This window comes from Hevea brasiliensis, chromosome 18, assembly GCF_030052815.1.
Source record: "Hevea brasiliensis isolate MT/VB/25A 57/8 chromosome 18, ASM3005281v1, whole genome shotgun sequence".
Classification (NCBI taxonomy): Eukaryota; Viridiplantae; Streptophyta; class Magnoliopsida; order Malpighiales; family Euphorbiaceae; genus Hevea; species Hevea brasiliensis.
This window is the reverse complement of record NC_079510.1, coordinates 29,427,363-29,499,451: the sequence shown is the minus strand read 5'-3', so window position 1 is coordinate 29,499,451 and position 72,089 is coordinate 29,427,363. Positions and strand designations below refer to the sequence as shown.

Sequence of the window (72,089 nt, the reverse complement as noted above, 5' to 3'; positions counted from 1 at the left end):
TCACACTGCCCAAACCTAGTTAAACTTTATCCTTAACTATCTCACCAAACTCAACTATTATTACCTAAATAATATATGAACTTATTTAATTTTATATATTTTAATTAATAATTTACATAAAAAATATTTTTAATTAATAATTTATATTTTAAAAATTTAATAATTCTATAAAATATTAAAATCCTATTTATTTAAAATATAAGGCATAAATAAATAAATATAGTAAAAAATATATATTTATATTTAATTAATTATTTATATAAATAAATTTTGATAATAGGTAACCAACAAATAAAACTCAAATTCGATCCGAACATATAATGAGTAAAACCAGGTTGCATATTACCCAATGTTTTCAGTTGGGTCGGACCGAATACCCATGCATATCCAACCCATTTGTGTATCTAAGGCCTTGGGCTGACAAACAAAATGAAAAGTGGCGGTCAAGTTCAAGTCCAAAATTAACCAGGAACAGGGAAGGGCGGAAACAAGTCATTTATTCAATGCCATCGGTAACTTGCAGTCTCTTAGATTATGGCATTGTGGATATCATTTTGATTTTATTTGCAATTTGAATGTTTTAGTTTGGTATTTGATGCTTGAAGATCCATATACTAAATTATTCTAACAAACTCTAACCCTGACTGCTAAGCTCATGCAATCTTATCAATGGCAATGTTCCCATTTGATGTTCTAACTGAAATACTCAGCTGCCTACCCGTTGAGCCTTTCCTACGCTTCAGGTGATTTTCAAAACCATGTTGTTCCTTAATCGACGCTCCATTCCAATCAATTTATCAAAACCACCACCACTCATTGTCTCATTGTTGAGGATATTACGCCAGATGATTCCATCATCTATGCTGTGGACTTGGATTCTTTACATAATTGTGGAGCTGGATCGCCCCTATAAGCCTCACGTGAATTCTGTTCAGCATTGTTATGTCAATGGCAACTGGATTTATAGGGCTTCCAAGGATGATGCTGATGTATTTGGCTCCTGCAATGGATTGCTTGCTATGCACAACAATGTTGGAGGAATGACCTTGTGGAACCATGAACAAATAAGCACCTAAACCCACATAACTTTTGGGGTAAGATTTATTTTGATGATTATCTTCTTGATGGATTTGGATATGATGTGATTAATGATGACTAAAAGGTGATGAGGATGATACAGAATTACAAGCAAAAACTTTCCAGAGTTAGGGTTTATAGTTTGAAAGCTAATTCTTCAAGAAGGATCGAGGACTTCACTTATTATTCTGGTAATGATAGAGAGATTGGCATTCTTGTTGATGCCTCCCTGCACTGGGTTGTTTCTTGCAGCCTAGAATTTAATGAGGATGATCTGATCCTTGCCTTTAATCTTGGGGATGATAGATTTTCTGTGGTGCCGTTTCCTTTTCTCAATAAATTTGTTCATATCCAGTTGGGGGTTCCTGGGAGGATGAATTAGTATGAGCTGCAAGTACACTGGCCAAGGTCTTATTGAGATTTGGATGATGAAAGAATATGGGGTGAAGGAATTATGGGGTGAAGGAATCATGGGCTAAATTTTTTTTCATTTCTCCAAGAAGGAGCATCAGAACCCTGAGTTTTTTCCACTTTTTAGGGCACTCGAGAAATGGTCATAACGTTTTACTGAATGACGATGCCCATTATCTATACTGGTATGACTTAGAAACGAAAATACTTGAGAGAGTTGAGAACTTTGGTGGTGTTTCATGAAGAATTTATTCAGTTATTTGTGTGAGAAGCCTAGTTCCTCTCAATGTTAACGCCGGGACTGCTAGTCAGAGTAACAAGCAGAGAAGTAGTAAGAGGAGGTAAAGCAATGTACAGAGCGTCTTACTGATTTTTTGCTAAAGCTACTTCTTTTATTTCATTTTTTTTCCCTGTATTTTTCTTCCTTTTTCATGTCATATTTGATAAAAGTTGACTTTTGCTGTGAACCTTTCTTGCTAATGACTAGTGAGTTCAACTGATAGAAAGGACTTTTCTCCTTATGCTTACTCCTCACGCCTCTCCCCTCCCCCTTCTTAAATATAGCTCTGTTCTTATTTTGCATAGGCTTTCCAAATTGGTAATCAAATAAATATAATGCATGGATCAAATCTGACATTAAGTTTTACATCAGTATTCCAATAAAGACGCTTGGGAAGAACAAGTAACATATTGGGTAATTCATTTCCTTTTCTTCGCTGTAGCCTTGGGGATTAGGTTGAGAATACCATTCAAATGCGAGTTGTTAGAATAAGCAAATATGTGTTGCATTATTTAGTAAATTCTAAGATATCATTCAATCTAGTGCTCAATAGAGAGTAATCTTTTATGGTTGGTTATGTTGGTTAGTAGTACTGCCCTTAATCTGCAAATGCTGGGATGCTAGATAGCGTTCACTTTGTACCATATCCATCTTCTATACCTATATTCTGTTGGTTGTCCCAGGCATAATGTTGGAAGGACAGGACATTATTAGAACTGAAGAACGTCTTTTGAAGGACACAAGCTTTTTTGTCTACTTATCATGAAGTGTCTTACTTTTTTAGCGTTACTGAAGTTAGGATCTAGGTAGCACAGAAATGGAAACATGGATACAGAGAAACGCAAAAATAGATACGAGAAAAATGACATTTTAAAAAGTATAAGAAAGAAAACATAGAAAAATACATAAATATAAAAAATATAAGTGTATATATAAAGATGTTTAACAATAAATAAAGTCCAAATCAACATTAGGAATGACACGGATCTGATTTTTGTGAGTATTCGATCTGATCGAACTCTAATAGGACGAATTTAGGACAGGTTCGGGTTTAAAAAATAATAGCTATGATAGGACCAGATCGAGTTTGACTTTTACATGATAGGTATCCGTTACCCGAATCTGTTTATATAAATGTTTAATTAAATATAAAAAATATATTTTTTATAATAATATTTATAAATTTATAATTTTTTTATTTTATATAAAATGAAATTTAAATATTTTATGAAATTATTAAATTTTTAAAATATAAATTATTAATTAAAATAATTTTTTATATAAAATATTAATTAAAATATATAAAATTAAATGGATTTTGAGTTTTTCCTAAGTAATAATAATTGAGTTTTGGACGAATTCGGATAGCTGAGAATAAATTTTAATAGCTTAAGAAGGGTTCGAATTTTGATAACATTAATCGGGTTTGAGTTCGAGTAGCATGATTTTTAAATTCAACCATATTAAAAAAAATGTTTAGAAGTTTCATACTCATAAAAAAATAATAATTGAAATAATACATATGTAATAATTAATTAGACTATTTATATATTTATAATTATAAATAATTGAAATAATAAATATATAGAATAATAAACTTAATTTAAAGATGTTGTACAAAGGGTTAAAGTTCTCAAAATATAGTGAAAATTGAAGAAATAAATTAATAATTATTTATTAAAAAAATAAGTCTTCAAATAGAAAGAAATATGATTATCGATCTGTATATCATATACATCATAAGATTCTTGGAAAAAAAAAAAAAAAAAAGGAACAGAGCATGGCATCGGCATGGGGAAGGAACAGAGCATGGCATCGACATGGGAGACGGAGCAGAGCATCTATGGGGAAGGAACAGAGCATCGTGATACATACCTAAACCAAGTCACCCTCTGTCGCCGCTCCTCCAGTTGTCATGTCGCCGCCCTACCAGATACCCCTTCTCCTCCTCCTCTTCTTCTTCTTCTCCTTCTTCTTCTTCCTTGCGGCGTAATTTGCCTTGTTTTAATCTAAATATTGCACATTCTTGCGTCGTGGCACGATTTGATTTTTAAGGTTTTCTTTTTTTTTTTTTTAAGAAACTCATTTTTGGTTTCCAATTTCTTGAAATTATGGACACGACCTAGAGACATTTTCATGCCGTCTCCTCAAGTTTCTAATAGGAAAACGTTTCGAGAATGGAGAAATGCTCTCACCTGACATTTCCGTGCATTGTGGGTTAGGATTTATGAGATTGGTCTGAGCAGGATCAAAATGTTGTTTTAGTTTCACATCCTTAGATAGTTTGAGGATTTGACTAACGCATAACCTTTCATGATTTTTGTAATGTAATAGCGCTATTGTGCTCCCTAATAGATGGTGCCTCTTATAATTATGCCTTCACTAATTTTAATTCTGTATGCATGAGAGTTTATCCAATTGAGTTTTTTCAGTAGCACAATAATTACAAGATTCTAGAAAGTCATCAGGGAGTATACAAATGGAAAGTTAATATATAGATGATCAAACCCTTAAACAATCTCAACAATTTGATGTGAGTGATGTTTTGCAAAACACTAGTAAATGCTAAACGAAGTTTGCAATGCTAGCATAAAGTTTATTTTTTTTTTTTTTTTTAAGAAAGCATAAAGTTTACTTAAATGCACAATGTAGGAATAAGTGTATAAGTTTTAGATATTGATGTGAATTAGGCCATATTTGGTATGTCGTAATCAAATTTGTAATATAATCGCAATTACATTGCATATTTGATTACGTTATTTAATTACACAAAAAAATTGATATAATGGAATAATAATTACATAATATAATTAAATATACTTAAGGTAACGTAATAACCATTAAATATAAAAATGGATATAATCACGATTATTTGTTTTGATTTTTTTTATTTATTATCAATATTATTACCACCATCACTATTCAGTCACTACTGTTATTACAACAACTTTCTTACTTCATCACCGCTACAACCACTACCACGACCATCATTATCATCACCATTGTATTACCACCATCGGCATCACTACCACTTAACCACTGCTGTCACCACCAACACCACTATTACTACTCGACTATTAATTACTGCAACCATTACCACTTATTATTAACATTATGAATAAATTAAATATTAAAAGAAAAATTATCATTATATTATACTACATATATTTTTATTTTACAACCAAATAGATGAATGTAATGACAATTACATTACATTACATAATTGATTACATTACATTACATTACAGTATAATTTTGATTATATTGCATAATTGATTACATTGCATTAAATTACGCTCTATGTAACATCCAGGAAAAAAAAAAAAAATAAATTTGATTGATGGGAATTGGCGTGTGACAGTGGGTTTTCCCACTGTCACAGCAGCCATTTTTATAAATTAAAAAAAAAAAAAAAAAAAATTTCAAAAGAAAAACGGGAGGACACCCCCCCCCCCCCCATTTCTCTTCTTTCCCTCTCCTTCCCTTTCTTCTTCTTCTTCTTCCTTTCTCCGGTGACCGGCCGACGACGTCCCAAGCAGCTCCCCACCGGCCGGCGACCCTCCGGCGACGGCCATAACCACCAGAAACGGCAGCAAGGGAGGGAGAAGAGAGAGAAAACGCGCGCACAGTGGGCAGCGGCTTTCCGGCGCGATTCCTGCTTCATCTGACGTCCGATCGAGGCGATTCCGGTGGCGTTGGAAAGCTTGTTCCGAGAGCTTTCTTTTGATACCAATTTTGAAGCAAATGGAGGTCGGATGAGTGAGATATGGAGGAGAGAAGTTTCGGGTTTTTCAAGCTTTTTCGTCAGATCTACGACGATCCGACCGTTGGATCGACGATCCGAGACCACATATGGACTGAGGAAGAGGAGAGGAACATGGTGGTATGATCAGATTCGGCAAATGTCGCCGGCGACCAGCGGCCGGCCACCGTCTTGCGGTGGTGCGTGATGGCGATGAGCTATGGAGATGCTTCAACTTACAGAGGCTTCCACAAAAATTTTAGCAAAATTTGAGACACAGATAAACTTCGGGTAAGACAATTTTTATTATTTCTCTGTCTGTGGAGCATAAATACAGTGTTTCTTAAACAGGAAAAATTGGAGAAAAATTCTAAGAAAAATATATGATGAAAGTAAAATTATTTGGAGATATTCTATGGTGTTAGTTGAATTTTTGGGTGATCGTAGAATATTTTTGAGAAATATGGATGGATTTTAGTTATATTTTTAGCATGTGGGCATATAAGATTAATTGAAATTAAGATAATTAAATTTTATATAATTGGTTGAAGCTTGAGGATGGAGGTTTAAATATGTGAATATTTAATTGGGTTGAATTAGGAATATGTTAGCTGTTGGAAACTTATGGAATCGAGTAAAATTCTTGAATAAAATATTCATGGGTGATTAGAAAATTACAATTCATTTTGCAATAGCCTTATAATATTATTAAGGACCGCGGGGCAAAATTTTAGAATTTTTAGAGCTTGTTTGAGTGGATTTTTGAAAAATGTCAATTATATGGACTAAAACGTAATTTTTAAAATTTTGAGTATAGTCTGATTTGGAGGGCCCAGGAGGGGCCATGTGATATTAATGAGATGTGATTGTGGAAATTGAGAATTTAGAAGTGTTATTTGAGCCTCTTTGCAGGTTGGGTAGGTCCCAGGTATAGGGGAAACTCTGCCGGATTTCCGGCATGAATTAGGCTGTCTATTGCCTCTTTAGAGTTTTATTTTGAGTTAGTACTAATAAATTTATAATTTAATTATTAGGTGATCGAGATCAACTATTTTCCTGCATCCAGCAGCCACAATAGTCGACGGTGTACTGTGAGTAGAATATTAATTTTAATTGTAATTTCGATATTATTATATGTTCAGCATGCCCATGCATCACTTATATGCATATATTTATGTAGTTAAACTCTAGGCACGATTTTTGATGCATTGATAAATGTTAAAGTGCCATGTATGTTGTTGTGGTAATTTGGAGCAGTGTGCGTGCGTTGGCGTGCGTGTGATGTGGTGTGGACTATGGATAGGACGGGTAGACACGGCTTGAGTTCTTCGCTGGGACCCGGTCCTTCGGGGTAGACACGGCTTGAGTTCTTCGCTGGGACCCCGATTTGGTATTTAAGTGGAAGTCCGAGCTGAGTTCTTCGCTGGCACCAGGTTGGATTTAAGAGAGCTGTATAGGGGATCAGCTCCCATATATTATGATTGATGTTACAGGGTGCGTGAGTGCTCCAAATTACCTTTTTGATGCTATAATGTGAATTTATTGCTGATGTTGCATTTCACTCTACAGGGTGCATTAGTTTTAGATAGTTATAGAGATTACGGTTAAAATTGATATTTTACTCTATGAGTAGAACTCTCACTCCTGTTCACCATATTTTCCAGCTACAGGAGGAGACATTTTTCGAATAACCTGTCCCTTTCCTCTCAGGTTATGAAAAGATTACTTAATTGTATTATTATTCTCTAAATTTGTAATTTAGGACTCCGCATGTGCTAGTAGTAGCATTAAGTCTATCAGAGACTGTATGAATTCAAGTTTTCATATTAATAAATGAAAAGAAAAAATTTTTATGAGTTTTAAATGGTTATAAATGAGGTAATAGGGTTGAGCTGGGCTCCCCTGATTTTAGTTTTCTGAAAAGTTCTGGGCTAAGTTGGCCCAAAATGAAATTATAACAGTTTAATTTAAATTATCTTATATGCATATTGGGTCTAAATTGTGGGCCTGGTTATGGATTTGAGGAATAGTTAGGCTTACTACGGGCCTCGGGGGCTTTAAGCTGGCCCAGGTCCTAGTGCCGGTCCGGCCCATAGGTTGGGTCGTGACAAAGTTGGTATCAGAGCTTAGGCTCTAGATTCATGGGAAATAATATACTTGGGAGTGTAAAAGGAGTCTTGTTAGGATGTTACATGCGGAGTATAGGATTCTGTTTCGTCTTTTTCTGTAATTCTTTGTTTCTAGATTCTGCGTTATACCTCGGGAAATATAAAAGTGCCTCAGTTAGTGTCTTGATTTTCGTGGAGTACACAGAAATGTGAAATAGAGTTAGTAGACATGTGAGATCTATCATGAGGATACGTACTCCAAGAAATGTTATATTTTGTCAGTATGGGTTTAAATGGTGTGCCCATTTCGTGCAAGGCACGAGTACATAAAGGTGAGTCTTGAAAGTACAGTTGCCCTAGATAAGGATGAGGATACCACTGCTGGCAGTCATCAGTGGATGACCCAGTTAGAATAAGTTTGTGATAATAGAATATTCAAGAGAGATAAGAGATTAGGAGACCTAGTCTGTCAGGACGTATCGTAGTAACTATACAATGTTCTCAATGTCTGCTCTGTAAGCTGCAGATTACAGTACCGACATGAGATTATTGTGTAGAGCTGCGTGCATCCCCGTGGTGCTCCATAATGAGGGTGTTTACTGATGGCCTCTGTTTTGGTACAGCAATACCAGAACAGAGTTCTATATCTGTAGAGGAGTTGGGAACTCCTGGTTAAGAGTCTAGAGCTAGAATATCGAAAGGTTACAGTTAGGTGGTAACTAGAGTCAATGACTCGGTTACCCTAGCATGAGCTAGAGTTGCATTAAGAGTTGCCATCAGACCAGAGGTTTCGGACTAGTTGCAAGTAAAAGTGACACCTATAGAGTGAGACCATCTAGTCTTCGGTATGGAATTTTGGATGATTTTTGCAGAATGACAGACGTTTTGCTTAGAACTTAGTGAGAATAGGATACCTTGTGTGTATTAGCAAGGTGTAAAGTGCAACCCTACTACCTAGGGACGGTCAAAACTATGAATTGATGATTCACAGAGATATGATATGATAGGAGAGTCATTAATTTGACATGGTTTGGGCAAGGTGGTAAATGTAGTACCTTTGTTGCAGCAAGTTAGGGTATAGTCCTATCTTTTCAGAAGGGATCGAAAGTTATTACTGATAATGATGACTTATGGAATAGTGTCCCAGATGGGACTGTAGAGTGTGGTAGAGAGTAGTTGGCTTGGGTATCTTGGAGAGGATACAAGTTCCATTATAGGAATCATATATAATCAGATCATGATGGATGTAAATCCTTTGAATTGGATGACAGGTTTGGGTGCCCGGAATCTTAAGTTTTGGCTACTTGAGTAAACATGGAAAATAATAATAATAATAATAATAATAAAATTACTGCAAAATTAGTTCTCGAGGTAATAAGGGTATTATGTAAGCTAAAGGATAAGAATAGAGATCATACAATAAAAGTATGACTGTAATTTGCTGAGTTCCTTTCTAATTTCAAATTATTCAAAACAATAGTATAATCTAATTATAATAGTGTTAAGAGTAATAAATTAGCGAAGATAAATCACAGAAGGCCAATGGATAAAGAAAGTGCAGAATGAAAGTTTGGACAATTGATTGCAGATGCAATATAATCTAAATGCTAGTGGAAGTACTAGCTAGAGTGGTCAAAGGACCAAATCTGAGTAGCACAGACATATGATAACGCGATAGAGACTCTGAAAGATATAGTTAGCAAGTACTGCTATTATGTTAGGAAAAAGAATGGAACCAGGGATAGAATAGTCAAGTTCTATTTTGGGTAAGACAAAGGAAATAAATGAAAGGACAACCTAAAGAGCGCATAATAAAAGGAACAAAGTTAAGATATAGGATAGGCTAAGTGTTATTCTTGGCAAGGAGAATGACAAGGATGGAAAACCCAAAATGGGACCACATTAGTGAGAAAAGTGATGGAGGTATGGAATACAATAATAATGAGTAAATGTTAGAAGGTGTGCGATGGTATTGCGGACTACCTAAATAGGTAGAGAAAGAGAAGTTAGTAAGCAGTAAGTTGAATAAAAGTCAGTCATAAGGGATCAAATAGGTATGATGAGAGGAAAAGAATGATAGATAATGACACATAGGTTTTAGGTTAGACTTTTGAGATAGTGAGAAGGTAGTTAGAGGTTCGTTATGAATGTCAGGCAAACATTTTTAGTGTGATCAACAGAATCACTTTGTAGTGAAGCAATAACGACAGGACAATAGTAGGGGTAGAACGAAAAGTGACAAATCTGGATGGTTATAAATCACTAGAAAGTTCAAGGATCAAATTAATGACCCTAGATAAGGGTGGAATTAGTGTTGGAAGAATCTATTAGTAAGAGAAATCTTTCAGGAATCAACAAAAGTTAAGGGCACAATATAAATGATAATAGATATGAATCATAGGTCGAATATAAGTAAAGTTAATAAATTATAAAATATTATGTCAGGAAGGACAATGGTACGGTAAAGGGTTCATGCAGATGATACCTTATAGGTAGAGCACAATTGTGCTAGGAGATAATGAAATTTGGAGAGAAAAACCAAGAAACATAGGTTAAACATTATTATATGGACAATCGAGCGTAGTTGATTATAAGAGTATTTTTCTTTCTTTTCAATTTTAGCTTGTGCTTTTGGTTCTAGAAGGTTATATAAGGAACAGAGACTGAGTCAAGGAGACCTAGTTATTTGAGAGTTTGGTAGGCACCAATTCATATACAATTTCCTGATATGAGAATGACAGTAAGTGCATACCTAGTGTTAAGTATGAAAGGACGATCAGAGTAATGACAGGAGTTAAATTGAGTTAGCTACTAAGGCTTGCGACTGTTTTAAACTATGAGCTAGATGAAGTACTATTTATGGATGAGTTTCAATAGATGAAATTGTTGCTGATGGGTAATTTGAGGTTGAAGTTTAGAAAGCTATGGGCAGTATATATGATTATATTAAGGAGAATGAACACTTGAAGTATCTTGTTTGGAATTAAGGCATGACACATATTTCCTACAGCCGTGTTAGTTCAGATGGAACTTATAGTTTATGGGGCTCATATTCATCCAGGATAAGCAATTTCCTACTAAGGCTGGTAGGGAATGATAATGTTCTGATAGTTACGTTGGAAAAAAGGGGATACAAGAAAAATTTTCTATGGGTAATTATAAGGGTTACATAAGGTGAAGAATGTGCTGGTAGGAGTAAGCCATAAGGTTAAAATTCTCGAAGTAATGGAACTAGTAATCAAGATAAGACTAAGAAATAAAATGAAAGTTAAAGTTGATGATGGGATGGATATCATTAAAGGAAAAAGGTGTAAGGGTGAAATAGGACTAAGATTAATGAATAAGTACAGCAGGTTGAAAAGATATCAACAATACTAAAAATAGGAAAAAGGAAGTGGATAAGATCCAAAGGACAGGAAGAAAGCACAGTATAGCTAGTTATAATGAGGAGGATAAGGAGGAATAGGTATGCTAGGAACACACTAAGAGATGTTTAAAACAAGTTATTATGAGATGATAGATTAAAGGATCAGTAGAGCCTAGATCTGAGTGCCAATGTGTCAGAAGTAGGCCACATGCTGAGAAGCTATAGAAAGAAGTCTAGATCTTTCCATTCCAGAGAAGGAGTGAGAATTGATAAAGTCGCATTGGATTGAGTTGTCAGGGAATATAAACACTTTTGTTACCTGGAAGGAGGGACCCAGTTTGCTTTCCAATGTTGATAAATGATACACTTGGCCTTGGAGGGAACTCTACCTGACTAGTTACATAAGATGGATAGAGGATTGGTCTAAGTACCTTAGTAATGACACAAAAGAGATTAAGAATTTAAAGTAGCATGGGAGTGAGAAGATTTATAGGTGTTGACCACTGAGATCATAAGAAGAGTGAAGATCTCGAACAAGATGCCTAGATTAGGTGCTACAGGAAAGCTACTCATAGGATACCATGGAACAAGAAACATAAGTTATGTCATTGGGGAAAACATAAATTATTAAAACAAAGGAATGATGACTGAAGTCACCAAGAGACATGTTGAGGCGTAATAAAAGTGAGGTAAGCACCAAAGTCGATTGAAGTTATGAGACATCAAGTCAAGAACAGTTAAGTGTAGCAAATACTTGAAATGTCAGAAAAATGGTCAATGAATAGTAGAATCAGAGAGCGGTAAATGTCATATATAATATACGAAGAGTTCGAAGAATAAATGTTTTACCAATATCTGCATAGCTGGAGGAGTAATGATTGCACTTATTTCGATAATATTCTTTTCTATATCTCTTGTTTATTCGAAAATTCGAGGACGAATTTTTCTTAAGGGGGGAAGAATGTAACATCCAGGATAAAAAAAAAAAAAAAAAAAAAAAATTTCAAAAGAAAAACGGGAGGAGGACCCCCCCCCCCCCATTTCTCTTCTTTCCCTCTCCTTCCCTTTCTTCTTCTTCTTCTTCCTTTCTCCGGTGACCGGCCGGCGACGTCCCAAGCAGCTCCCCACCGGCCGGCGACCCTCCGGCGACGGCCATAACCACCAGAAACGGCGGCAAGGGAGGGAGAAGAGAGAGAACGCGCGCCACGATGGGCGGCTTTCCGGCGCGATTCCGGCTTCATCCGACGTCCGATCGAGGCGATTCCGGTGGCGTTGGAAAGCTTGTTCCGAGAGCTTTCTTTTGATACCAATTTTGAAGCAAATGGAGGTCGGATGAGTGAGATATGGAGGAGAGAAGTTTCGGGTTTTTCAAGCTTTTTCATCAGATCTACGACGATCCGACCGTTGGATCGACGATCCGAGACCACATATGGACTGAGGAAGAGGAGAGGAACATGGTGGTATGATCAGATTCGGCAAATGTCGCCGGCGACCAGCGGCCGCCACCGTCTTGTGGTGGTGCGTGATGGCGATGAGCTATGGAGATGGTTCAACTTCCGAGGCTTCCTCATAAATTTTTGGAATTTTTGAGACACAGATAAACTTCGGGTAAGACAATTTTTATTATTTCTCTGCATGGAGCATAAATACGGTGTTTCTTAAACAGGAAAAATTGGAGAAAAATTCTAAGAAAAATATATGATGAAAGTAAAATTATTTGGAGATATTCTATGGTGTTAGTTGAATTTTTGGGTGATCGTAGAATATTTTTGAAAAATATAGATGGATTTTAGTTATATTTTTAGCATGTGGGCATATAAGATTAATTGAAATTAAGATAATTAAATTTTATATAATTGGTTGAAGCTTGAGGATGGAGGTTTAAATATGTGAATATTAAATTGGGTTGAATAAGGAATATGTTATCTCTTTGAAACTTATGGAAGCGAGTAAAATTCTTGAATAAAATATTCATGGGTGATTAGAAAATTACAATTCATTTTGCAATAGCCTTATAATATTATTAAGGACCGCGGGGCAAAATTTTAGAATTTTTAGAGCTTGTTTGAGTGGATTTTTGAAAAATGTCAATTATATGGACTAAAACGTAATTTTTAAAATTTTGAGTATAGTCTGATTTGGAGGGCCCAGGAGGGGCCATGTGATGTTGATGAGATATGATTGTGGAAATTGAGAATTTAGAAGTGTTATTTGAACCTTTTTGCAGGTTGGGTAGGTTCCAGGTATAGGAGAAACTCTGCCGAATTTTTGGCATAAATTAGGTTGTCTATTGCCTCTTTAGAGTTTTATTTTAACTTAGTACTAATAAATTTATAATTTAATTATTAGGTGATCGATATCAGCTATTTTTCTCGCATCCAAGACCACAATAGTCGACGATTGTCTTGTGAGTAGAATATTAATTTTAATTGTAATTTCGATATTATTATATGTTCAGCATGCCCATGCATCACTTATATGCATATATTTATGTAGTTAAACTCTAGGCACGATTTTTGATGCATTGATAAATGTTAAAGTGCCATGTATGTTGTTGTGGTAATTTGGAGCAGTGTGCGTGCGTTGGCGTGCGTGTGATGTGGTGTGGACTATGGATAGGACGGGTAGACACGGCTTGAGTTCTTCGCTGGGACCCGGTCCTTCGGGGTAGATACGACTTGAGTTCTTCGCTGGGACCCCGATTTGGTATTTAAGTGGAAGTCCGAAATGAGTTCTTCGCACTGAGTTGGATTTAAGAGAGTCGTATAGGGATCGGCTCCCATATATTATGATTGATGTTACGAGTGCGTGAGTGCTTCAAATTACCTTTTTGATGCTATAATGTGAATTTATTGCTGATGTTGCATTTCACTCTACAGGGTGCATTAGTTTTAGATAGTTATAGAGATTACGGTTAAAATTGATATTTTACTCTCTGAGTCAAACGCTCACTCCTGTTCACCATATTTTTCCAGGCTACAGGAGGAGACATTTTTCAGAATAACCTGTCCCTTTCCTCTCAGGTTATGAAAAGATTACTTAATTGTATTATTATTCTCTAAATTTGTAATTTAGGACTCCGCATGTGCTAGTAGTAGCATTAAGTCTATCAGAGACTGTATGAATTCAAGTTTTCATATTAATAAATGAAAAGAAAAAATTTTTATGAGTTTTAAATGGTTATAAATGAGGTAATAGGGTTGAGCTGGGCTCCCCTGATTTTAGTTTTCTGAAAAGTTCTGGGCTAAGTTGGCCCAAAATGAAATTATAACAGTTTAATTTAAATTATCTTATATGCATATTGGGTCTAAATTGTGGGCCTGGTTATGGATTTGAGGAATAGTTAGGCTTACTACGGGCCTCGGGGGCTTTAAACTGGCCCAGGTCCTAGTGCCGGTCCGGCCCATAGGTTGGGTCGTGACACTCTACCAAACGTAACTTTGATATCTAACAGATTAGCATAAATTTTTATTTAACTACACAATGTAAGAACAATTGTACAAATTTTAGATATTAATGGGAACTTGTTGTCAAACAGAGTTAAATAGTAAAAAAAGATCTATATAACTAATCTCAACTAGTTTAGAATTAAGAATTAGTTGTTGTTATGTGGGAACAATTGTAAAAATGAATTGCCAGACTAATTTGCGTTTTTGTCCATTGCATTTAATTTCCCTTATCTTTGAATTCATACTTTTGGATGAAAATCAAACTTCTTCAAAGACTATCTCAATTCTGATTCATATTTTCCTTTTATACTTCTTGGCTAAAGTTTGCAGTAATGGAAGTGAATATTTCATGTTATAATTAGTGGACGAGGTAATCAAACCAAAATAGATGTTTTATTTCAGCTCCTTTTATGCAAGTTGAAGCTGTCTAATATGAGTTGTGGTTGCTATATATTTTTCATGGCTGTGGTGTGGTTACAGTAGACCTGATTAAATGCAAAATATTATTTAAAAAACTCTAACAAAATTTTGAAATCAGAAAATTATTATTTAATTTTTACATTTTAACGAAATTAACTACTTAATCCTTTTATTTTGAAAAATATATTATTTAACCTTCTTATTTTTAATTCATAAACTGTTTAATCTCTTGTTAACTTTTCTATTAGTCAAGTTAATCAAAGGATAAATAATAGTTGTAAACAGAAATTAAATAGCTAATGGATTTAAAATTACGGAAATTACTTTATTATATTATTTAAAATATAGAAAATGAGTAATTGAGTTAGAAAAAAATTATCTTAAAATAACATGAGGAACTAAATAATTTACGGTTAAAAAATAAGTGAACTAAATAATATAATTTTTGAATTAAAAAAATAATTAATTAATTTTATTAAAATATAGAGATTATATAGTAATTTTTTTCTTTTGAAATTAAGTGATTTTCCCTTTTATATCATACTCCAATAGCGATGTTGACTATATTAAGTTAAAAATAAAACTGAATTTATTAGACTTTATTTTCTATAATATTGACAACATTTACGTACGCAAATATTTATATTTCTTTTATTTAATTAGATTTGTTTTATGTGACATCTTTTATAATAATTATTATTTAATGTGATCATGTAGATGAAATATATAAACATATTGAATATTTAAATTTGAATTCTCTTGAAAATTATTTAAACTTAGCCTTTAAAAAGTATATAAATGTTTAGAATGGCAATACTCTCGTATCTTTACAATTGACTTCAAAAATCCATTTTCGAGCCTGTTGGTTCAAAAGCGTCTGGTAAGTTGCAGTCGAGTCGTTTGTGTTGGGCCTTCCTTAATTCCAAGCCCAGTTTCCCCGTTGGTTGGTTCAACCTTCATTCTCTATCGCTGGCCATCAAATTAGAACCGGTTCAAGTCAAATTTGAAAGCGAATTAAATCAATGGTTCTGCTTCATAAATCGACATCCGAACCGTCTTCTAAGGGGGCCAATTACGGGTCTCTCTTGAATAAGAACTAGAATTGATCGGTTTGATTAATAATTCTGAATCAAATTGGTCTGATTCAAATGATTAATTTTTTTTTAAAAAAAGGTAGATCTATAATTAGGTCTTTCTATTTTTTTTTTTTTTACATTAAAAACTAATTAATGATTTTTAAAAAATATATTATCAGTTGATAATATATTAAGCCCATAACCACGGTCGATGCTAGTGGAGGGAACTGTTGAAGGCCAGCAACCGTAGCAGAAGTCGAGCTTCCACGGCTAAACACTTCTGAGTTCTGAGTCAATCCTGCTTCCATAACGAAACACTTCACTCAAGTCTAAACCACTACTTTCACCGCGGCTAGCAACCCATATAAATGCCCAAAAATTAACAACCCAAGCTTTTATGACTAAATCGTTTTAGTTAAAAAATATAAAGTTGATAACATTTTAATTATTTTTACTATAGCTAACCTTCAATTAAATTAAAAATTAGATAGAGATATTAAATTATATATATTATCAAATCTGATTAAATAACTTGTGTAATAACCTGATCTTTTAAAATATAAATTTTATATTTTTATATATTATTTTAATAGTATCTAATTAATTTATAATTTTTGTAAAATCCCATTTATATATTCTTAATATTGTTTCTAAATATATTTTATAAATTATTTAATAGTCTAATTTAATTGAAATGATTAGTTTTAAATATCAATATTTAATCAATTAACAATATATAGAATTAAATTATTTCTAACCTTCGTTCTAAGATTAATTTAATTATTATTATTATTTTTATCAACATTATTTATTGTATTTTCTTTATGGTTTAATTTTTCATATATAGTATTTTGAGACCCAATTAAAAAAGAATTTTGGACTTATTTAAATAAACCTGAAAAGTTTAGGGACTAAAAGTGTAATTAAAAGGTAAAAAAAAAGGGGGACCAATCAAATTTCAGCCAACAAGCGCCTCTTCCCAACCCCCCCCCCCCCACTCTCTCTCTCCCCGACTCCTTCTTCCTCCCCTTCTTTTCCTTCATTTTACGACCGCCACCCAAGCAACCCATCGCCGCCCAAGAGTCCAACTGCCTCCCCCAGCAGCCCTAGCACCGATCAACCATCCTCCAGCAGCCATGAACGCCGACAAGGACTCCCATAGCCGCGGAAATAAAGAGAGAGAGAGGTGGACGCATATGTGAGGCAGCAACTTCCAAGCCTCATTCTGACATCGTCCAGTGGTTGTTTCCAACAAGGCAGGGTTTGCTCAACTCCTGGCACAGCAAGCTTTAAGACCCGACTAGCCTCTCCTCCAACGGTGGCCGGAGGGTGAAGATCTGACGAGAGAAAGATGAGAAAAAAACATATGAGTTTCACCAATTTCAGGCCACTTTTCCAGCGATTCGACTGTTGGATAAAAAATCCAAGACCACCGATGAACTCAAAGCGATGAAACCTTTTAGATGGGATCGACCCCGCTTTGATCGGATAGCATTTGAAAAAGGCTATTATTGGATAGTCTAGATAGCTTAGTGAGGTTTTCAGGCTTTTTCAATTTTTCAAAATTTAAAATAATTTTATGACAATTATTGATAATTTTTTGGCTTTATTTAGGTATGATCGGATCGATAATAGCTCACTAGCGCCTGGGATCAAGTTTTTTGCCAAATCCGGCTGTCCAGGCCCGTCCTGAAACATAATCAATGTTATAGTTGATCCTAACATTTTCAGACATTCTGCAACGCGTTCCAGGTGTCAGACTTGGCATAAGTAAACCCGAACTCCAAGTTGTTTATGTTTGCCTAATACCGAGTTTAGAATAAAATTCATAGAATAATCGTGGGGAGTCAGAAAATTGTGATTCCTTTTGCAATAACCTTATAATATTGTTAAGGACAGTGGGATATAATTTTAGAATTTTTAGAGCTAATTTGGATATTTTTTCAGAATATTAGTTTTAAGGATTATAGCTGAATTATCTGAATGCTTGAGTTTGGTCTAGTTTAGAGGGCCCAGAAGGGGCCATGTGATGTTGTTAAAATATGGACTTAAGGCTTGTGATATTAGAAGTGTTATTTAAACTACCTTATAGATTGAGTAGGTCCTAGGTATAGAAAAAATTCTGTCAAATTTTCGACATAAATTAGGATGTCTTTTGTCTCTTAAGTTCTTGATTTGAGTTGGCACTAATAAATTCACAATATAATTGTTTCGGTAAGCAGGGTCAACTATCTTCCTCCACTCAGCCGCCACAGTGTTCTGCGGTGTACTGTGAGTAGATATTAATTTTATTTATAATTTTAATAGTATTATATATCCAAGACATGCACATGCATTCATTTGTATATGCATATGTATTTAGCTAACATGAGGCATGCTTTATGTTACATTATTATTTGATGAAATTGATGTAGGTGTGGCCTTAGGGTAATTTGGAGCTTTGTGTGTGTGTCGATGTACGTGAGGTATGGTACTGAATATGAGTAGGACAAGCAAATCGGCTTGAGCTAGTCTCGCTTAAGGCCTGGTCTTTTTTGTAATAAGTCGGGGTGAGTACGGCTTTAAGTTGATCTCGTTGACCCCCGCATTTGGATTATAAAGAGAAAGTCAGGCTCGAGTTGATTTCGCTAGCAGATGTTAGAATTAAGAGAGCTGTGCAGGAGATCAGCTCCCATATATATATATATATATTTGATTGATGTGACATACAGGTGTGTGAGTGCTCTAAATTATTTTTTATATAAATATTATTTGAATTTGATTGAATATGTTGGTATAGATTGCATTTCATCCTTAGAAATGTATTAGCCCTAGATAGTTATAGAAGTTATATTTAAAATCAAAATTACACTCTATGAGTCAAATGCAAACTCCTGCTCAACCTATTTTTTCAGGCTATAGCAGGATTTCTTTTTCAAAATAATCTGCTTTATTTTCTCGCAGGTTTACTAGCAGCTACTCATTTGTATTATCATTTTCTTAATTTGTAATTTAAAACTCTGCATGTGCTAGCAGTAGCATTAATCTCGTCAGGGACTGAGTTAATTTAAGTTTTTAGTATTAATAAATAAAATTTTTTTAAGATATTTAAATAGTTTGTAAATGATATTATCAGGGTTGAGTTGGGCTCCCCTAACTGTAGTTTCTGATGGTTATCAAGTTGAGTTGGCTTGAAAAAAATATAATATTTTATTTTATTTTATTTTATTTATATGTTAGACTTCAGTTTTTGTCCCTAGTTGTGGATTTAGAGAACAGTAAAATTTATCATAGGTTTCAGAGGTTTTATGCCGACCTAGGTCCTAGTATCGGTGTAACCCATGTGATCCGGTCATGAAAACTTAATTTCAAAAATATAATCATTAAGTTATAAGTTTTGTTAAATTTTAAAAATTAAATTACAATTTACTCTATTAAAAAAAAAGTCAAAAAAGAAAGTTATAAAGAAAAAAATAAAGGCAAGAAAATTAATATTATAATTGAAAAGGAAAATAATGCTAGCAACAAAATTACGTGAGATAGATAATAAAGTAATAATAGTTTAAAAGCAATAGTAGGCATGTGATTTTGTCTTGGTTGAATTCAACGTGCCGGCCTGCCTGCCTTTGCGACAATGATGGTTCTTTGTCTTTGTCATTGCGACAAGCTTTCTAAATTAATTAAAATTTCAATAAATTAACAGCATATGATCCAAGAAATATGGCATCGGTCGTAAAAATAAAAATAAAAAATCAAGGGAAAAAAATATCACAAATTAATTGACCTCGTAAAAAAAAGGACTTGCTGTGAAGGATGAAATGATAATCTTTCTTTATGGGCAAAATTTATCTTTTATTCTTTAATCTTTCAATTAAAATATGTGATTTACTAATTATTTATTTAAAAATTTATTGAATAAATTAATTAACTTATAATAATAATTTTAAATGACAAATGACGAACTACATGTAAATAATGAACGATTTATAATTGACTTAATTGTTCACTTTAATAATGTTACTTTTTATTTTTTTTATTCTCATATTTATAAGAATAACATTTTTTTTATGTTTCTCTTTCTTTGATTCTTTTTATTTTATTTTTTATTAATTAGCTTTTTTATTATTTAATTATTCTTTATTATATATATTAAGAAAAATATTTTTAATAGTATTGATAATGAAATAATTATATGACACTTTCAAAAAATAAAAATTCATCAAGAATAATTTTAAATTAAAGATTATTGTAAAAATTTAGTATTTTACGATTTTCATTTAATTTTTATATATATAAAAATATATACGCATTATTACTTTTTCTCTCATTAAATAATTTATTATTTTATACACTATTTTTATTTAAATTGAATAAAATATTTTTTTTACTCCACTTATTAAACTTTCTTACTCCGCTTTTGATTGATGATAGAATCATTCTATAACTATAAAAACAAAAACATTCCCTTAAAATTTTAAATTAATGAAAAAAAATTATGAAAAAACAGTGTTAGACTTCTTTTTGATAATTTTGTTTAATAATTTAAATTTTAAAAAATAAAAATTGGTGACTGAAAATTTATTAGAAGGGAAAAACAACAAAATAGAATAAATGAGGAGAAAGAAGTCAAGAGGTAACGGAGATTTTGTATTTCATTGTTGATATCTTTTTTTCAACAGAGTATTAAAGAATTTATAATTTTTTTATAATATTACAAACATACCCCTAATAATAATAATAATAATAATAATAATAATAATAATAATAATAATAGAATTATTTTTTGAAAATTTCTCATATATCTTACAAATTTTAAAATTTTAAAGGGCCAAATGTGTCCTTTACGTCTATAGTTGAAATTACATACTTTTAGAAAGTTTGCATGTAGATTATTTGTATTTCATTTTAATAATATAATTTAATATATATCATATTGTAAAATTTTGTTAATAGTAAAATTTTTAATTAATTATAATTTTATTTATGTGATAATAAATAAATAAGTTGATTAATGGATTATTTTTTAAATTAGTTGACATGTACCTAAACAAAGTAAAAAAGAATAGATATGCAATGTGACAATTTTTTAAGTATTATTATTAAAATTTTTATACTTTAAATATAAGAAATGTTTTTAAAAATAAAATTTAAATTTGTTAAACAATTTTTTTATTAAATAATTATTTAAATATATATACATATATTAATATTATTTTATAAAATAATTCACCAATTTTGCAATCTAATTGAAAATTTAATATGATGAGTAGAGTTTTATAAATTTAGAAATTTTAAAATTATTAAAAATTGCAGTAAACAAAATTTTGGATTATTTTTTTTATTAGATAAAATTTTAGTAGTTGAAATTTAGAATAATTTAAATAAAAATTTTTATTTAATATGATAAGCTAATTTTTCATATGAAAAAATATAAAATTAAAAATAAAAAAGATGTGTGCCATATGTCAATTTTTTAAGTTAAGCATTTAATTAAAATTAAGTGGCATACTCTCATAAAGCCAATTTTAAGGCTTAGCTTTACAATAGATACATAAGTTTTTTCGCCAAGCGTAAATTATAATTATTTTTATTTTAATAATATAATTTAATAAATTTTTTATTTTATATTTCATAATTATATAGTAAAATTTGTTTAATAATAAAATTTTTAATTATTTATAATTTTATTTTAAGTATTAATAAATAAATAAGTTGATTCTTAGGTTATTTCTTTTATTATTCTTTAAATTAGTTAACAAATGATGAAACAGAGTAAAAAATATATATATGTCATGTAACAATTTTTGAAATATCATTCTTCAACTTTTTTGACTTTATATATAAGAAATGTTTTTAAAAATAAATTTTTAAATTTTATAAATTTTTTTATGGAATAACTATATATATATATATATATATATATATATATATATATATATATATATATATATATATATATATATATATATAATTTTTTCAAAAAATAATTCACATTTTTTTCTAATATAATCAAAAATTTAATTTAAATAAAAAAGTTAATATTTAATATAATAATTACATTTTATAAAAAATATACAAAATAAAGATAAAAAAAGTTATGTCATATAATAATTTTTAAACACTCTTTTAAATTATGTGACACACTCTTATAAAATATTTTTTAAGCTCAATATATATATATATATATATATATATATATATATATATATATATATATATATATATATATATACCCTTAAACACGCGTCCTGAAAGAAAATAATAATAATAATAAAGACAAACTATTTCATTTTTGTAACTTCTAAATTTAACTAACTCAAATAACTTTGAAAAGATAATGAAATTTATGGCATTTCCTCAACTTCACTGTCTTTCTCCTTCTCCATGCTTGTAGTTGCATTTTCATCAAATAAAACAGACTCTAACTCTTGTTCATCCAATGAAAGGTTGACAAATTCAATAACTCCCACATCTTCCATACTCCCAAATTGATCGCCACCAACATTCCACAATTTTGTCTTCTCATCATAATATTGTGAGGAGTTTCTCAACAGAAAAAGAAGATTATTATGGATAAAAACCAAGTCCTCTGCACGTTTTGGAGTTAATTTATTCCTTCTACATGAATGAATGAAGGAATAAATACTCCAATTTCTTTCACAACAAGAGGAGGAAGTAGGTTATCCAAGCACTTTAAAAGCCAACCTTTGAAGTAAAGGTGCATTGGAAACAAAACATGCCCACCATTTCTTAGGATTTGTAGCATATATACTTCCAATAGAATCAGGATCTGCAAAAGGTGCACTTTTCAAAGAAAAATTTACAAATTCATCATTTACTATAATTCACTCATCTTCATTAGAAAAAATCCTCCTAAAGCATTTAATTCTTTCAGTTGATACTTTTCCATCCATATGAGAAGGCACTCTATCTTCTCCCTCTTGAAGCCATTTTTCATTATAAAATCTTCAAAAATAAGAAAATAAATTCAGGAAATAATAAAAAAAATTATAACAACAAGATGAGTATGTAAGTTAGAAATTTACCTTGGATTTAATGAAAGAGCCAAACAATGAAGATGAGTGTTGCTCTTTGCCCAACAATCAACAAGAATTCGATAAACCACATAATAGAAAGGAGAAAACCCATCTACTTACTTTCCTTCATGATAAAAAATAACTTGCTTCACCTTTTCAATCATAGAATCCCACAACTCATAAACCAAATGAAGGCATGATTTGTCTGTGTCACAAACTCTGATTATGCCATAAATGGGCTCAGTAAAAGCAAGAATGTAATCAACCTTTTCTCACCAATCCTCATCTATCACTTTATCATGAACAAATCTAGCTTTGCCTTGGTCATCTTCTCGGTATTGTGTCCATTGATCACTCATAACCATTGCTTTTAAAGCACGTCTAATAAGTTTAAATCTTTTAAGCATCACAATAATAGAAGCAAAATGAGTATCAACAACTGAAAGTAATTTCAAAGGGCTAAACCGATTATAAATTGCAGGCCTCATGGAATGATTCATTATAAAAATTTTTGATTTGCAAAGCATCCCCATGGATTTTAGTGATCCAGTGACACACATCATAAGTTTCTTGATTAGTTTCTAAATTTTTTGCTACACATATATTCTTCAAAACAAGATTAAGAGTATGCACAACACAAGGAGTCCAATAAATATGTGGAAACATTCCTTCAATAATTTCTCCAGCACCTTTACAATTTGAAGCATTTTCAGTAATGACTTGTACCACTTTTTGATGACCCACCTCATCAATTACTTCTTTTAGCAAATTAGCAATAAATTGCTTATCTTTCACTTCGCCAGAACAATCTATAGATTTGATAAACATGAGGGCCAGACTCAGAAACAACCATAAAATTAATCAAAGGCCTTCTCTGGGAATCACTCCATCCATCACTCACAATACTAACACCCTTTTCTAACCAAGTGCTTTTAATTGGTTCAAGTAACCTCTCTACATTTGCTTTTTCTTGTTGAAGTAATGTGGTTCTCAATTTGTTATAACCAGGTGGCACATAACCACCCAAAGCATGATTAGCAGCAAAATAATAAGAACTCACATAATAAGGATTTCTAGCAAAATTAAAAGGTAGACTCCCAGCGTAGAACATTCTAGCAATTTATGCATCTAATTGAGCTCTAGTTTGCAAGGCAAAAGCTCTACCAAAAGGGGAATCATTAACTCTTCTTTTCTTCAAAGCTGCTGAAATACTTGGTTCAGTTATATTCAATGAAGGAACATAAGTTGTACTAACAGGTAAAGAAACTCGCCTAGATTGTGAATTGGTAATTCTGTTTATTGCCTCATCCTCCTGTTTCCTTATTCATCACTTTTTTACACACACCAATCCTTTTTCCAGTGATTTTCAATAAATGAGCCCTCACTCTAGTATAAGTCCCTTGCTTTTCTTGTCCACAAAAATTACATATCCATTTACAATTACCCCCTCCTTCTCCAGTTTTCTCAAGTTTAATTACATATCTCCACAAAAGATTAAATTCTTCCTCCCTAGTTTTTGAAGAAGTGGCACTAGTGCTATTTGCTTGGGTAGAATTAGAGTTCAAAGAATCCATTCAAATATTGTCCTATCAAAATGACAAAAAGAAAATGCAATTTTACACAATTTACAAATTATTTAAACAAATTATATAATAAGGATTAAAGCACAATGCAAATTATATATTAAAAGATTAAAGAATTAAATAATAGAATTGAATAAGTTAACTATAAAAATTATTATGAAAAATTTTAATATATAATATAACGATACATTAAAACAAATTATATTAAACACATTATATATAAATTATTACAAAAATATAAAATATATTAATATAAAGTACAAATTTTGAATGTTGGAATTTTTTTTATTTATCATTAATTAGAATTTAAACTTGAAATTTTATAATTTTGAAAATAACTTTAAAAATATATTTACATTTGTCCTTAATTTCTTTCAAAATGTTGATTGTAAAACTATGGCAAATCTTGAAAAGTTTTAGTGAATTTGAGAGAATTTTTTTTTTATCTTCCTTTAAAAAAAAAAAAATTATGATAACTCCTCAAATTTGGTTTGAGAAAAATATAATTATGGAATATCCATTTAGAAAAAAAATTGATATTAAATGTGATAAATTTATGATTAATTAATGGAATAAAATTGTAATTAATTAATGGAAGTTACTTAATAAAATCGTTTCACAAAGAAATTAAAAAAGAAAAATAATAAATTAAATGATAAGGAAAATAATAAATTAAATAATAAATTAATCAAATCCCTATATAAACCTAAATACCTAAATGTGATGGGGAATGAGAAAATACTGCACAGATCGAGAATAAGAAAGGGGAACCAAAAGAGAAGAAAGGGCCATCTTTACCTGTGATGTTGTCTTCCTCCCCTTTTGCTTCTTCTTCTTCTTCTTTTGCTTCTTCTTCTTCTTCTTTTGCTTCTTCATCTTCTTCATCTTCTTCTTCTTCTTCTTCTTCTGTTGATAAGGATGGAGAGGGCATATCAGAGAATGAATATGGCAGACTACAGAAAGAAGAGAAAGGATGTTGTGAACCTTACCTGCGATGCTGCCACCTGCCGTTGAAGGTCTGATCCTCCTCTTCTTCTTCTTTTTCTTCTTCTTCTTCTTTTTCTTCTTCTTCTTTTTCTGTTGATCTTGATGGTGAATGTGAAGTGGTGCGATCTGTTTGTGATTTAACCCTACCCATTTTCCTTTTTTTTTTTTAAATTTTCTTTAAAGAAACGTGTTTCCATCGCCGGAAACGCGTTTTCGATTTTTAATATTTTCATAAATGGCCCGGAAACGTTTCCCAGCCGTGTCAGGTCGTTTCCTCATCGGAAACGTTTCTGACACTAGGAAATGTGACCCAGTGCCGTTTTCGTGCTTCATAGGTTTTAAACCAATGATGTTCTGTTGTGCTGGGTACTAAGTCAAGATCCAACACTGAGTTTTTGGTTGGCTAATAGTTCAAGTGTCTCCACTCCACCTTGTCTTTAGCCATGACAGTCCTTTTCTTCCAAGCTCATAAGCTTTATACAATTTTCTAACCTACAGTGGCTTTGATAATTTTCTTCTTCAATCCCTAATTTCCCTTTATTTTTCTCTCTTATCTAGAAAATGAGAAAACTCTTCTCATCTCCTTTTGCTCATATTAACTCTATTGTATGTTGATTTAAACCAGATTTTCCCTTAAAATTATATATTGAGACTACCTCCATGCTACCTTCACACAATATAATAAGGTCAATAGGTGGAGGTCTTCTTCATCCCTCTTTTATTGCCATAAATCTTTTAAATTGTTTTCTCTTGTCATTTTCTCAGAAATTGAGGTAAGGAGAGGGAATTTGGATGTCACTTGATGCTTGGGGAGCCTTTATGAGGTGGTTCCAATGGTAGGAAAGGGAGGAATGGTGATGGTAGAGCGTCTGGTTCCTTTGTCTCTCTTTATAGTTCACAATTTTTCTGATGGAGTGAAGCTCATTCTTGCATTAGTGAGGAACGTGAAGGAGGCACAAATGATGGGAGGTTCTAGGTCAATTCGATAATGGCGTGCCAACATTAGTTCTCTCTCTCTCACCATTTCTATCTCTAAAGCTAGGTAAGATAAATTTTATTAGAAATTATTGAGAAAATTTTTTGTTTGTTAATTTTGTGGATTTGTGCTTGTTGATTTATGGATGGAAAATTTTGTTGATTTGTGTAGAGGAAATATTATGGGGTTTAGCTAAGAACCTTTATTAAGATTCTCACTATTTAAGATTGTATTATATTGTTGAGAATTTCTGTAAATTTATGTTTGTCGAGAGAATTTTTTTTTTTTTTTTTTGTTGATTTATGGAGAGTGGAAGAGAGAAATTTAATAGGTCATGTTGTGTTGAGAGAGAGAAAGAGTGCAAGAATTTGAGTATGTTGATTACACACTCTCTCACGAGCACGCACACATATATACACAAAGGGAGGGAAAGAGAAAAAAAAAAATACACATATATTAAAAGATTAAAATTAATATTATTTAAAAATTAATAGAAATAATTTAGTAATCGACTTATTTTAAATTTTAAAACTATTTATATCTTTATGTCTTTTATCAAATATAATTATATCAATTACTATTAAAAATTTTATTTATTTGTCCGGAAGTCAAATTATATCTTTTTATGATTTTTTTTTTATTTTGAGCATACTTATTATTATATTTATTATCATAGACAATTTTTTTTTCAAATGATACATAATTTTTACTTTTTTTAAGTTATAATTAAACTACAAAGACATTATATTATTATGTTCTTATGCATTAATATATAGAGAAAAATAATTAATAATTATTTATGAATTTAAAATTTAATTTGATTTTGATAGGTATATAATTATTTAAAATTCAAATTGCATTTAATATAATTAATTAAAAATTTTATCATCAATAAAATTTTATACTATTACTTTGAAAATATAAAAAAATACATAAAATTATATTATTAAAATAAAATAATAAATAATTTGCACAACAAGTGGACAAAATTATTAGTTGTTATAAAGAGAGGGAAGGGATAAAGGAGAAAGAGATGCATTAGGAAGGAGAGATACATGTATTCATTGCAGAGGATAGGCAAGGAAGAAGATAGATTTTTTTTGCTTTTTTGTTATTCCTGACTGACTTCTGTGTGGATATTTAAAATACAATATAATTTTTTAATGAAAAGAAAAGAAAATTACAAACATAAACATTTAAAATCTTATATATTTAAATCTGGATAGAAAATAATAATCTTTCAGCTAATAATTGATTTTTTTTTTTTAGATAATCAAAAAAATCTTTTGTACAATTGCCTTCTCGAAAACTTGGTACCTCTATGACTTGTATAAAGTATTAAACTATTAAATGTCATGGAGAAATAGGTTATACTATCAAATTTTATTGATAAAATATCATTATCCATACATGAAGATTTAAAATCTCTAATAAAAAAAATTAATGATTCATGTTGTATTTTAAATTATCAAATAATTCATTCAAATACTAAAAAAACTCCAGTAATTGAGAGAAATTAGGACCCAATAATAGAGAGAATAGGACCTCAATATTGAAAAGAGAAACTCAAAAATGTTTTTAATGGACACAAATTTGAGGAAAAAAAACCCATATATGTTCAAGACGAACAAAAATTTGAGAATTTAATAGAAAAAACTAATTAAAAAATAAAAGAAAATCGATCTGAGAATAGTCACCAGTAAAAAAATTCATTGGTGGCCTCAAGGAAGAGATCTAGAGGAGAAAAAAAAAGAGAGGAAAAGAAAATAGTTATTTAAAATAATTTTTTTTTCATAAAGTTAACATTAAAATATTTTTTTTTCCAATCACTAAAACAAATATAGTTTTTAACAATATTTTTTTAATATCATTTTATAAATGATGTTAAAGTAATGTATTTTGACATCAAAATAGTATCTAATTTAATAAATAATATATACAATATCATGTATAATAGTACTGTAAATTAATATAAAAGTATTATTAAAAACTTTAGGTTACTGAATTTATGGACATCACCACATACTTGCTGATAATTCTTATTAATAACATATTTTAAATTTTTAACGGCATATATGGCATGATGTTAAAGCCTAAATTTGTTAGTAGTAAATTTAGGTATTTTTGTGAAGAAAAGGACTTAATGTTAACATAAATAATCACCTGATGGCTCAATGTGAAAATAATAAAAATTTAGGAACTCAATTTCAAACAATAAAATTATATGAGTTTAAAAGATAAAAAATTAAAATTTACGGACCAAAAGATATATTTATCTTCTCTATGCAAGACATTTGTTTAGCAAACATTTCTGTATGAGAGAGTTTAATTAAATATTGTGTTGGCCAAAGAACGTATCAAATTAAATCAATAGGTTATAATTTAGTGTTTTTGAAATCAGGGGCAAGCCACAATGGAGCCCATGGGGAACATGACCTCCCAAGCCCTAATAGCTCTCATTATTCTTTTTCTTTTTTTTAAAATGTATAAATTCTGTTATTTAAGAATAATTTTAACAATATATAATTAAAATTGTATTAATTTATTGAATATTATTAACAATTAATTATAAAATAATGTAATTTATCAAAATTATTGCACTATTATAATATCTTTTCTATTATTAGCTTATATTAATCACATAATTACATTCATTAATTTTAATAAATTTTTTATTTAAATTACAGACAATATAATAAATTTTAAGAATTCATTATTTTTTTATACATTTTAAAACAAATTTTAATTAATTGACAATTATATATTTTAATTTTAAATAAATAAATTTAATATAGATTAATGCTATATAATTAATAGTTGTTTATAAATATATAAACTCACAAACACATATAAATATATTATATTTATAATTCATATATGACCCTTCATAATATAATGTCTAGGTTTTCCGTTGGTTGAAATTGTTTGTAAAATTATAAGGTTTTGACATTAAACTTTAATTAAAATTAAATAAATTTAATGAGATTAGTTTAGTTAGTAATAATATGAGATTTTTATTAATTAAGTTTATATATTTAAAAAAAAATACTTAATATTATTTAAAAATCATAAATACAATGATGAATGTGAAGAGAACACTTTTAAATTTGCTAAGAGATAGAGTTTAATTTTGATATGCGTAAATTAATTTGAGCATATTTTATTCATATGTATTAAAAATTATTAAAAATAATCATTAAAAATTAGCAATAATTTCAATATTTTTTTTATATTCCACAAGCATTTCTAGCCCAATGAATGAAAACTAATTATATTCGTGTCAGATCGGCTTACTAAAAAATAAAGCGCTCTCATTAAATATTTTCTCCATATACGAGAATTGAAAATTTAATCTCGTTTAAGAAAAGAGAATTAAATCACTCTTATCAAACACTTATCGACATCAATAATTTCAATAATTAATAAAGCCATCCAGTGCAAATGGCATCTAATTGAGAAGACTAAAAATTGTATTTTATATGATTTGAAAATGACATAAAATTCACTCTTTTGCATTCTTTTTTTTATACAGTTTGGTCCTATTCTTTGACATGCATGTTACCACATTGATACACTCTATAGAATAGAGATCTCAATTGCATTCCAAAAGAACCAAACAAAAGAGAGGCATGTGATGGGCCAGTCACCAGTGGATTTCTGTATCTTGTCCATGGAAGGTGCACATCTTTTTCTAATGAATGATTCTAAATCAAGCAATTATCAAACACACACAACTCTCTTAGACCATTTTTTAATTATTATTATTATTTCAACATTAATTTTTATTTTTTAAAATTAAATTCAAATATTATTGTTAATAATTTTTAGTTTAACATTATTCATATCACCTTTAAAATTATAACATCATGAGTTCAAATTATAATAAAAATCATTTAATTTAATGTAAAAATTAAATTCTTTTCAAAATAATTAAGTTAATAGAGTGTACTTAAATTGATTTTTTTAGAATATCATACTTTAAAAATTTATTAAATATATGATGAGAAATAAAAAATTTTAATATTTTACATAATAAAATAATATAAATTATTTTAAAGAAAATAATAATAATAAATTATAAAATATAAAATAAAAATTTCCATATATATATATATATATATATATATATATATATATAAAAGGGCGATGACTCTTGCTAGCCCTTCCTCAAATTGATTCTTATTCCTTGTTTATAGGGGAGAGCAATTTTCGGTTTAAACCAAAAAATCGAACCGAAATGATTCAATTCAGTTCAATCGGTTAGGTTTTAAAATTTAATCAGTTCTGTTTGATTTATAATTTTGATAATTTCGGTTAATCGATTCGGTTCGGTTATTTTCATAAAAAAAAAAAACCGAACCGAACCGAAATTATTAATATATATAGGAAATCAAAGAAAATCAAATCAAACCGAATTGAATCGAATCAAACCGAACCAAAATCAAAGAAAACCGAACCGAACCTTAAGATTTTTGAGTTTTGATTTCTAATTTTTTTTTGTTTTTATGTTTTATTATTTAGATTTAATATTAAAAATATGAAATTTTATAAATTTCAGTTTGATCAATTTAAAATCGAACTGAACAGATATTTATCGGTTCAATTTGATTTGATTTTCTCTTATTAATCAGTTTGGTTCGATTTTTAAAATTTTTAATTTTTAATTTTTAATTTTATAGGTTCGATTCGATTTAAAACTGAACCGACCATTTCCCCCTACTTGTTTACTTAGGTGAAGGGTAAAGTCCAAAACTAAATTAAAAAAAAAAATGTTACAATAGAAAATAATTAAGACAAGATGCTTCCAATGTTGTTGAGACAAAATAATTTTACAAGCAGATTAAATTGAATTGCTGTCTGTCAAAGTGACACACTCATTCTTTTCTTGCGATAAAATCAACGGATTCTGCTTGTCCTTTTAACCCTTCACGGATAATTATTTTTTTCTAAAAAATTAAAGCGTCTATAACAGTGAAAAGGAAGGATCATTAATTTAGTATTTATTTTTTAAATCTTTATTATATGTATCTATTTATTATTAAAGTTTTTAGACCAAAAATAAATTAAAAAAAAAACATTATTTTAAATGTTATTATAAAAAATAATTTAATTTTTTTTTCTAGTTTAATGTTTCAATAACTAAAATTTATAAAATTTAATTTTATATTATTTTTTAATACCCTATAATCTTTATTTTCTATCCAAACATATCATGATTCTCATATGACAATTCATATAGATCCTGCAAACAAATTATCACTTTAGTTTTCTAAAAGATTCACATTTATGGGAATTTATTTTTTATTTAATTTTATAACACTTAGGCTCCATTTCTTTTGAAAAAAAAATTTATATATAAAAAATATTTTTCGTTATTTAATTATAATATTGAATGTGTTTATATAATGTATATATAATTATTTTAATATTTTAATAAAATTATTAAAGTTTAAAAAATAAAAAATAATTTTTCTTTTGAAAAGAGAAATTTATTTTCTTAAAAATAATTTAGTTTTCTCTTTAATTAAAAAAATATTTTTTGTTGACTCTTTTTCTAGTGTCTTAAACGTTAGAAAATTTGAAAAGTATTTTTTATGAAATAAATGGAGTAAAAATTCAAAATTTTCTAAATCTAACTATATATATATATATATATATATATATATATATATATATATATGTATATATATATATATAATAAAAATTATGTATTTATCTATTAAAAGGTATCATTTTATTGTAAAAAATATTTTTTATTATAATAATTAATAATATATATTTGATGGTTTACCCAACCAAGAGCGACATTTACTTCATTGAGGTATAATAATAATCAACACTAAATATATTCTAGATCTAAAAAATACAACAAATACAGTAATATAACATTCATAGAAATCTTTCAATTTCAATTAAATAAAATTATGATATATATAAATATAGAAATTTGTATACCTAATAAGGTAATAATTAATTGTATTATTTGAAAAGTGATTCGGAGAGGAAATTAAATAGCTTTTCGTGAACAAATTAATGACAATTATCACTTCCATTGACAAAATGGTAAAAAATCATGGACTTTTTCATACATTATTACTTTCTTTGAGGTGGCATGCATTATTACTTAAAAGTCTTGAGTTTGTTATCTTTTAGAAATATTTGGTCTTGTCATTCTTGAAGACTTTGTTTACAAGAAGAATTAATTAAATATACAATTTTATTATAATTCTACTATTTATATTTTAAAACAATTTTTTCTGTTAAAATTTCTTAATTATAATTTATTTATTTTATTTTTAAAAGTTAAATTAGAATTTTAATTGCTAAATTTGTACTTCAATTAAACCAATTATGAGTTCTTTTAGAATAAATAATTTGTAAGAAAAGAATTCAAAATGATTCTCATACAATTATGCATGAATTTTATTTCTTTTAAAATGATTTATTCTTTCAAATTAAAAGAATTAAATTATTTCATTCCAAACAAGAGATATAGAATTTGTTACAAGGAATAGTAAAAGGTCACTCTGTTAGAGGATGGACCAATTTTAAGTTTCATTTAGTTGGGGGTAAGTAGGTTAAGAAAGTAAAATCAGAAAAGGTATTGTTTGATTTGCATTATCAAATCTTCCTATAGAGTAGTGGGGAGCAACAGTGAGGTACAATGAATGAGAGGAATGGTTAAGTGAAGGCAGACAACAAGGGACCAAGAGATGGAAAAGAATGAATGGCCAACTGAGGAACGTTTGAGTGGATGGTCAGAGGGGGAGAGCTATAGTGAGTTATAATAGATGAGAGAGAAACAATGGTTGATACAGAATTTTTTTTTTCTAAGGTTAATATATAAAAAAAATATAGCAAAGTATTATAAAAAAAAAATCTTATAATTATATTTAATAAGGTTTAATATCCTGAAAATTATCAAGAATTACATCATTATTATTGATATTATCAAATGCATCTCTCTTTATGTAAGTAGATAAATAAGGCTCTTGGTTTTACGAAAAAAAAAAAAATCTTATTTTTTAGTATTTGGAGTGCTTAGAAAAAAGAGCAAGTAGAAAATATTTTTTTTTGAGCAAAGAAAAATTAAGTAATTTTTAAGAAAAGTGATTTTTTCTTTTCAAAAAATGAAGTTATTTTCTGAATTTTAATAATTTTATTAAAATGTGAAAATATTATATATATATGACATAAATATATACCATTAGTTTAATATTACAATCAAATAATATAAAATATTTCATGAAAAGTATTTATTTAAAAAATATTTTCCATATACAAATTATTTTTCTTGAAATAAATAAAGTTTAAGGGCCAGTTAATTTTTCCTTACAAAAATATATTTTTCACTATAAAAGAGGGTTCAAATATGCTTAAATTTAAGAGGGGTCAATTTATAAAAACACATATTTACATAAGAATAATTTTTTTTTTTAAAATGACCCCTCATTTCATATAATATATTCACCTTTAGAGATAAAGAGTTGAGTTTAATAGAAATGAGGGTAATATATTTTTTTTAATCAAAATTAATGACAAAAATTTCAAAAATAGATGGAAGGACTTAGTAGTTAATTAAACAAAAAGGTTAGAGACTTTTTAATATATTTTTATAAATAAAAAGACGTAAATAATGGTAATGGCAATACTCAAACACCTTATATTGAAAAATACCTAAAAACAATGAGAAAGACCTTTAAAAGAACAACATGTTTAGCCAAACTTCTCCCCTAATGCAACAACACTTGTCTATTCATTAGTTAGATTCCTATGAGATATTGTGAGCCCAAGAAAATAACAGTTTGCACTAGCAAAATGATGTTTTGTAGAGCCTCCAAAAAAATTTGGAAGAATTCCCATTAGATCAACTAAGAGTTAGTGAAATGTTATAATTGTGGAGAGAGAGAGAGAGAGAGAGAGAGAGAGAGAGAGAACTAGCAAGAATTTTCTCCTAAATGAAGTTTGCAAGGAGGAGGTGAAAGTAATAAAAAAGAATTTAGTTAAAATTTTACAAATTTAAAATTGATTGCCATATTATTAAATTAAAGTTTATTAATTTTTATTATAATTTTTTTAATATGTCAAAATTTAAATATTTTTTTTGAAATTACCAATTTTAATGATTTAATTTATTTTGTCAATGTACCTTTGAGAAAAGTAATAAAGTAAAATGAAAAAGAAACTTCACTTTCAATGGATCACAATTTTTTTGGAAAAAAAAAATAAAGTGGTGCATGATAGAGCCTACATACATAACGTTTTGCTATCTACTCGTACAATAAAATTATAGGTTGGAAATTCAGAAAAACTAGTTTTTTTTTTTCATAAATTTTATTTATAAAGTAAGAAGTTATTTTCAAGAGTATGATATGTGACATTTTCTTTTATAGTATTGTTCCTAACATGTGACACTGTCTTTTATAATATTATCACATGACATTCTCTTTTATATGTAAGTTATAAATTATTTAATAGTTATTAATACTATAATAAATAGTCATTATTATAAAATAACTTACAATATATTAACATGCATTAATTATGTAATAACTTGAATTTTTAAAATATAAATTTAATATTTTTATATAGTATTTTAATCTTATTTTAATATTATCTAACTAATTTATAATTTTTATAAAACTTTCATTTTTGCATTTTTAATCTTATTTCTAAACATATCTTATAAATTATTTAATAGTTCAATTTTAATTGAAATAATTAGTTTTAAAATTAATATTAATCAATTATCAAAATATATTATTTCATTATTATCAATCTTGGTTCTCCGATTTGATTAAATTGTTATTTAATTTGATTATTATTATTATTATTATTATTATTATTATTATTATTATTATTATTATTATTATTATTATTTGTTATGGTTGTATTTTATTTAAAAATCTAATTTTGATTAGTTAATGCAATGTTGATTTTTATTGAAAAACAAGTTTGGACTTAATTAAAAAACTTACAAAACTTTAAAGATTTATTAAGTAATTAAAAGTAAAAAAAAAAAAAGAAACATCAAATCGCAGCAGCAGCCCCCCAACCACACCCCCCCCCCCCCCTTTCGGGCTCTCTTCTCCATTTTTTTGGTAGCTGACCAACTGTTGCCAGCGAGACTTCCAGCAGCTTTTCCCTAGCCAGACGATGGCGGCGCAAGGTTGGACAATGAGGAGCAGCAACTCGCTGGCGAGGAATGGAAGGGAGAGAGAGAGAGAGAGGAGAGAGAACCAAATATTCAGGGCCCTTTTCTGGCACTTTTGGCCATCCTCTGGCCACCCCACTAATCCAGATCGACGCCCCTTGGCCCATGGAAGAGTTTCAACTAGTGGCAGCTCCTATGGTCACCGGATTCTCGCAAATCAAGGAGAGAGAAAATGAGTCTTTTTTGAGCTTTTCGATCATATTTCTGGTGATCCAACCGTTGGATTAGTGATCCGAGACCATCGATGAACTCAACACGGTGAAACCTTCTATATGGGATTGACCTCGCTCCGATTGGATATCATTCGAAAAAGACGATCATGGGATGGTCCAGATCGCTTGATGAGATTTTTTTATTTTTTTTTATGCTCGAAAATTAAATATAATTATATGATAATTACTAGCAATTACTAAGAGTTACGGAGATGAGAATGTTAAGGTGAATAAGTAGCCATACTAGACTAGATAAAGTCCGTAACGAGAGTATTAGAAAAAAGGTAGGAGTGGTGCCAATTGAGGATAAGTTGAGAGAAGGGAGATTGAGATTGTTTGTTCATGTGAAACGTAGACATACAGAGGCTCCATTTAGACAAGTAAAGCACATTAGGTTAGATGATAGAAAGAAAAGAAGGGGTAGACCTAAATTGACCTGGAGGAGAGTAGTATAACACGATCAAGAAGCATTACACATTTCCGAGGATTTAACCCAAAATCATTTAGAGTGGAGAAAGAGAATCCATATAGCAGACCTTAAATTTTTGGGATAAAGGCTTAGTTGAGTTAGGTTGAGTTTTAAGTGTGATCGGATCAATGATAGCTCATTGACGCTTGAGACTGAGTTTTCAGCCTAATCTTATTTTACAAAAATTTTATTTTACAAAAATTCATTTATTGTTATGGTAATTTTTTAAATTAAATAATAATAAAATTATTATTTTTACCTATTTTTAAATTAAAAAATAATAAAATTACCTTTTTATCCCATTTTTTTTTCACACTCAAAAAATATTTGCTGTTTCAATTAGATTTATCACCAAAATATCAATGCTATCATAACAATGATCTGTTTGATGTAAAGAAAGAGAATTTACCCATAACTAAAAAATATTAAAACAATATTTATAAATATCATACTGTATCTTAGATAATTTTTTTAATATGAAAATTTATTATTAGATAACTAAATTAAAATTTAGAGAATTTTGGTAATAAATTAAAGTTAAGAGACAGAAGTAAAATATTAGACAAAGTTTAGAGATGAATTATAAAAATTATCTTTTTTTAATTTGATTACACTCGGTATAAATTAAAATATATTTTATAATTAAAAATGATTAGTTCTAATTTAAATTAAGAAGAATTTTAAATTGTAACGAAATCAAGGAATTACCATAGCCAATACTTTAAATAGAAATAGAATAATAAAGAAAACAAAAGGTTCTATTATATGCTAACAGTTTCAATAATATCGTAATTTAAGGCTGCTTTAGACATTTTAACAGAAAATTTGATAAAATTTTGTGGAAAAAAAATATAGGGATCTATTAAAAACTATTATTAATAATACCAAAGCTAAAATTAAATTGCGTAGCATTAGAATATTCTAAAGTAGGTGTAAAGATTCTGCCTTTCTTAATTCTCAACCTCCACGTATTATTTAAAAAGAAATAAAAAGTAAATAAGGTTTAATATCCTGAAAATTATCAAGAATTACATCATTATTGATATTATCAAATGCATCTCTCTTTATGTAAGTAGATAAATAAGGCTCTGCTAGTTTCTTGGAAAATATTTTTCTTATTTTTTAGCATTTAGAGTGTCTAGAAAGAAGAGTAAGTAGAAAATATTATTTTGATCAAAAGAAAATTAAGTAATTTTTAAGAAAAAGTGATTTTCTCTTTTTAAAAAATAAAGTCATTTTCTGAATTTTGACAATTTTATTAAAATATAAAAATATTTATATATATATGACATAAATATATACCACTAGTTTAATATTACAATCAAACAACATAAAATATTTCATGAAAAATATTTATTTAAAAAATATTTTTCCTATACAAGTTATTTTTTTTGAAATAAATAAAGTTTAAGAGTCAATTAATTTTTCCTTACAAAAATATATTTTTCATCATAAAAGAGGGTTCAAATATACTTAAATTTAAGAGGGCTCAATTTATAATTGTGGAGAGAGAGAGAGAGAACTAGCAAGAATTTTCTCCTAAATAAAGTTTGCAAGGAGAAGGAGGTGAAACTAATAAAAAAGAATTCACTTTAATTAAGATTTGAAGTTAAAATTTTACAATTTTAAAATTGATTGTCATATTATTAAATTAAAGTTTATTAATTTTTATTATGGAGGCTCCAGTTAAATTAAAGTTTAAATTGATTGAGATGGTTTGTTCATGTGAAACGTAGACATATGGAGGCTCCAGTTAGACAAGTAGAATACATTAGGTTAGATGATAGAAAGAAAAGAAGGGGTAGACTTAAACTGACCTGGAGGAGAATAGTACAACACGACCTAGAAGCATTACACATTTCCGAGGATTTAACCCAAAATCATTTAGAGTGGAGAAAGAGAATCCATACAGCTGACCCCAAATTTTTGAGATAAATGCTTAGTTGAGTTAAGTTGAGTTTTAAGTGTGATCGGATCAATGATAGCTCACTGACGCTTGAGACTGAGTTTTTAGCCTAATCTGGCTGTCCGGTAGCCTGTCTCAGAACATAGTCAATATTATAATTGATCCCACCATTTTTAGATGTCTCGGACGCGTTACAAGTGTCAGAATTAGCGTAGGTAAACCCAAACTCTAAATTGTCTTATTTGCCTAATGTCGGATTTATAATAAAATTCATAAAATATTTATAGGTAGCTAGAAAATTATAATTCTTTTTGTAATAGTTTAATAGCATCGTTAAGGACTGCGAGGCATGTTTATAGAATTTTTGAAGTTGGTTTGGGTGATTTTTGAAAAATGTTAGTTTTAAATCTTATAGTTGAATTGTCTAAATACTTGAGTTTTGTTTGGTTTAGAATATAGTCAATATTATAGTTGATCTCACCATTTTCAGATGTCTCGGACGTGTTCCAGGTGTTAGAATTGACGTAAGTAAATCCTGTAATGCCCTCACTTTAGGTAGTCCATACATTCTACTGTTTCGATGATTAATGTCTATTCAGATAGCCAGAATATCTGAAACTATACTTAAACTAGAGTAAGGAGTCATAAATAAACTAAATAAAGATTAAGTAAAATCAAGGAGAAATTAAAGAAATAAAATGCAAACGGGTTAAAGGAGCTAAAATTCCGGCGATGGGTAACCCTAACAGGAAGTGACTGTGAATACAGTTGCTAACCCCAAACTCGTGGGAAGCCTTTTGAGATAAATATTTGGGACTTAATTGAAGGATTTATGAGGTTTAGATGATAATCAAAATGTCAAGAAAATGCAAGAAAATTTATATCAATCGGTAAAGACAATTATGAGTTGATAAGTTTAATGAAGGGCATTTTGGTCATTTTACCCTCAAAGATAAATTTTAGCCTAAATTTCAATCAAAATGAGTGAAAACAAAACAATTAAAAATGAATAAAAATCAAGAATTGTGAAATGGAAATGGGAAAAGAAAGAAAAGAAAATAAAATTTGAATTATGACATAAGCATGATGTCATGATGATCTAATTAAAATTTAATTCAATTAAGTTGAAGATAAATATGTAAAATGAGACAAAAATCACAAAAAGCCAAAAGAAGTCATCTTCCTCTTCCATCCCAACTTGGCTGAACCTATGCTCTCTCTCCCTCTCCTTTAATTTCTTTCCTTTTAAGCTTGAATTTCCATTAATTTAAACCATAAAACCCCTAAGTCCCAACATTAAACCTTGATTATTCACCTTGGTAAAGAATTTAGGAGCAAAAAGGAGAAAAAATTTTGAAGTTTGGAAAGCTTGGAATCCACCTAAGTGAGGTTAGTGCCTAATTCCTTCTTTCTTCTTCTTTAAATCTTAAAAACTAAGTTAAATCAAGATGGAATTGCAAGAAAAAGGAAGAAAGTGTGCATGTTTGAGCAAAGAGAAAATTTGGCCAACCCTTGATGAGGTGTTGGTTTAATGTGTTTGATGAATTAAAAGTTGCCTATGGCTGTTGATGAATGCATATACATGAATGAATTGCATGAGTGGGGTGAGATGATGAATTAGGGTTTGATAAAATTTGGGGGTTTTGGTGTTATGATACAAAATTATTGTTATTGATGTCAATTATGACCAAATTATGTGCATTGATGATGAATTCAGGTTGTTGGTTGAGTTGATTTGGAGAATTGGATGTGTTGCCCTTGTGTTGGAATTCTGGACCTCTGAGTCCAATGGGTTCATATGGTCATAAGTAGAGTTACATTGCTTTAATTGGTGTGAGGCCAATTGGAGATGAAACTTAGGACATAAAGCCACATTTTTCATGAAGAGACTCTGCCCAAAAACCAAACACAAAATGACCTAAAATTGGCTTGAATCCGGTAACTACATGCTAGACTTGGAAAAATGACCATATGAACAGTAAATGTTCAAATAGGCATACCTTACTATAGGAAGCTCCAATTGAGCTGATTCTTAAACCCATGAAAAGCTTAGATATAGGAGAACATTTCATATAAAGAACTTAGAGCCAAATTATGTCCCTAACTCAACCAATTTGCTAGACTAAGATGGGTCAACAAATCTGACCAGAATTAGAAAATCCTGGACATTTGACCAATCCGACCAGTTATGGCAAAAATACTATAACTTGAGTTACAAAACTCCAAATTGAGTGATTGAAAAAGGGAATTAAAGTTAAAATATTAAGAAATAACTTTGATGAAGAAAATAAGGTCATATTTCTACTGTACATTGGCCTAATGTAACAATAAATACAAGTTGTAAAATCTAAAAATTTTGAAACACTCCTAAAATGACTTAAGTTATGGTTGGCAATTAATGCCAATAGGTAAATGAACTAAAATGTGGGGTGAATATGGATTTGGAGCTTATGTCCTCATTGTGAAGGACATAACCAAGATTAAACATGAATAGTATAATGAATAGTAAATGCAATGACATAATGTAAAGAACAAATGCTTAAGGTACTAAGGTACCCATGTATGTCTAGTTTTATGATTGATTTGGATAGGTTGGATTGACAATGGGGTTCTGACTTACAGTACTGCTTATAGCCTGGTGCCATTATGTAATTTATGGCTTTTAATGCCATTTTATGAATTATGGCTTATAGCCATTCCTTTGCTTTTCTGATACACATGACTTTATGCCTGATTGATGTTATGGCTCTTTAGCCATTCTGTTGCACACCTGGTAGGCACTATGTAACTGATGTGTGACGGCCCGAGGTACTTGATACTCAGTGCTAGATTACCCGTTTATCTAGTCCAGTCAATCTGTATAAGTTACTTGGGCATTAAAATAAATCTTGGAAATCTATAATAAATAATGAATAGAAAAAAACCAACAAAATAAGTATATTTCAAATAATTGTCAATAATGCATCCCTTGTGGCATAATAACATAATTTCATTATTTTTAACTATTTAGTTTACTTTTATATTACCATTATGCACAACTAAGCGTTATGCTTAGCGCGTTGCTTTTTGCTACGCGTAGGTATTAGAGAGCAGGATAAGGCCTAGTAGATTACTGACTGGGACTACCTGAGATCAGACTGCATTATGTCAGCTGTGTCACCTCACTACAGTGCATTGGCAGGGTTCACCTAGCTGATGTATTTTGTTTCTTTTGGATCATTATAATTAATTATTAAACATGCAATGCATATTATAAAGTTGCATTCGTTTGTACATTATTGTAAATTAATGAAGTTTAAAATTTCAGATATGAATTGTGTATAAATAGAAATGAGAAAGAATTTCATATGGATTTATATGAGTGAAATTAATTGATGATTTGAATGCGAAAATGAGAATGAGAATGAGAATGAGAATGAGAATATATATATATATATATATATATATATATATATATATATATATATATATTTATTTATTTATTTATTTATTTTCAAACAGGTGGTCATTCGTCAAAATGTTAATAATTTAGGAGAAACTCCGTTAGTTTCTCCGTTTGAATAATTGAATTTAAATTAACAAAATGGATTATAATTCCTAGGAAATGTAGTAAGATAAGAATAGGTACTCCAACACAGAATGTGGCACGCCTTGCTAGGTACACTGTAGACAGGTAAGGAGTGTTACAAACCCAAACTCTAAATTGTCTTATTTGCATAATGTCGTGTTTAGAATAAAATTCATAAAATATTCATGGGTACCTAAAAAATTATTATTCTTTTTGTAATAGCTTAATAGCATCGTTAAGGATTGCGGGGCACGTTTATAGAATTTTTGAAGTTGGTTTGAATGATTTTTGAAAAATGTTAGTTTTAAACCTTATAGCTAAATTGTCTAATTACTTGAGTTTTGTCTAGTTTGGTGGGCCTAGAAGGGGTTGTGTGTTGAGATGTGAGCCTAAGGCCTTTGATTATAGAAGTGTTATTTGAGCTACTTTATAGTTTGAGTAGGTCTTAAGTACAAAAAAAAACTCTTAATGGATTTCTAGCATAAATTATGGTGCCTTTTTTACTCTTCAAATCCTTGTTTTGTGTTAATGCTGATAGATCCATAATATAATTAGTTAGGTGATTAGAGTCAGCCTTATTCTTCTGCTCAGCCGCCATAATAATCTCCGATTGATCTATGAGTAGATATTGATTTTATTTATAATTTCAATATTATTATATATTCAAGGCATGCCTATGCATTCACTTATTAATATATGTATATAGCCAAATACTAGACATGCCTTGTATTACATTTTTACTTGATGAAATTATTGTGGGTGTCGCCTTAAGGTAACTTGGAGCTGTGTGCGTATGTTGGCGTGCATGTGGTGTGATTATAAATATGGATAGGATGAGTAATCGCAGCTGGAGCTTGACTTGCTAGGATCTAATCCTTTTTGTAGATAAGTCGAGGTGAGTACGACTTTGAGTTGATCTCCCTGACCCCCGTATTTGGATTATTAAGAGAAAGTCTAGCTCGAGTTGATCTCGCTAACAGAGGTTGAAATTAAGAGAGCTGTATAGGGGATCAGCTCCTATATATATATATATATATATATATGATATGATTGATGTAACACACGGATGTGTGAGTGCTCCAAATTATCTTATATGCCGATATTGTTTGAATTGTTTGAAAATATATGTGTATGTTGCATTTTATACATAGGAATGCATTAGGTTTAGATAGTTATAGAAATTGTATTTAAAATCAATATCTTACTCTATGAGTTGAATGCTCACTCCTGTTCAACTATTTTTCTCTAGGTGACAGAAGGATTCTTTGTGATTAGCTTGCTTTTTTTCTCACAAATTTACTAAAAGCAGTTTCATTGCATTTATATTTTCTTGTTTTATATTCTAGAACTCCGCATGTACCAGTAGCGTATTAGACTTTTCTGGAATTGTAATAACTTATTCAGCTGAGTGTTACAAAATTTATTATGTGATTGTGCTTGGACGAGGGAACTGAGCTCCCATTGGATTATATATATATGTGTGTGTGTGTGTGTGTGAAGGTGAGTCGAGCTCCCAGATTTGGATATATTGTGATTATAGGTTAAGTGAGTTATTACTGTCTGTTGGGTACTCTAATTTATGGTCGGACTCTGCCTATTTATTTTCTTGAAATTGGACTACATTTATTGGGCTTTAAGTTTGGGCTAGATTAATTAGGCTTACTATAGGTTCTAGGGGCTGTATACTGACTCAAGTCCTAGTGTCGGTCCGGTCTAGAATTTAGATCGTGACAAAATACATATATTTATATTTATATTATAAATAGATAAATTTTAATTATTTCTATTATGAAATTTTCATTAAAAAGTTTAAGAAATAAAAATATTAAAATATTACATTATTTTTATATATTAAAATTATATATATATATATATATATATATATATTATAAGCTAAAATTATTAATGGCCACATGCATTAATATGAGTAATTCCCTAGTTTATATATGATGAAGCACTTTAATGTACTCCAACAATACAATAGTTAATCATTTATATCATAAAAATATAGGTTAAAAATTTAGAAAAATTATAATAATTTTAAATTTTTTTTATAAGAAATTAGGAGAATCTAACTCAAATTTAATCTTTGCTAAATAAAAAATATATTTTTATCACTGAATCAAGTCGAGCTAAACTAATATTTTCATACTTAATTCATCTCGCATTCTTAAAAATTTTTTAGTATGTAAAAATACAGTCCTCTAGAATAATCTCACCTGCGTTTGGATTCAATGTTCAAATTCAAAATTATATTTCAGTATTGATATAAAAAGAAAAATATGAAAACACATCTTATGGTATCATAGTTTGAATTCCCAATAATAAGTACAGTCAAGTTGCCAAAATGGAAGTATACGAAAAACACTAAAAAAAAATCCCATTAAATTTAAAAAAATATATTAAAAAAATATATTGGGACCATCTAAAAAAATTAAAAAAAAAAAAAACTTTGGAGGCATGCTCAATAAAATGAGAAACACATGGCCGTCCATAACATGACACTATAAAGCCTGTGCATAATTTAATGTCATAATATTAAAATAATCTAATTTTTAATCCACCAAAAACTTAATAGAAATTATATTTTTTTATTTGATTTCTATTTATAGGAAATGATTTATTTGTATTAGTTATATACATATTTTTTTAATATTGATCTCTGTTACGACTAAAATTTAAATGAGACATATTAAAAAATTTTAAATTATTGAATAACGTTTTTTATTTTTATAAAAAATTGCTAGATTATGGCATATTTATTTGTTATATTTATTAATTATGTTTAATATTAATATGTGCTTTCCTCTTAAATATACCTTATGTTCTTTTCAGTAATTTTTATAAGTTAAAATATATTTTATAATTAAAAATGATTAGTTCTAATTTAAATTAAGAAGAATTTTAAATTTTAACGAAATCAAGGAATTACCATAGCCAATACTTTAAATAGAAATAGAATAATAAAGAAAACAAAAGGTTCTATTATATGCTAACAGTTTCAATTAATATCGTAATTTGAGGCTGCTTTAGACATTTCAACAGAAAATTTGATAAAATTTTGTGGAAAAAAAATTATAGGGATCTATTAAAAACTATTATTAATAATAGCAAAGCTAAAATTAAATTGCGTAGCATTAGAATATTCTAAAGTAGGTGTAAAGATTCTGCCTCTCTTAATTCTCAACCTCCACGTACTATTTAAAAAGAAATAAAAAGTAAATTACAATTAAGCCATTCAAATATAATAAAAATACAATGATAGATCTTAATTTATTTTTAAATAATATTTTGATTTTTAAATTTAAATTTCATTAATAAATTAGCTCTACATTATAAATTAATCTTTAAATGATTATTTCACTTATATTTAATTAATTATATATTTTAGAAAATATTAAATATTTTTATATTTATAATGATTTAAATTAAAATAATTAAAATATAAATTTATATATAGATTATTTTATTAATAAAATAAAATTATTTTAAATTAAAAAGTCAATAATTAACAAAATTTAAATTTAAAATTAAATCATTACTGTATCTGAGGATTTAATTGTAATTTAAATTAAAAAATTCAACGGACTCCTCCTCACGTGCCATGGTCTTTATAATTCGTTTCGCGTCGGCTTCGGCAATCAAACCGATCAAAAAAATGCAATCGAAAGCAACTATTTGCCGTCCGATGAGACCCTATGTGGCAACCCATACACTGTTAGCCAACTGACATAACCCCCTTCTCTCTTTCTGTCTCTGTGTTGTTCGTCTAAGAAATCTATCTTGTTTTCTAAAAGAAGGGGCGTAGAGTAACCCCCTTCTCTCTCTCTGTCTCTGTCTTGTTCGTCTAGAGAAATCAATCTAGTTTTCTAAAAGAAGGGGCGTGGAGGAAGGAAGATATATAGAAGTTGCTTCTCAATTTTCCTTCTTCCATTTTACACACGCGGCATTTTCCGCCCGGGATTTTTGTTGGTGAGTCTTTTTGTTTTGATTTCTTTTTTCCTTTTATGTTTTAAAGATTTTTTTTCCTGTTTTTTTGTGTGAATTTTTTTCCTCTCTTATTGATCTTTTTCTGTGATTATGAATGATTTGAAGCAGTTCTATAGGTTTTCTTTTAATCGATTAAATGGTTTTTGGGTTTTTTCTATGATTTTTTAAAAAATTCTTTTCTGATATTTTCCTGAGGAATTGAAGGAAAATGAAAGTGCTTTTTAACCAGATAATAATGGTAACATTAAAGTTAAATTTCGGGATTTTTTTTTCATTATTTTCTTGCTAAATCATTTAAATCATTCTCATTTTTTTTTTCCTTCAAAATCTATCCTGATCGTGTTTTTTCTGTCCTTTGGACTTATTGGCATTACTAATTATAATTTTCGTGTGGTGGTCTTTTCGGTTCTGGGTTTTTGTAATTTGCAAGGTTAAGATGATTTTGGTGATGAATTGTAGTTTGAAGGCTAGGCACCAAGTCTAGTATTGGCTTTTTTTCTTCTCTTCCTTCATCATCAGTAAATGGGCTGCATTAGTTCTAAAGTAGCAAGACAGTTTCCTGGACATGAGGACCCTGTAGTTCTTGCTTCACAAACTGCTTGTAAGTTGATCATCACTGTTTCATTGAAAATTGAGCATATTGATTTCTTCTGTTCAGTTTTTTCCCCAGTTTTGTAATTCGCTTGACAATTAATGTTTATATTTTGTGGTTAATATATTGTGTCTGCAGTTGTCTGAAAGAAATTTCAATCTGGGCTTATTTGGTTGACATTTAATAGCCTCTTGATTTGATATTAAGCTAGATCTGAGCAGTATTAATCGATTTTGATTTTGAAATTTTGTATACTCTCATGTTCTTCATCTCACGTGTATTCATTTAGTCAAACTAACTTGCGTGACACATTCTTTCTTTTTTGTTCCTCAGTTAGCGTAAGTGAAGTCGAAGCACTTTTTGAACTATTCAAGAGCATTAGTAGTTCTGTTGTTGACGATGGGTTAATAAATAAGGTATCTTGCAACAACTATCCTAGCTCAGATCTCTTTTCTTTCTTATATGGTATAGTTTTTTAATTTTATTTTTGTTATCAGCTGTAATGGTTCTCATCTTTACCATTTACAATGGTAAAAGGTTCCTTGTGTGGTTTTCTAAGTGTGTGTTTCTGCTTGCAAAAGGGAATATGTCAGCAAGAGATGTAGCTTACTCTATGATTGGATGATGCTGACCTATCCTCACAATATTGATGTTGATAATTGTCTGGCACTATATTTATTTTATATAAAATATTATTAATTCAATCAGGACTTCCTGAAGTTAAGTGTTTATGATAATGAATTTGGTACTTTATTCTTCAATGATTAGAATGCCTAGTAGATATTCATCTTTCAATATAAAATTCTCTAGTAAATATGTGTGGTGTTAAAGAGTTCTTCTTGTGTGTGCAGGAGGAGTTTCAGCTGGCTCTTTTCAAGAACAGAAAGAAAGAGAATCTCTTTGCTAATAGAGTATTATTCTTAACATCTTTATTTTCTTTATAATGAAAAATAAACAGTATAAAAGGGAAAAAGAACTAATTTTGTTATAACCTGCTCAAATTTATGTGTTCTTGACTTGATACTCATTTTAATTTTATGCTGAACTTGGCTTGATATTGAATTCTATCTGCAATTGACTGCTTAACCATCCTTTTTTCCATACTACTTATAAGCGTAGTTGTTAAATGTGTGCCTGCGGTGCAAAGGATGCTGGCCCTAGAGCTTCTGGCAAAAGGCATGCACCCTCTAACTGGTGCATGGTCTAGGATGCCTTCCTAACTCTATCACTGGCGAGCACTTTCATAGGCAAAAGACCCTACTTCAGATTCAGAACTTGCCAATCCACCTGAATCCCAGTGCCGATGTGCCGGGAAGTTATTGGAACTTGGAAGTGCTGTCACCGGAATCTTTTCAGACCAACACACCTGGAATTTGTGACCACTTATCATTTTAATTTTTAACTTCAAAGAACACCTTTAATCCTGCTTCTCATACCTTCTTATCCCGCCGCTGATTCTCTGTCCCTTCTTTACCTGTCGTCTTGGCTCCTTTGTTTCTGGGTTTTCTTTTTTAATAACTACAATGTTGAAAGTGCTTTATGGGTTTGTTTCTGGTTGGGCTTTATTTTCTAACAAGTTCACATTGTGCTGTCTAAAGAGGAAAAAAAAATGATATTAATGGTGAAGTCTATATTCATTTTGTGTATTGGAGATTGTAAACTTTGGTCAATTAGGTTAAAAAGACCAATAGAGTTAATATCTTGATCTTGTTTTCATTATTTGATCTTAAATTTTGAATTATTATTATTATTATTTTATTATTATTATTATTATTTTGCCTTTATCATTGTGCATTTGGATGTGCCTTGTGACTAGGTTCCAGGACGTCTTTGCGCCATTAAACTATTATAAAATAACATGGTTAGCCATCAGGTAGTCAAAAGTTAAAATATGTTGTAAAATTTGTATGTGCATCATAACAAGCAAAATATATGTTGTTCTTATTACCTTTTCATTCAGCTCTATAGATTTTGAGATTTGAATTATTTTTCATGCAGATCTTTGACCTCTTCGATGTTAAGCAAAGGGGAGTCATTGATTTTGGTGACTTTGTTAGAGCACTCAATGTCTTTCATCCCAATGCCCTGCAAGAAGAAAAGATAGACTGTAAGTTGAATAGACATTATACAGTGACCTTCAATTGCATAAATTGGAATACTGTTGTGGTTGTTATCTGTTATATATTGCATTCTCCTTTTACTTACATGCTGTGTTTGGAATTGCCTTGCAGTTTCATTTAGGCTTTATGATTTGGAGAATACAGGATTTATTGAGCGCCAAGAGGTATGATGAGAGTCATTTTATTTGACATCCAAATGCATATAGCTAGGTGAATAAAGCTTTTATCTTGTATGTTAGGCTTTTGGTTATAGATAAGGCTATGCATATAGCTAGGTGAATAAAGCTTTTATTTTTTATGTTAAGCTTTTGGTTATAGATAAGGCTATCAGAACCCTAGGTGATGATGGTTTTGCAAAGGAACTTGTACCTTATACCCTGTTTTGTTGTTGTTGTTGTCGTGTGTTTTTTTTCTTTTTTTTTTTTTTTTTTTTTTTTACTTTGCATTGCAGTTGGAACTTCTCACGATATAAAATATATTAGATTCTCTGCCAACTTTTGGAGTCATTCTTAATATACGACTATGAAAGTAATGAAAGGAAAAACAATTAGTTTCTCTAAACAAAACTAGCATTTGGAGGTGGGTGTGAGGTGTGGCAAGACAACGTGATTGGCTTTTGCTGAGATTGTCACCACTAAATTGTTGTCATGTCCAGCTTTTGTTGGTTTCCCCTCAGTTTGACAACCCATTCAGTGAAACGCTAGTCCCATACAACTCATAAAAACATAGCTGGAAAGAGCCTATATTTTTATGCCTACCCTTTTTTTTTCTTATTGTAGTGAAGTTAATACACCCTATGATATGGATTCAAATGATAAAAACGTTGGGGCGTCCTCTACTAACGACGCGCTACATCGGAGCCCGGGTGTAGTGATAAATATGCAAGGGTGTAGGGCGTTCACCGAAAGCGACGCGCCATGCCGGCGCCTGGGTGTGGTGTTAAGTGAGCAAGGGTTCCCACATCATGGACGGGTGTGGGTAAAGAAGTTAGTCCATAAGACAGATAATAGAACAAATAGTGGAACAGAACACAAGATAGACATAGAAAATAATAGAAGATATCATAGAAGGAGACCAATTAGGAAGGAGCATGATAGGAGGAGGATTAGGGTTGGTACTTGGAATGTTGGATCACTTACAGGAAAATTAATGGAGCTTGTGGATACCTTGGAAAGGAGAAAGGTAAATATTGCTTGCATTCAGGAGACTAAATGGGTAGGAGAGAAAAGTAAGAAAGTGGGTAATTCAGGGTACAAATTGTGGTTTATCGGAAAGGAGAGAAACAAGAACGGAGTGGGTATAATCATAGACAGGACATTGAAAGACGCAGTAGTAGCTGTGAAAAGAGTAGGAGATAGAATTATACTAGTAAAGCTAGTACTAGACGGAGAAACAATAAATATAGTTAGTGCTTATGCCCCACAAATAGGACTAGACAGTGAGAGTAAACAAAGGTTTTGGGAAGATATGGATGATTTAATGCAAAGCATACCGAATGAAGAGAATGTTTTCATTGGTGGAGATTTGAATGGACATGTAGGAAGTGATAGGCAATGTTATGAGAATGTTCATGGAGGTTTTGGTTTTGGCAATAAATGAGGAGGAAAAAGCATCCTGGATTTTGCTATGGCATACGACCTAATACTAGCAAATACCTACTTTATAAAAAGAGAGTCACATTTAGTGACTTTGAAAAGTGGGCAACATAGAAGCCAAATCGACTTCCTCTTAACCAGGAAGACAAATAGAGCTCTATACAAGGATTGCAAGGTCATTCCAGGAAAGGCTTTAACAAGTCAATATCGGTTGGTGGTCTTGGATGTCAAGTTTAGGAATAATTCAAGTAAGATCAGAAGAAATCGTGTAGCTCGAACAAAATGGTGGGAGTTTAAAGGAGTAAGGCAAGTGAAGTTCAAAAATGAGCTTCTTGAGTCCAAGTATGGTAGCTAGATATGTAGGCCATTGATATGTGGATTCAGATGGCATCAAAGATTAGAGAAGTAGCTAGAAAAGTACTTGGGGAGTCTAAAGGACATGGACCACCCTCAAAGAGAGATGGTGGTGGAAAGAGGAAGTACAAAAGGCAGAGAAGAGAAAAAGGGAATGGTATAAGAAATTACATAAATGTGATAATAATGAGGCAGATGAACAGTACAAGATAGCAAAGAAAGAGGCAAATATGGAAGTTAGCCAAGCAAGAGCACAGGCCTTTGAAAAGTTATATGCGAAACTTGGAACTAAAGAAGGGAGAAAGATATTTATAGATTAGCAAGGAGTAGAGAAAGGATATGTCAAGATCTCAATAAAGTCAGTTTCAATAAGGATAAAGAAGGACATGTGTTGGTTAAAGATGAGGACATTAAAGAAAGATGGAGAAATTATTTTAATGATCTCTTTAATAATAGTCAAAATGGAAATAGCGTGAATATAGATTATAGAACAATAGAAAAGAATGTAAATTATACTAGAAGAATTAGATCTTTAGAAGTAAAGGAAGCACTTAAGAGAATGAAAGTAGGTAAAGCCTGTGGACCCGATGAAATACCAATTGAAGTGTGGAAGTATTTGGGAGATATGGGAGTGGCATGGTTAACTAAATTATTTAATAAGATTCTAAACTCAAAGAAAATGCCTGATGAATGGAGGAAGAGTATTTTAGTACCTATTTTTAAAAATAAGGAGACATCTGAGTTGCTCAAACTATAGGGAATTAAACTCATGAGCCATACTATGAAGTTGTGGGAGAGAGTTGTGGAGCATCGACTACGTCATGATACTTCTATCTCTCTCAATCAATTTGGTTTCATGCTCAACTATGGAAGCGATCTTTCTCATTAGAAGCTTGATGGAGAAATATAGAGATGGGAAGAAAGATCTACACATGGTTTTTATTGATTTGGAGAAGGCTTATGATAGTGTTCCAAGAGAGGTCTTATGGAATGCGTTAGAACAAAAGAGGGTATCTATTAGGTATATACAAGTATTGAAAGATATGTATGAAGGAGCCACTACTATTGTGCAGTGGGAGGACACAAGAGATTTTCCGATCTCAATTGGATTACACCAAGGATCAGCCATAAGCCCTTACCTTTTACATTAGTTTTAGATGAACTGAAACATATACAAGAGAGTATTCCTTGGTGCATGATGTTTGCGGATGATATTGTTCGATAGATGAGACACGAGAAGGAGTCAATAAGAAGCTAGAACTTTGGAGAAGTACTCTAGAGTCAAAGGGTTTTAAGTTAAGTAGAACGAAGATGAATACATGCATTGCAAGTTCGGTGAAGGCCAAACGGTGATAGGGAAGGAGTTAGTTTGAATGGAGTGGCACTGTCCCAAAGTAATCACTTTAAATATCTAGGCTCAGTCCTTCAAGTAGATGGGGGATGTGAGGAGGATGTTAGTCATAGGATTAAAGCCGGATGGTTGAAGTGGAGACGTGCCACGGGAGTTTTATGTGATCGTAAGATTCCCAATAAATTAAAAGGAAAATTTTACAACCATACGACCGGCTATGCTATATGGTAGTGAGTGTTGGGCACTGAAAGAGTCGTATGCATCTAAGATAAGAGTTGCAGAGATGAGAATGTTAAGGTGGATGAGTGGCCATACTAGACTAGATAAAGTCCGTAATGAAAGTATTAGAGAAAAGGTAGGAGTGGTGCCAATTGAAGATAAGTTGAGAGAAGGGAGATTGAGGTGGTTTGGTCATGTGAAGCGTCGACATACGGAGGCTCCAGTTAGACAAGTAGAGCACATTAGGCTAGAGGATAGAAAGAAAAAAAGGGGTAGACCTAAATTGACTTGGAGGAGAGTAGTACAGCATGACTTAGAAGCATTACACATTTCTGAGAATTTAACCCAAAATCGTTCAGAGTGGAAAATGCGAATCCATATAGCCGACCCCAAATTTTTGGGATAAAGGCTTAGTTGAGTTGAGTTGAGTTGAGTTGTAGTGAAGTTAATGACCGAAGTAGGGTACAGGACCCATTTGTTGGGTTGCTGCCCCCCTTTTAGCTTTGTCTTCCTTGTCTGTGACCTTCATTGGGGTATGAGAGTGGAGTGGATTGGCTTGGGGTCTGTTCATGAGTTCAGTTCTTACCAATAAGAGGATAGAAAATGATAGGTCTGGATGTTGATAATATCCTCCATATTTCTACATATACCTCGCTAGACCAAAAATAGCTACAGCTGTTTATTTTACCATGCTTTTCAATTAGTTGCATGTCATTGGGTATGATCCAGTAATGGCTTTTTCATAGTCTCTTATTCATTCATATCATATACACCTAAGTCCTAACTTCATTTTGTGCCTTAGCATGTAAAGAAAATAGTCAGATTGAATGCTTGTATCTATAATGAGTTCAGTTCTTACCAATAAGAGGATAGAAAATGATAGGTCTGGATGTTGATAATATCCTCCATATTTCTACATATACCTCGCTAGACCAAAAATAGCTACAGCTGTTTATTTTACCATGCTTTTCAATTAGTTGCATGTCATTGGGTATGATCCAGTAATGGCTTTTTCATAGTCTCTTATTCATTCATATCATATACACCTAAGTCCTAACTTCATTTTGTGCCTTAGCATGTAAAGAAAATAGTCAGATTGAATGCTTGTATCTATAATTTTCTCCCCATTAATTAGGAGATTGTTGTTCACTTGAACAAGGGACTATCAGAATAAATGCTCATAAAAAATTCTTAAGTGGAGAACAGGTCAGCAATTCGGCCGAGATTTCACTGGATTAAGGCATTAGGGATATTGCTGATATTAAAATGGATATTAAATTAATTTTTAGGTTACAAATTCAAGTTCAAGGATAATAGTGTGTATCACTGACGAATTTATGGACAGTGAGTGAAAGTTACCCGCATTTACTCCTCCATTTTCTGCAGCAAACTTTTGCCATTGAGCTTAAAAAATCCCGATGAATAAAATTTTGCCCTTGGTATCCATTCATTCAATTCTTGGATTTCTTATATTTTTAGAAATGGTCTTCTGACCACAATGCCTATGACATTTTCTTCCTCAAATTAATATGTACTTTCCTCAACCTTAATTTTGGAGATTACTATGTTAATTGTTAAATAAGCATTTACAAATTCAAGATTATTGAAGAGAAAGGAGCAGAACATCTCTCAGATTTGTTTTATTTATTCGATTTTTCCTTCATTCAAAACTCTGCTGGCATCTTCATCGTATGTGATTTTGGCAGGTTAAGCAAATGTTGATTGCCCTCCTTTGTGAATCTGAAATGAAGTTGGCTGATGAGACGATTGAGATAATTCTTGATAAGGTAAGTTATTGCCTCTGAATTTAAAATAGTTCTTGCATGTCTATTGTTCTTAGTGAATACTATGAAGGTTCTGAATTTTGATTCTGCAGGGACTATTGTTAACTAACTACTTTCAAACCAGGGTTTTGAATAATGACTGTTATGCATACCCTATGTTTTTTAAATTTATTCTTTAAAAAAAATTTATGACAGCATCAGTCGCGGCAATTAGTCAATTACACATTGGCCACGGTACACACTGAATAAGTGACATTGTGATTTAGCTCAACTTGATTATCTAAGACCAAGAGTAATTTAGCTCAAGAGCACCATCATGTGACAAATATGTCAGTATCAAAATTTTTTAATTGGCAAAAAAAACAATGGTGTTCAATTTTTGTGGACAGACTTTCATGGAAGCTGACTCTGACAATGATGGCAAGATAGACAGATCCGAATGGCAGAACTTCGTCCGTAAAAACCCATCCTTGTTAAAGATCATGACACTACCCTACCTAAGGTAATTTAGTAAAATATTTCTACTCCCTATTAACCTAAAATTGTCAGATTTTATATGAATTTGTGTTTCTTTATTAATTGTGTAATTCTTTGCTTCTGAAATAAATGCAGGGATATCACAACAACATTTCCGAGTTTCGTTTTCAACACTGAGGTGGATGAAATTGCTACCTGAAAGGCAGGGAAATAGCTTAGGATATTACAAAGAGTTGGTATGAACCACTGGCTTTTCATTTTTGTTTTTTCAAAAATTATTTACAGAAGTCAACAATTGTGTTACTTGAGTTGGAAAGATCCGTTGTGAGTAAAAGTTATCTTTTAACTCTAAGGCACAATTGCTACAATTGATCCTCTGTTCATTTTTCTTGTTAATAATACTAGTTTTCTGGTGAGGTAGAAAGTAGTTCTCTCTCTCTCAAGAGTCCCAAGACTTCAGTGTTGTGTTATGATGATTACTAATCTTTTTAGAGTTAAATATAATTTAGGAAATTACTGTTGGGTCCTTAAATTTTGGTGAGCTTAGTCTGGCTATTTTGAAAAATATATTAATTAATTTATATATTCTGTTTCGTTTACTCTTTAATTTAGTTTTTCTGGTATTTCGGGCATTCATTTAGTCTCTTTAATTTGAAAAATACAACTATAAAGTTTTTGTATTTTCTAAGCCTTAGTGTCCTTAATGGTAATTTTCTTTCTTTGAATAATTTTCGTTGAAACACAAACGTTTAAAATTATAATTTAACAATTTTGTTCAAATTTTCATACATGGAAAAAATCTTTTTTTTTTATTTATTTGACGAAAGATGAATTTTATGGAAAGAAATTATGGGGCATAAAACCTGATACAAAGTTGATTTGCATCATTAAAATCATGTACAGATTTTGAAGCTAAACCGTGGGCAGCCCTATTGCCCAATCTTCTAGTGAAAACAAATCTCGCTTCAAGAAAATTGTTTTTTAGTCAAAGAACATCAACAATCAAATTGGAGATTTCAATAGAGTGCTCGACCATGGAAAGCTTGTATGATTGTTAGAGAATCACCCTCCAAACAAACTTGGAAATTGTCAGAAGAATAGCTTCTTGGCATGATAATGCTTTTGCCACTAAAGGGATCTGTAATAGCTGGAAGATGTTTAGTCGACCAAGCAAACGGGGTAACTCAAAGCATCGCTGACAATAACAGCTATCGCTCCTATACCAGCTTTAAGAGAAATAGCAGCATCAAAATTTACTTTAATAACATTTTCTGGCAGAGGAATCTAATTCTGAATCGAAGGCAGTGTCTATCATCAAAATAATATCTTCTCGTGGAGGAATCCAATTCTGAATCGGGGGGGTATGTCATGTAATAAGATTAGGAAGAGAGGCTGAGTTGAAATTTTCAAAGTGGCTCATTGCTGAATCTACTACTTGTTGGAAGGTGAAAGTTTGATGTCGGAAGACAAAAGCATTCCTTGACTTCTAAATATTCCAAAAGAAGAAAACCACTATCACTGCAAATTCTTTGGTATTTTGTTGATCGACAAGAGGCATGAAGAAAGAATTCCAGCAGTCCCTCATTGATGCACCAGAAATAAAATATGATCTAAGCCGAAGAGGGGAGTGGATCCACTCGAGGGAATTGAAAGAATAGGTGTTGCTCGGTGTCAATTTCTCCACAAAACCGACATTTAGAAGGAATATGCGTCAGCCTTCGGCGAATAAGATCATTGACTGGAAGGCGATCCTTTAAAACACTCAAAAGAAAAATAGATAATTTAGAGGGAAAAGTCATGTGCCATATTTTCTTCCAGAACAGCTGAGACTCTCTTTGAGATTGGGGACTTGGACCTGCATCCATGGAATTATGAATAGATCGTTACAGGCTACAAGCTATAAAATAGCCTGGTTTGACTGTATAAAACCCACTCCTCTCATGATGCTACACCCATCTATCTTCTTGCGGGAACATGGAGATTGGAATAGAGCGGATATGAGCTACCTCATGCTTTTGGAAATTTTGGTTCAACTTGTGTAGATTCCAGGTTCGGGAATAAACATCCATGAGATGAGACACCCAAACTACTGAAGGATCATTATCTGTCTTGATATCAGGCTTACGAGGAAACGATTTCGAAATCCACCTATCTTTTTTGCAAAGAACTGATTCCCCATTCCCAATATGCCACCTGATCCCTTTCTCAATGATATTTCTTCCCCATAACAAGCATTGCCAACCCCAAGATGAATAATTGCCCCTTGTCTTGCTTGGAGGAAAGAAGAAAAGGGGTAGTATTTCCCTTTAAGAAGTGGAGCTAGGAGGGAGGCTGGGTTATTGATTAAATGCCAGCATTGTTTGGCAAGAAGGGCTCTGTTAAAAGATTCCAAGTCACGAAAACCTAATCCTCCTTCAGTCTTAGGATCACACCTTTTGCTAGTTAATCCAATGAAGCTTATTTGCTTCATTACTTTGACCCCATCAGAAATGGGACATAATGGCATTCATTTCCTTGCAAAGTGTCGCAGGAAAGCGAAAACAAAACATACCAAATACAGGTACAGCAGAAGCAATGGATTTGATCAATATTTCCTTCCCTTCTTTAGATAAATATTGTTCCTTCCACTCTGAAGTCGTATTCTGAATGCAAGTTTTGAACTGAGTAGAAGTCTTTTTTTTGGACTTGGATATGGAAGCTAGAACACCTAAAAATTTATCTTGACCATAAGCGTTTGCAATATTTAAAATGGAAGCAATATTTTGCCGAACATCCTATGACATGTTAGAGCTGAAAGCAATAGCTGACTTCCTAAAGTTAATCATCTGACTACTTACGCTCGCATAATGATGGAGGCATTGTTTAATTTCCTTAGCTGCAGCCTTAGATGCCTTAGAGTAAATTACTGAATCATTAACCAAAAATAAATGAGAAATGTTAAGGCCATGTCTAGAAATGGAGATACCCAACAAGGAAGAATTTCTTGCCAAGACCTTCAACACAAAGCAGGAATGGATAAGGGGAAAGAGGGTCCCCCTGTCGTATCCCCCTAGTTGGTCGAGTTAAACCAGTTTTGTTCCCATTGATGTTAACTGAGTATGAGACTGTAGATACACAGTCCATCACCCACGCTATCCATTTTGCATGAAAACCAACAACTTCCATGATATGACGCAAGTATTAACACTTTACACATTCATATGCTTTATTTATATCAAGTTTGATGGCCATTTCATAATTTTGCCCTTTCTTGTGAAGCTTGAGACCGTACATTATCTCATGATTGATGAGGATATTGTCGGATATTAATTTGCCCTTAATGAAGGCACTATGTTCTTCCCCAGTAATCTTATTCATGAATCCCCTTGTAATCTTCTTGTAAGGATCTTTAAAAGGATTTTGTATATGACATTACACAACCCAATGGGTCATAAGTCCTTCATTGATTGCATACGTTTCACCTTCGGAATAAGAGTAAGGTATGATTAACATTGCTCCACATTCTCCCTTCTTCAAAGAAATTTTGAACTGTTGGGCAAATATCATCCGCTACAATACCCCAATATTGCTGGGAAAATAAACCCAATAAGCCATCTATTCCAGGTGCCTTTGTAGGGTGAATAGAAAAAATGGCATTCTGAATCTCTTCCTACGTTATTGGAGATATCAATAATTCATTCATTTGATATGTAACTCGGCATTGCAAACCTGTTGTGAGAGAATGATGGCTATCTGGTCCTCTGGATGTGTAAATGTCTTCAAAGTTATTCAGAACAATTGTCGTAATGCCCTCTAGCGAATGATTCCAGACCCCATTAACATCTTGTAATCTAGAGATATGATTCCTTTTCCATCTGTGCAACACCTTAGCATGGAAGTAGGGGGTGTTTTTATCTCTAAGTTGTAACCAGCCTTGTCTAGATTTTTGGGCCCAAAAAAGTTCTTCACGATTCAATTCCACCATTAAGCTCTTCTTAAGATTCCATCCTAGTTCGTTACAGCAGATTTGGCTAGGTCAATTTGGTTTTCAATTGATCAATTTTAGTTTGGAATAGTGATGTTGATTCTTGTCCCAATCAACAAGAGCAAAACAAAAAGCTTTAATTTTAGAACAAATAGAAGACATACCTGGAGTTCCATTGAGATTTAACCATGTGCATTCATTAACATTCCTTGCCTCTGGCATACTTGCCCATCAAGCATCGAATCTGAATTGCCTTTTAATTTTGGGCAAGTGAGGTTCTAGATCTATCAACAGGGGCTGATGATGCAAGCCTTTATCATTAAGATGCATAATCTGTGCATTTGAATAGTGATAAAGCAACTTGAGGTATTGCAAGAACCTGTCTAGTCTGTCTTCAATGTGATATTGCCCAATTCTTCTATTATTCCATGTCATACGAGGGCCTTAAAAACCCACATCAATCAATCCCACATCATTTATAAAGTCTCTAAAGCTTTGCATTTGAGTGTATGGGAAATCCATTCCACCTTGCTATTCATCAATGTTTAGAAAAATATTAAAATCACCAACAAAAATGGTAGTTGGATAAAAATTGGTCTTATAATTTATAAGGAAATTGAATTGCTCTTTCGTTAATTCATCGACAGCACTGGCATAAACAAATGCCAAATCCCATTTCATTTGCAACTTTGCATCATACAGCCTAGCATGGATAAAGAAAGATTTTGAGTACACAATAGAGAGATCACTATCCTCTTTCCATCCCCAAAAAAAAAGGCCCATTAGCTAAAACTCTAGGTTCAACAAAATACATTTTAGCGAAATAACCTTACTAAAGCTTCTTCTTAACTACTTCCGATTTATTTTTGGTTTCCATCGAGAAACCTGTAGATGGGGAATGGGACTTATTAATCCCGTTCAGGTTGTGAATTGTCAGGGGTTTTCCCACCCTAACAATTCCAACTGATCATCTTCATTGGGTGGAATCGGGCCACTCAAGGTTGGCTTCCCCCACCTGTTTAGAAGAGTTGGATGCTAAACATGGCCTTTTGCTTCCCAATTAAGTGTTTTCATTGCTTCTGTCTCTTTTTTCCCCATAACTACCACCTTTGGGACTAGGCTGTTGTTGGTCCTTATTAACATTCTCCATAATTTCATGAATAGGAACTCCCAAATTTGCACTTCTCCTTGCCAATCGCTTCCAATTGTGATGACCTAATGAAGTAGTATCCTCATTTGTTGTATTAATTAGCTTCTTTACATGTTGAGGAGATTTTGGTTCTTTTGGAGGTAAAAGATTTGCAGCAAAAATAATCAAATCATCCCAAGGAAGCAATGCTTCTGGCCTCATATCACTATCAGCAATGGTAAGAGGACCACTCTTCGGAGCAAGGCCTTTTTTGCTAGAGTTCCAACCCAAAAAGGGGTTATCAGTCTCCCTGGTTAGTCGATTCAAAGTGTTTGTATGTGGGTCTTGAGATTTAGTAGAAACAGGTAGCTGGTTTGGGTCTTGAGAAAGAGGGCCCAACTTAATTTGGTTAGGCTTATGGGGCTGCAAGTTATTCATCATATCTTGGCCTATACCCATATGATTGTCTCGGGGAAGCTTCATAATATCTTTAGGATCAGAACCATCCAGCGCCTCCTAAGCTTTCTTATCAGTCTCAGCTGTATGTAATTCTCAGGAAGCGAGAAAACTGAGAACAACTGTCTGAAAGTGATCTGCAAGGTAAGGTATACTCTGGAACAACCTTTCTATATTTACATAAGTTATCCCTTCTATAGCAAGATAATCCTTAAGTAATGCTGGCATTGTGTCTCTAGGAAAAAATTCCACAGTAGATACCTTGGGATTTGCCCTCAAAGGTTTCAAAATCGAGGTTACACTATCTTTGAGGCAATTTGGTTCCTGGGCTACAATTATCGATGATTTTCCTTTCCCTGAAACCAGTTGAAAAACTTGTGAAACAGAGGTTGATATTTTTTGTGTGGGTATGTCTGCAGGTTGTGGCATGGTTTTAGAGACGATTGGGGGTGAGATGAAAGAGACTACTGGCTTAGGGGAAGTGGTCAAGGTGTTTGTGGCTACCATGGTTTGGGCAGTATCTGTGATGAGAAGGCGAGGTGGTTGAGCTTGGATCTGTGGGACGTTTGTATCAATGGTATACTTTATTGGTTTGAAACTGGCCTATTTATGGGGAGTGTTCACCTTTAACCAAGGACGCCTTTAACCAAAGACCATATTCACTTTTAACTTCTGTGTTTTCTTCGAGTTCTGGGTATTGTAGAAATTTGGTGCAATTCCTTCGCAAGTGACCCATGATACCACATCCATAACATTTATCTAGCATTTTTTTAAAACTAGAAATGCACTTTTTGTTTACTACCATTGATCTTTTGATAAATGAAACTAGTGGAGAAGGGTTGATCAATAGAGAGAGAAACTCTTATGGGCATCATGTTAATATAACCCAAGTGCCCCTCATGAGCAAAATCAGCTTTAATGAACTTATCCATCTGATTCCCTATAATCTGAGCATTTTGCATGTTGATTTGATTTGGTGGAAGGCCCATCACTTGTATTCAGAATGGCAAATGGGTAAAAGATAGTTCCTCTAATGACTTGTTCGGTGGCCATTCTGTGAGAGTCACGTGTTGATTATGGAGTGGCCACGACCTATTTTCTAGCACTACCCAAGCATTCACCTCATTGTCAAAAGTAAATACATTCTTAGCTGTGACTTGAAAACCCTGTTTGGTATGCCAAGACTTTGTTAAAGCTGCTTTGATAATTCCTACGCTTAGATGCTTATCCAAAACAAACTTTCCCATTAGAACTCTACCTTTCATATTTACTACACCTTGCACATTGTTGGATGTCAGATGGAGAGTAAATTCTTGGCAATTAAAGGCGCTTGGCCTTCTTGAAAAGTTTGTTGACATATGTGATGGAATAAAGAGGAAACAGGGTTTTAAGTAGGTAATTAAAGAAGCAGCAGATTGTAACTTTTTGGGCATCAAATATCATTTTAAACAACAAATCTCAATTCAAAAGTTTGTAAATCAAATAATCAATTATACCAGCTCATTATTGTTTCTTGTTTATAAAATTCACATTTTATTAATGTCGCAAGAGTTTTGCGGTCGCCGGACAGTTCTCATCAAAGTGGAAAGTGAAAAATCGTCATTTTAATTTTGAAAAAAATTAAAGAAAATAATTTATTGCTTAAAAAAATAAAAAATAATTTTATCATTTTTAAGACAGAGATTTTGGGTTCAGGGTTCGTATACGTGTGGGGAAGGTGTTAGGCACTTCATATTGTCCCTCAACTAGGGTAAGTGGATTTAAGAATGTGCTCTTTGTGACTTAAAATCGATAATTTTGGAGTTTAAATTACAATGTAAGTTTCCATATTTACTATAGGAACGTTTGATGTATCACTATTCGGGGTCGTCCCAAGAACAAAAGTAGATGGAATGATCCTAGGGTGAATTATGACTCTGACTTTGATTATGATTTTTATTAAATTCCTCCGTCTGCAAAATTAGGACTCTAATTCTGAATAGGCACCGTTTAATTCCTAGAGATTTATAACAAGGGAGGAGGACCGTTGGCTCGCTCATCATTCATCTCGTCATTGGCATCCAAACAATTGAGGGTGTGGTGTGTAAAGTGAATTTTTATAATCGAACCAATATGGGTATAGATTTTCATTCCTTTTAATTGGGATTCCAATTCAAAAGGAATGTATTGTATAAAGCCTAGAGAGTTTTCTTCATCAATGAGGACTCTCAGTCAATGAATCAAAGTTCCATCATTTGCAATATCAACCATAAAATTTTTACCTATATTGATAGATGAATTCGCAACTTAGAGATGAAATCAAATCGTGCAAGCTTAGATTATCAAGTTCGAGGAAGGACTCTCTCTCAATAAGAATATAATCCAAGGAAGGACTCTCCCTTGTGCTTCAAAATCGCATGCTAAATGGAAAATTTTTCTCCGAAATTTAAGAGAAGTAAAAAAATACTTTTCATAAATATGAAAGGAGGTCCAAGGAAAGAACTTTATCCTGAACTCTCATATTTTAAAAAAGGAAAACTTTTGAGAAAATGCTTTTGGTAGATATGGAAGGGATTGCAGGAAAGGACTCTCTCTCGAGCTCCTAACATTTCAAAAAAACTTTTGAGAAAATGCTTTTCATAAATATGGAAGGGGTTCCAGGAAAGGACTCTATCCCGAACTCCCACATTTTAAAAAGTAGACTTTGAGAAAATGCTTTCCATGGATATGGAAGGGGGTTCCAGAAAAAGACTATCTCCCGAACTCTCAATATTATATAAAGAGATTGTGGTTTTTATAAAAGGCATAAAAGACTACTTTCATAAGGGGGTTGAAGAAAAGGACTCTCTCCTATATAAAAAGATTGTGGTTTTTATAAAAGGCATAAAAGACTACTTTCATAAGGGGGTTCAAGAAAAGGACTCTCTCCCGAACTCCCATATTTTATAAAGAGACTGTGCAATGTTTCTCCTGGACTCTTATTATTTCCTAATCTACAAAATGACATAAATGCTATAAAATAAAAATGCACTATTTCCTAACTCTATATTGTGTATGATAGCTATACATGTTATTTTCGATCTCTCAGATTTGCTAACCATGCAATGCCCGAACTTATTATTTCTGATCTCTTACAATCATATCCAAAATCTCTTCACTTTATTTATTACATTCGAACTCTAACTGTAACCTATTATTTTATCCGAACTCAAATAATTATTCCTAAACTACTTCGAAATAAGAAACATGCTTTTAATACAACTTATTATTTTATCCGAACCCAAACAGTTATTCCTAAACTTCTTCAAAAAACATGCTTTTAATATAAAGTAAAATGATCGAAATGATACCTTCTAGTACCACAGTAGCATATCAGTAATATTTACAAAATAGGCATAAATTAATGTTAACCTTATTCCCCTAAGTGTTCGGCATCACTAAATATTTATAGAGCTCAGACTAGCTTATGTAACATTGCGGATGTGACTTTATCCCATTAAAAGAAACATGTAGACATCAAGAGTTTTACCTATAAAAGGGCTCTAATAATGATGGGGTAAATGAGTTCTAGCGTATGAAGCTCAGAAATGGAACCAAAGCACTATCAGATTGGTTTTTTGAAGTGACAAGTTTAGGTACTTTAGTGAAAGTAAGCTGTTTGATGTTGATGCTACAATGACGATTCTTTAAAAAACTAACATTTCTAAAGCCTCCTCCTTGTATTCTTTTCAACTCTTTTTTTGGGAAAAGGACCCGCTCAACAGTGGAAATTTTGAGTATTTATAGGGAACAGAGGCTTTAAAATGGAGGGTTAGGATTTAAGATGAAAAAGAGGAAGGGTTTGGATTTAAAAGGGCAACATTTGAGGGTCAAGAATTAAAGTGACCAAGGATTTGAGGGCAGCGATCAATCCAAGGCTCCTCCATCCTTTTCCTCTTTGATCCAACGGTTGGGAGTTATGCCTTATAATATCAGATTAAGGGTTGGGATTCGAAGGTACCAAATTTGCATTTATCACTTTAATCTAAGGGCCTGAGATTTGTCCTTACAAGTAAAATCAACGATGAAGACTAGGGCATACTAAAATGCTTTAACTGCCTCAAATCAATTGCTCGGATTCATCCTTACAAGTAGGATTAATGGTAAAGATTGAATCGTACCCCAATTGCTTTAACTAACTCAAATTTGATGGTGAAAATTCGATTTTGCATACCTAGGGCTAGGATTCAAAATGATGTCTTTGAAATCCTTACACAATCTTTCTACCTTGATCTTAGTTTGACATCTTTCTGATATGGTGGTTTCTGATCTCTTCATCAAGTCCCTTTGTTTGAACAAATCTTCAGTCATTCTCATCCTATCCCTCCTAATCTATCTTGTCTCTCTTTCTGAAGTCACTCTCTCTGATCTTTTGTTTGAGCTGCGATTTCTCTACATCACCTTTTATTTGAATTCTTTCAATCTGATCTTTGTCGTTACTCAAAAGCCCTTCATCTGATCTCATGTATCCGATCTATTCTTATCCGGTCCCTTCTGGTGTGCATTGAATATTGGGAAAATAATAAATATTTTCATTAACCGAGATATCGCTTCGGGTCTCGCAAGCATTAAATGCCTAGGGCTATATATATAGGGGGGAGGCTGTCACTCTTCACATTTTGCATTTCCGCATTTTCTTACTCTTCCAAATCTCCAGCGAATTTCCTTTCTAGTTCTTGATCTCTAGCGACATTTTCATCGAAGGTATAGTATTTGATCTTTTTCCGCTACACCTTTTCCTTCTTTGATTGAAAATGAGCGGCATCGATGGTCAGAGAGCGGGGAGCCTGCCATCAGTACACGTTTCATGGACCTCTGATGAGGGTGAAGAGGTCAGAGGAAATGGGTGACCTGAGATAGCTGTCCATCCAATCTCTAACCAGTTAGCTGGGTCAAGCTAGGGACAAGCTCCAATCCCAAGGAAAAAAGCCCTCCCGGTGGATGAGGTGGCATCAGTCCTTAATCGCTTCGAGCTAGCACAGATCAGTCAGGAGTACAATCTCCCGATTGATGCTTTCGAGCTCATAAGATGTCATAAGGATTTCTGAGCCGATCACTTTTTCAAGGAGGGAGATTAGATTATGGTTTATGAAGAGCAGTTTAAGGCTGAGCTGCAATTTCCCTTGGATCAATTGTATGAGGATGTCTTGATACCATCGAGTTTGCATGGCTCAACTACATCTAAACTCATAGCGGACTGTAGTGGCCTTTTAAGGCTTATGGCGAGCTAAAGGCATAGAGCCCACGGTGAAAGTCTTTGCCGAACTATATCATCTCGCCCGACAAAAAAATGATGAATATTGGTTCTTCTAGGTGAAGCCGAACTATGGACTCTTCATTGATCTCCCCTCCTCGCTGAAGAACTAGAAAGATCGGTTCTTTATCTTGTGGAACCGAGATCCCCGTGGCTTCGAAAGTATCCCTCAGAGTTGGAATTACTTGGCTGAGAGGCCAGAAAAGAAGATCGATCTCAATGAGGTTGAGAAGGCTATGGTGAAGGAGCTCAAGAGCCAGGTGAACTCTCACAGACACTTGTGCTCGGATGTTATTGGGGCTGAGCTTAAATGGTGGATGATGAACGTGATCGCCTAAGAAGAAGTCCAACTCTAGCTCTCTAATCTCGAGCTCGGGAAGGGTAAAGCTTCTCATCTCGAGTCCTATGATTATTACGAGCTCACTAACTTCTTTTTATGTGCAAATATGGTGGGAGGCGATGCTGATAAAGCTGCTCAGAAGAGGAAAAGAAAGCTTACCAGAAAAGTTCTGGAGAAAAAAAAGTTGCTGCTACTGTCGAAAGGGCTGAACTCGAGGCATAAAAACGTGCCTGAGTGGAAAGGACGAGCTCCCCAGCTCGAGCTTAAGAGGAACCTACTACTGAGGGGCCAGTCCCTATCTCGGAATAACTCGCTACTCAACCTCTGATCGTTGCTGCTTCGAAAGGCAAATCTTTAGGGCAAGCAGTCCCGTCCGGCTGACCACTCTCCCTAGGTGCTCAAATACTAATTAGCTCATTGGAGAGGAATCGCACCATGCGAGGCAACATAGACCTGGCCTGAGTCATCGGCATTTAAATTTGCTTCCCTAAAGACTGAGCTTGAATGGCCCTGGAGAGCATCAATGAACTCCTCGACCAGTCAATGAGCCTGAGCTTGGAAGCAGTCGTTACCCAGCATATGGTTAGTTAGAAGGTCAACTTTTTGAGGAGGGAGATCTCTAAGGCGATTCAGGAGGCTATGGCTTCTAAGAGCTAGCTCATAGCTGCGAATGCCAGAATTTTAGAATTAGAGCTACAAGAAAAGTCTTCTAAAGAGCTAATAGCTTGGCTACGGAAGGAACTCAAAGATTCTTAGGCTGGTTGAGCTACCGACCTGGCTAAGTTCACTAAGGAGATAAAAGTGAAGGAGAACGAAGCCTTAGAGAAGGAAGCTGGCGCCTATGTGCAGGCCTATGGCGATCTCCTAGCCAAGCTCATCAAGCGCAATCCTGAAGAGAACTTTACCTGGCTCGAGAAGCTTGCTTTAGGTGTTGAGGCTGAGAGCGAGAGCGAACCGAAGGGAGAGGATATAAACATTGTAACTGATGGGTGGGTTGGGGAAGACCCACCCACAGAATGATGTAATCAAATGTTTAATGAAATAAAAGATTTCTTTAAGATTGGTCTTTCTCATTTTCTTATCGAGATCGGATAATCATATGATTAAATTACAAGTTCAATTATATGCAATGAGCTTTAGAGATCAGACTAACGGCATAGAAATTGGAAATAAAGCAATACCGAACCTCAATCTAGAACAAAATTGAAATAAAATTGAACTTTATTGAGATCGGAAGGTTGGAGGACCAGACTAGAGAATAAAATAAAAACAATTATTAAGATCGGGTTATTTGTAGGAAATCAATTAAAATTAAAATGAGCTTGGAGATCAGATAATCAGGACTCAAACTTCTGAGAAACTCAAACAAGTATATAGGATTGAGCTTATTGAAATTTAAAACCAGTATTATTGAGTTCGGATAATCCCCAGATCAGACTATAATAGAATTGTAACCTTTATTGAGATCGGATAATGTTGGGATCAGATCTGGATTCATAAATTGACTACATGAAACTGATGAACATTAAAACTTTAATAGATGTAGACCAATTTGCATATTAATTAAACTAGAATTGTCACTTTTGCCAAATGATGAATTTATTGACTGGCCAAAATATGGAATTTATTGACCGGCCAAAATATGGTATCTACAGCTGCCCCTCTTTACATGTTTTCTATTAAAGAGAATGAAATTTTAATTTCATTCTCTTTAAATAGGAAACATGTAAAGTCATAGACTCATATTTTGGATAAGTTAGATGCTTAAAATCAATATGGATCTTGTATCCAGTGGTTGATGGCATAAAAGTAAATTGTATGAAATTAAAATCAACTTGGATCTTGAATCTAGAGGTTGATAACATAAAAATAAATTGCAGGAAATTAAAATTAACTTAGATCTTAAATCCAAAGGTTGATAACAGAAAATTAAATTGCAGGAAATTTAAAATCAACTTGGATCTTGAATCCAAAGATTGATAGCAGAAAATTAAATTATAGGAAATTTAAAATCAACTTGGATCTTGAATCCAGAGGTTGATAACAGAAAATTAAATTATAGGAAATTAAAATCAACTTGGATATTGAATCTAGAGGTTGATGACAGAAAATTAAATTGCAGAAAATCAACTTGGATCTTGAATCTAGAGGTTGATAATATAAAAATAAATTGCAGGAAATTAAAATCAACTTAGATATTGAATCCAGAGGTTGATAATAGAAAATTAAATTGCAAGAAATTTAAAATCAACTTGGATCTTGAATCCAAAGGTTGATAGCAGAAAATTAAATTGTAGGAAATTTAAAATCAACTTGGATCTTGAATCAAGAGGTTGATAACAAAAAATTAAATTATAGGAAATTAAAATCAACTTGGATCTTGAATTCAAAGGTTGATGACAGAAAATTAAATTGCAGGAAATCAACTTGGATCTTGAATCCAGGGGTTGATAACAAAAGATTAAAATCAACTTGGATCTAAAATCCAGAGGTTGATAGCAGAAAATTAAATTGTAAGAAATTAAAATTAACTTGGATCTTAAATCCAGAGGTTGATGACAGGAAATTAAATTGTGGAAAATTTAAAATCAACTTAGAACTTGAATCTAGAGGTTGATGACAGAAAATTAAATTGCAAGAAATCAACTTGGATCTTAAATCCAAAGGTTGATAATAGAAAATTAAAATACATGAAACTAAAATTAACTTGGATCTTGAATCCAGAGGTTGATAACAAGAAATTAACACAAACTAAAGCTTAGGATGCAAAGAACAAATGATCACTATTATACCTAAACAAATAGGCTGATTTTAAGTTTAGCAAATTTGCGATAAGTTTAATTATAAAAGGTTGAATGTTTGATCTTCAAAGCAAACTTGGCGAGGGACTTCTACTTGATCAAAAGTTCACTTAATCATGAGCCTGAAGGCGAATGACTGATGGGAGAAGCAAAAGTAGACCCAAAGACTAGGTTTTTTCATTCATCTCCAATCCCCTTCCTCTTAGTCATTTAGAGACTCATTGTTATAGAGAGTGGCTTCTCCAATTCTCACCTCCTTTTATTAGGAGAGCCTTTTCAAGTTTTCACTCCTAGTTTTTTTTTTTTTTTTTTTTTTAATTTTTTTTTATATAACTCACTTTTTCAGGATGCTCTTTCGGGTTTTCATTCTTCTCTCATTTTGGGAAAGTTCCCTTACAGGTTTTGCCTTCTTACCCTTATTTTGCTAAGCGCACCCTTTTGAGTTTTCACCCCTACATTTTTTTTAGCTTAAGTCCCAATCTCTTTGGTGGTATTTTGCGTTAGTATGCTGTTTGTTCGCTGATTTTTATCCCCTACAATCTCAAAGCAATATATATAGAGTTAACGATGTTTAAATTCTTACCTTATAATAAAACGTTAATAAGTTAACAGCGCAAATTCTAAAATAAATGGGTTAGTGGGTGATGCATGAAGTGTAAGAAAAATTGACATTATGATTTTTTATGATAAGAAATATGAATACATGAAAGGTATACAATTCTTAGAAGAAAAGGTAAGGAGAGTCTCACGAATTCCTTTTAATCAACTTTTAGGACCCTTCATTGCTAAAAATACTAGCAATGCGAGAAGAACCCTTGTGCCATGGTTACTTACTGCCTTCCAACTCTGAGCCTATCACCCAACCTTATTCGTCCGTTTCTTATTTTACAAGGAGCGCCTTTTCAGGTTTTCACTCCTATTTTTTTTTTGTAGCTCACTTTTTCAGGATGCCCTTTCGAGTTTTCATTCTTCTCTCATTTTGCAGAAAGTACTCTTATAGTTTTTCACCTTCTTTCCCTAATTTTGCTAGGAGTGCCCTTCTGTGTTTTCACCTCTACATTTTTTTAGGCATAGTACTTCTTTACAGCATCTGCATTTACTGTTTTCGGCAATTCTTTTCCATCCATGTGGGTTAAGATTAGAGTGCCCCCAGAAAATACGTTTTTTACCACATATGGCCCTTCTTAAGTTAGTGACTACTTGTCCTAAGGATCACTTTGATTTGGCAGTATTTTCTTCATAACAAGGTCTCCAGGCTAAAATTCTCAAGGTTGTACATTCTTATCAAATGTCCTAGCCATTCTAGCCTGGTATAACTATCCGTGACAGACTGCTACTAATCTTTTCTCATTAATCAGATTGAGCTGATCGAGTCTCATTTTGACCCATTCAGTTTCATCCAACTCTTCCTCCATTAAGATCCGTAGAGAGGGAATTTCCACCTCAATTGGTAAAATTGCTTCTATGCCATACACTAATGAATATGGAGTTGCCCCAGTCGACATTCTTATTGTAGGTCGGTATGCATGGAGAGCGAATGGAAGCATGTCATGCCAATCTTTATAAGTGATGGTCATCTTTTCAATTATCCATTTTAGATTCTTCTTGGCAGCTTCTACGGCTCCATTCATTTGGGGTTGATAGGGCGAAGAGTTGTGGTGACAGATCTTATACTGGCCACACAGTTTCTGGACATTTAAACCATTCAAATTCTTAGCATTATCAGTAATAACCTTGCTAGGGAGGCCATATCTACAGATGATGTTATTCCTGAGAAACTTCACGAATGCATTCTGAGTAATATGGGCATACGAGGTAGCTTCAACCCATTTAGTAAAACAATCAATGGCCACCAAAATGAACCTATAACCATTAGGAGCCTTCGGAGTGATTGGGCCAATAACATCGATGCCCCACATTGCAAATGGCCATAGAGCTACCAAATTGCAAAGTTGATGAGGTGGGACATTTATCCGGTCAGCATAAATTTGACACTTGTGACATTTTCGAGAGTATTCAATACAGTCCCTTTCCAAAGTAGTCCAATAATATCCACGCCGTAAGATCTACTTAGCCATCATATGTCCATTGGTATGGGCAGCACAGTTCCCTTCATGGCTTTCAAAAAGAATCCTTTTAGCCTCATTTGCATCCACACACCTCAATAATTCTCCATTGAAGTTTCTTTTATGTAGGATTTCACCGCTAGGAAAATATCCTAATGCTAGCCTCCTGATCATTCTCCTTTTGTTTCTATTTGCCCTTGGAGGATACTCTATGGTTTTGATGTATTACTACATGTTGTGATACCAGGGTTTTACCGTCTATCTCCTCTTTGATCATAAGGCAATATGCAAGCTCACCCTTTGCTTTTATCTGCAACAACTGCACTTCTTGCCCCTCCTTCATTTGAGTAATAACTGCTAATATAGCCAAGGCATCTGCAAACTAGTTCTTATCACGTCGCAAATGAGTAAAGGAGATTTCTTTGAATTTCTTGATCAATTCCAAGAGATACTTCTAATATGGGACTAGTTTTGGGTCTTTGGTTTGCCATTCTCTCTTCACTTTGTAAATTTTCAAGGCTGAGTCTCTATATATGTCCAACTTCTTTATTTTCATTTCAATAGTAGCTTATAAACCGCTCACATAAGCCTCAAATTCTACAATATTATTAGTGCATTCAAATCTCAGCTTGACTGCCACTGAGAAATGTTTCCTGTCTGGAGATACCAATACTGCCCCGTTGAAATACATCTTCCATATATCATCTTGCCTCTTAGTTTCATCATGTCACACCTTACCCCTCTGTAAGGCATAACATGATCCCGTAGTATATCTAATGAATTAACGAACTTTGCCTACCGGTAACCCATTAAATATACTACTAGGGATTTTAAAACAAATTTCCATTTATTTCTAAAGTGGTGGGTAATCTTGAACAAGTATTAAAAACCGTTAATTGACACTAAGTCATAAATCAAATTATTATTTATGATAAACTTTTCGCAAATTTTTCAGAAATTTCGGCAGAGTGCTAGCTAAAATTTGAGGAAACAGTTTTTCAAAAACCTGTGAAAAATACTTCCAATATACGTTTAATTCCCAACTCCATTATTAGATTTCATTTGACAAATCAGCACAAGCAACTCAATATACAGTTTGAATTAAATCAAACATTGAAACATCTTATTAAAGTAACAAAATTAATATTTACATTCATGGGAGTATTACGAATTTATTAGTATAAAACTTTACAAGTACATAAAATCTCAAGATAATATTACAATAATTTGTATTTGATTACATTCCAAAAATAATATTACAAAAGAGTTGATACAACTGCTCGAATGAAATTACATATATATAATTACATAATTACATCAAAATCTAATGTGCAAGAGTATACCTATGATATACCCGAAGATAGTCCCACTGTCTTCAAGTAACTCACTCAGCTGCTCTATATTTTCTTTCACCTATGGCAGCATACAAAGTTATCGCTGAGTGGTAAACTCAGTGGTGCACAAACTAATAATTTAAAACTTAATACAAGTTATGCTTTGACAACTCATAACAGATAAAAATTTAAAATTTCTAAATTCTTCAAAATTCATGACATCCAAAAATCAATATTTTCAATCATGCAAATTATTCATTTGAATAACATTTTGATCAAATATTAACTATTTATCTACATTTCTTTTAAATCATGAAACAATACAATATTTTTAAATCATTGATAAATTATTTATTTCTATCACATTTATCAAATTATGCATAA

General features: G+C 31.8%; 1 protein-coding gene across 2 annotated transcripts; it reads left to right on the top strand.

Moving 5' to 3' along the window:
- The first annotated feature begins 45,492 nt into the window (after positions 1-45,492).
- On the top strand, positions 45,493-54,875 carry LOC110639406 (calcineurin B-like protein 9). Of its 2 annotated transcripts, none has more exons than XM_021790336.2 (9): positions 45,493-45,833; positions 46,311-46,452; positions 46,777-46,859; positions 47,295-47,354; positions 48,442-48,550; positions 48,675-48,727; positions 53,789-53,869; positions 54,256-54,368; positions 54,479-54,875. In XM_021790336.2, exons 2-9 carry the CDS (start codon positions 46,374-46,376, stop codon positions 54,540-54,542), a joined length of 642 nt encoding a protein of 213 aa, XP_021646028.2. In that variant the 5' UTR covers positions 45,493-45,833; positions 46,311-46,373; the 3' UTR covers positions 54,543-54,875. The 2 variants fall into 2 exon arrangements, with proteins under 2 accessions (XP_021646028.2, XP_021646027.2); XM_021790335.2 differs by having other exon boundaries at positions 46,282-46,452.
- The last annotated feature ends 17,214 nt before the right edge of the window (positions 54,876-72,089 follow it).

Coding starts and splice junctions, on each gene's coding strand:
- LOC110639406 (XM_021790336.2), top strand. CDS start 46,374: ATGGGCTGCATTAGTTCTAAAGTAGCAAGACAGTTTCCTGGACATGAG. Junction 46,453..46,776: donor TCTTGCTTCACAAACTGCTT/GTAAGTTGATCA, acceptor TTTGTTCCTCAG/TTAGCGTAAGTGAAGTCGAA. Junction 48,728..53,788: donor GATTTATTGAGCGCCAAGAG/GTATGATGAGAG, acceptor TGATTTTGGCAG/GTTAAGCAAATGTTGATTGC.